Below are 64793 nucleotides of genomic sequence, written 5' to 3' on the forward strand. Positions count from 1 at the left end.
GGAGATTAATGAGACCACTAGGGGATGAAAAGCCAATCAGTGCACCTGCTGCAAAGAGGAGGGTCATTGTAAAAGGGAGACATCCCTGATGCTTCCAAAGGAAGCCACCTCATCAAGGAGACCCTACCTAGCAAATGGTACAAAAGGAACTAAGAAGCTACTCTCAAGTTCTCCACGAATAACCCCTGTGGGAACTCAGCTGACCCTTAACAACAGATAAGAACAAGATCAATTTCACCAGCTTGATCTTGAACACCTAGGAAAACAGTTAAAACCAAAACATAGCCTTCCCTGGGCATTTAAAAGAAGAAACAATAGTAAACGTAACTTAAGATGTACACTTATGTTAGCCCCAAGAAAATAAGTAAGATTGGAGGCTACTAAAGAGATTCTTAGGCAGGAGTGCCTGATAACCATCAAAAGAAACTGCCAGAGTCAGACATTTTTGGTTGTTTTAAGGTCTACAGATCTTCCTAAACAGGACCATGCTTGCTAAATTGCCTACAGAAGTTCCTATAAGATCAGATACACAAGTTCTAGAGCTGGCGGACACGCAGAAGTTCACCAAACAATCGACCAATGAACTGTTTCTCCTTCAAGACTACCAGCCCCTGACACCCAAAGCCAAGACCTGCGATTCACTATTGACACCTCTGGCTCCAAAAACTCTGCTCCCACCTAAAGCCCTCCCTAATCCTCTTTTTTTACAGGAATGAGACTCTTCGTCCCTAACCAGCAGGAAGAACCTACAGAAGAAAGACCATCATCCCACCCCTGGTAACTATAAAAACAAAAAGGGAGGAATATTAGCATAAGATCTGCTATTTTGCTGCCACCACTATTCTCCCTCCCCCACACCACTTTACAACCCAGATTGCTAGCCCCCGAACCTTCTAGCCAGTAATTGGTCCAGACTGTTAGTTCCCGAACCTCCTCGCCAGCCATTGGCCTGTTGTTATTAGCCCGTGAAATTCCACTACTTAAGAGTAGCTCCCCCACCATTTTCTCTCTCTCCTCCACACTATTGCGCTCTCTCTCTCTCTCTCTCTCTCTCTCTCTCTCTCTCTCTCTCTCTCTCTCTCTCTCTCTCTCTCTCTCTCTCTCTCTCTCTCTCTCTCTCTATCTCTCTCTCTCTCTCTCTCTCTCTCTCTCTCTCTCTCTCTCTCTCTCTCTCTCTCTCTCTCTCTCTCTCTCTCTCTCTCTCTCTCTCTCTCTCTCTCTCTCTCTCTCTCTCTCTCTCTCTCTCTCTCTCTCTCTCTCTTCCTGCAAGGAGACGCTCTGCCTGTCCGCTTAATAAAATCTCTTGCGGGGGGTGGGGGGAGAGAATATTATTGATGGTGACTCCTTGTAGTCTTGTGGCATCTAGTAATTTTCAGATTACTAGAAATTTTCCCCCCCCTAGAAATGTTAAGGGGAAATTCCCATCCACTATGGTTACTAAGTGTCTAGAGCTTTCTTAAAATTTTTTTTTAAAGATGCTGGGGGTTGAACTCAGGGCCTCAGGCATGCTGGGCAAGCATTCTACACTGAGCTAACCCCCACCCCTGACACTTCAGTTTTAACAGCTGTTTCAATGTCCTCTTTTGTCAATGTCCTCTCTTCCTGGCTATAGGGTAGTTGGAAAAGGGCTGTGTCCTATTAGCAAATCTGATGCCTTTAGGCAAATCTTAGCATGGTCTGAGGCTGGATCTGCTGTGGGCCTGCTGTTATCAGCATCATTGTCTGAGATGCTCACAAATAACCTCAGTGAATCCAGGGATTTCCCATGGCCTGGTCACTGCAGTCAAATGGGATCCTGAATGAAATAAGGATGTGTGGAGTGTGTTTCTGAGAGCTTGGCAATCCATTCATATGGTTCCTTTAGCTCTCAGTTTCTATGGAGTAAAAGCTATACAGCTAACTGCATAGCTTTGAACTTAGGACCTTAGAGATGATCTAGTCCAGTGGTACCAAAATCTGGAAATGAGTTGGCAATGGAGTCAGTGTTCCCCTTTAAGTGTGCAAATTTGTGTGTGCATGCCTAGCGTGCACTTTCCAAAGACAAAGGTCTGCAACTTCCAACATTCTTAAAAGACCTGAGACCCAAACGGGTGGACTACAGTCTCATTTTACAGGTGAGGAAAATGAGGTTTAAGAGAGGATGTGACTCATCTCAGGTCGCATTACAAGCTGTACCGGATGGTACAGTGGGAGAACTCAAGAGCATGATTTTCCAAGCTGGATCTGGAGAATTCTGAGGGGCTTCTGTGATTTTACAAATATATGATTCAGATTTCGTCTTTGAAGTGGGAGTAAGAACCACTGATACTTCGAAGCAAAACAGAAAAGTGAGTTGAGTATAGAGGTTGATTTGAGATTATAACTTTCATAACTCTAATTTACTTTATAGCAACATATAAAAGTGAATTTAAGAATTTAACCTGGTAAAAGGCACTTTAAATCTTTTGCCAGTGTGTAATTTCCTTTGAAAAAAGGGGCTGGCTGCTAAGAGGAAGTTTGGAAACCACTGATGAGTACGAAGGTCTTGGAGTTCACTCTTTACTACCTGACCTTCCTCGGGAGGACCTGGTGCCATGGGGATCACAAGATATAATGTACTGCCAAGGGCTGCACACAAGCTCAAAGTCCATGGAACCCTGATTTCCTCCCACTCAGGCCCCTGATTTGTTAACACATTGTGGTTACAAACACCCAAGCAACTACCCTCATTTGTACTGAACCTTAGCTAGACCAGATGACCTGAAACTAAAGTTTAAGGCTTGCTTAGGCATGACAGTCTTCAGGGCTGGGGAGATGGCTCAGTCGGTAAAGTGCTTGCCTTGCAAGCACAAGGCCCTGGGTTCGATCCCCAGCACCAAAAAAAAAAAAAAAAAAAAGGCATGACAGTCTTGAAGCATTTGTGATCTACATAAAAAATAACCAGTGGTGGTAGTGTGTACAATAGAGATGGTTGAGGCAAGCAGTGAAGACACTGACTCCTTGGCATTGAACAGATCTTGGTTTGAATGCCAGTTCTGCTCCTTATCACCCATGTGTCTTTGGCTGTTTTTACCTTTGAGCCTTAGTGTCCTCATCTACAAAATGGGGATAACAAAGTATCTCATTAAACTGTTTTGAGAACAAAATGATAGAATATATATAGAAATAATTGAGCACAGGGCTGGGTGATTGGTGCTTGGTGTTCTACAAATGGTAGGTCACCTTCAAAGGTCAGATGTTGCAAGTGAAACCCATTGGTTTTGTCATTATTTTAAGTAGAAGTAGGTTTGCGTGATTATCTGAGTGACAGCAAGAAGCGGGTTCCTATTCCAGCTGGAGGAAGGCAAGGGGAAATGAAGCTGGCGAAGGCTCTGTAAGGTTATGTGGATCTCAAATTCACTAGGGAGAGTGTGGGCCGAGGCAGTCAGTCAGCACCCAGGGGACCTGATGTGACACTTCAGAAAAATGAAATCCACATATGCTACATAGGGACAGAAACAGACTCTCACCCAGAGAAAATGAGTTCAAGTGCACACACTTTATTATGTACATTGCTGGGAAGGGAGGCGGCGTGGAAAGAACCCTTGCTCCGGCGCTATCATCCTAGAGCTATTAATATGCTCCCTACCGGCACCATGCAGTCTAGTGGGCTAGGAAGTGACAAGGCAGAAAAGCGAAGGTCATTTGGTATCTGCAGAAAGGGAAACTCATGGAACCAAGAGCACCGTTACTTTATCTGAGAAGAGATTCTCATGGGGATCTGGGGTTTCCTGGTCCTCAGCGACCAAGGGTGAGCCCCTTCACAAAACTGACAATGCCATCACTTAAAGTTCAAAATACAAATGCAACTGGAGTCCTGAGCTGCAATGCTGCCTAGGCTTCTAAGAAACTCAGCTAGGAACCTGGACAGCTGGGTTCAAGGCTTTCTAAAATAAGCTTGGAAATGGGGTGTAGGGGAAGTGACATCAGGCAGGGATTGACAGAGTACTTTTCGCTAGGGGCAGGAATGAAGAGTGGAGCTGGGAAAGGAAGCTGTTATTTTAAGACTTCTGGAGGTGAGTTTAAAGCCTCAGAGAGGAAGTGTTGCAACTGTTACCAGCCAGCTTTCAGGCCAGGTTGCTCAAATTCACAGGCATCTGCAAAATGGAAGAGCTTCCAGATGTTACAGACTTAAGACATTGTGGTCCAAAGGGGCTGAGCCCTTCCTCTTTCAGCACTGACACACGTGGTAAAGAAAAGAGCAACCAGCAAACGAAAGTCTCACATCTGGATATCCAAAGCTCAACAGGGTCTGCCCCCAGATCATTGGATATTACGATAAATGGTGAATTCCTTACAGGGCAAAATGAATGGGATTGGTAATTAGGATATTTCACAGTGTACCCCAGTTAACAGCATGCATACAGTAAAATATAATAGTTTTCTGAAGATATTTTTTAAAAAGTCTCTTAGTCTTTAGTGTTTCAAATGTGTATATAACAATTGTTCCTAGAACTTAGAGAAAACTTTTATTTAAAAATCAAAACTATTCAAAACATGATATATGAAAATAGGCAAAAGTGAGGAAAAGCACTTTTGTTTTTATGATCACATTGTTTTTATGACCACTATTTCGCTGGTTTGAAAGAGGAATCATTTACTTATGAAGGAGGCTCAAAGAAGATAAAAATGTATCTACTATTTTCAAAGGGGCTGCCCAATAGTGAATTTAAAAGTCCCTGATGGGTTGGGGTAATTGTCTTCCTTAATCCTGACCACCTCCCTCAAGCTTTGACAGTTGTAGGCAAGAAAATACCTACTACTCAAAGCATCACTTTGAAATATGGTTTGGGTTCAGAAAGTAAACAGATATTACGGAAAATGTCCTCAAAAGATTCCCTGGAGGTAAGGCACATATGGCCCAGAGGGGCTGGTTGTAGCATGAGGATATCACTTTCTGCAAATCACGTGTCCACCAGGAGTGGCAGGTGGCAGTTCTGAACTACGTTCTCACCTCTGGCCTGGCTGCTGAGACAGGGTGCAGAACCACTCAACAGAAGTGGAAAAAAGGACTTAACCTACGACAGACTGACTGACACATACAAACTCTTAAATATTTTAGAGTAGATTATGGTATAAATCACCAATCTCTCTCAGTATTTACACGCTATCAATTCTTTCATCTGTTTTTATGACCACTATACATTCTAAGAACCCCATTCTCGACATACAGAAAAGGAAAGAGGGAGGATAATTAAGGCTCCCTGCCCTACTCCTTGTGAGCTGAAGGCTAATTTGGTCCCCTACTTCATCCTTGGAAGTTCAGAGCTCATCTCTGCATCGACCTAGATGGCTCAGCGTTTTGCACCCATGATGCCTTGCAACATATCTATTGGCAGAGGGAAGACAATTGTTGAGTTTTTCTCAGCAGCAATAGTGGTCAGTGTCTGAAGGTACCGGAGCTGAAGGGCCGCAGGAGACTCAGTGATAACCATGGAAGCTTCCTTCAGAGCTCTGGATGCATTCATTTCTCCCTCAGCTGCAATAACCTATGGAGAAGGAAGGAGAGGTCAGCGTGGAAAACCCCATGTGCGGTCATGCAGTCATCTTCAAACCGGGGTACGTTAGGTGGTACCCCAAACTGCCCAGGAGTATGCCAGAATAGTTTCAAGGAAATCAACTCCTAGATTTCTAGACACTCAATTTCTAGATTTGGTTTCCAAACTGATTTGCTTGAGGCTGTGCCTGGCAAGTCATTACCTTTTAGAGGGACAAGCCATAGCACTGTGTGGGGGTTGAAAAAGTAAACAACTGATGACTGGATGCAAATCCCCTGGCAATGAGACAGCTTTCCAAAGCTTTGATTTCAAAGAAAGAAAAGAGAATCTTACTGAACTGAAAACTGATAGATCATTAAAAAGTAAAGACATATTCTGACAAAGGATTAACCACACCAATTCAAAGGAAGCACTACGAAGTGCATGAGGTTACTTCAAACAAAACTTCACTTCTCATAAGTTTTCCTAGTACTTAAAAGAATGAAAAAAAAAAAACAGGAATAAAACTGATGCTGAATTGTTTCATTATAGCAATAATAGCTATACACATAGTTTTGATTTAATTCCTTATTTTTGCATTTAAGAGAAACATTTCCAGTACAAAAAAATGTTTCTTATTTAGGAGAAACTCTGAAACATTTGTAGAACCTTGTTTATAAGCATAGGAAATTTTTAAAAATTATATACTAAATGTATTACAATAGGATGGTAAAATATATTAAGGAAAGAATGTGTGATGAGGTGGAATGGAAATATAAGTTCAAGAAGAAAAAGGTATAATTTAATATTACTGATGTTAAAAAGTATACAGACATATTTTTAAATGGGGGATTAAGTCATTAATGTTATTTAAATTTCACAGTCCATTAAATATCATTTAAATATCATTTAAAAGAATGATATTAACAGTTTCACTTTAAAATGTCAATATTTACAACATGCCAGAAATTAGATGCTTGCCTCCACTCAAGATAGAAATTTTTACATGCCAATTTAAAATGTGTAATGGGATATACAGCTTTTCAAATTCTTTAAGAGCTTGGCTTACATGGGCAAAAATGTTTGCAGATCACTGAGTGGTGGAGAGCGCAGGGACTCTGGAGGGAGCTCCATGTTAAGACTGAAGCTCAAATTCCAAAGCTAACACAAGTCGGAGGTTCTTAGGGATTATTTTATATCTTGAATCTCAGCTTCTTATTCTTAAAACAGGATACGACTAATACAGAGGACCAGTGTGAGGAAGAGAGAAGGTATATAAAGTGCTACATGAACGACCGCAGACCATTATAAAAGAAAGACAAGGGGCAAGCCTAGAATGAACCCAACTATGTCATGCACACAAGATGTAGAAGCTAACTCAAGGCAGTCAATTTCAACTCAGAGTCCTAGAAGAAAAAAAGGTGCAAAAATACCGTAATTGTCAAGATGGAAATTGCAGTTCCACCATGTTGTCCCAGAGAGATCTCAAAATACATGCTTCATAATATTTTTGTGACTATCAGAATTGGCAGCCATGCCCTTGTGCCTAGTGAGATTTCATTTGCTTATGCAGAAAAGTTTGGGGCCTTCTAGGTGTTAGTGAGTGAGCCCCTGCAGGAGCTTGGGATGGGGGGCAGCATCACTGACCTCCTACAGTTCCTGCTCAGGTAGGGGAGACCGAGGTGGGACAGACCTTTTCCTTCAAGTGTGATAAATGTTGACGGAAGTCTGTGCTGGGCACAGTGCCAGATTGTGAGGAAGGCAATTTTGAGGTAAGGTGATGAGGTTCTAGAAGCTGAGTAATGAAGAACGATAGCTTTTCTGTTTGGATGAAGTTGAGGAAGAACATTTTAGGCAGAACAGATAAAACAGTACTGAGGTGTAAAAAGCTGACAGGTTCCAGAAAACCGTGAGAGGCTGAACACCATGAGGAGAACAGGGCCAGAACTCGGAGGGCAGTGGAGGCCAGGGTGTTGGGCCTTCATTCTGTAGATGGTAACCTCATCAGTTCTGGTCAGAAAACTCGGAGGGACGCTGATTTAGAAAAGAGACTGGAAGCTGTCGGTGGAACTGCTTTAGAGGGGTCGGTGGGATTCACTGGTGTAGGACTGAGGAGAAGATGGACTGGGGGGTGATGGAGGGTGGGAAACAACAGTATTTAAAGACTGACTGGGCATGGGGAGGGAGGAGACGGGGGCTGAGTCCCAAGTTTTGAGGTTTTGGTTGCACTAGAAGTGCCATTAACAGAGAGGGGATACAGGATACGGTACTTAGTGAGAGAAAGAGCCCAATTTACAGGATAAAAACCTTATCAAGGCAAACCATTGTGTCCCAGCTAGGTTTATGAGATGGGGCGAGTGCAGACATGCTCACAGAGAGCCGTGTAACTGAACTCCCAGGCAAGCCTTGGAGAGGCCCGCACAGGAACACGGGAATAGCGAGCTTTGATTTTTTTTTCCATATCATCTCATATGTCCAATTAGGCACTTTTTCCTCTGGACACGGACCAAGTGCAAAGATATCTCATTTCCCACCACCCATCAATACACAATCTCTTGGCAGGGAAGCCAGACCACCAGGATGGGCAAACATTTGGTTTGCAGAAAAGCTGCTCTAAGCAAGCTGCCAAGGATGTGAACATAACACCACAGGCTTTGTCTAGATACAGGCCGAGGACACTGTGGGCAGTGAATGTCGTAGAGAGCAATGCAAGCTCCTTGTGGGTGTGTGGGGCTTTTGCTAAACGTGCAGTAACTGCATGTCAATCAGCACTTCATAGTCACAGATCATCAGTTTATTTACTTGTTTGTTTCTCTGGAGCTGGGGATGGAACCCAGGGCCTTGTGCATGCCAGGCAAGTACTCCACTACTGAGCTATACTGCCAGCCACACAGATCAGTCATTTTAAAACGTAGCCTTTTCACATGTGTGAGACTGGCACTGCCTGTACCCTTCCTGAGACCAGGTGGGCTGGTCAGAGGGGAAGGGACGAGAAAGAAGCTCTTCTGTGGTTTTGCCCCCATTTTTTCAACAGACCACTAACCTCAGAAATACAAGCTGGAAAACATATGGCAGGCATTTTTCTGAGAGCTATAAAAAGAAGTAAGGGAGCATGCAGGCACCAAAGATGCTACCTTTTGAGTCATTAGGAGCTGGTCTAAAAACTCTAAAAAGAGGTTTGACTAACGTGCAGTACAATGTGTGGAAAATCTGTCCTCTCCTGAGTCTGGCTGCTTCTACTCAAATTATGTCATGAGCAGTTCAGTTTTCCGTTCAGCCTCTGCCACTCAGTGTCCATTCATGTGACTCACCCACAATTCATCTCTTCACCTAGCAAGGGACATTTGGGTAGTTTCTAGTTCGGACCAACTAGGCAGTGCTGCTGTGAATCTCCCAGCCTTTTTGGAAAAGGATGAACGTATTTCCGTGAGATACACATTTAGGAATGGGGCTCACAGGGTGGTATGCAAATGTGTGGTTTGGGCAGAAGCTGCCAGACCCTTTTCATCACTGCCTGTACCAATAAACACTCTCCCAAGCAGCAAATGAGCATTCCAGTTCCTCTTCTGCCACTCTTTTCTTACCTTTTTTTTTTTTTTTTTAATCCCAAGCCATTCTGGTGGCTATCTAAGGTGGCATCTGCCTATAATTTGAATCTGCATTTCTCTGATGGCTAATTAACTTAAGGAATTTTTCTCTGACTAACCTATCTCTCTGTTCCTCTGCAATTATTTGTTGAAGAAATCATAGATGACCCCTTATTTTCCATGAGAACTTGAATTTATGCCTAAGGCTCTTGTAGGGTCACTGCATTTTACAGAAGGGGTAGGCTCACGGTATGAACACTAACCTTGATGATAGAGAGTCACTGCCAAGGTTCAATCAGACAGCTTCCAGACCACCACACAGTCTGGGCCAACTGAGGGCAAGGGGGTTTTAAGAATCCAAATGGCTTCCTTTAACTTGTCTTATTGTTTTAAAGGGAAGATAGGAACGCTCTACCCAAACTGAATTCTTGTGGCAAAGGCTCAGCCTACCCTGGGAAGTGCCAGATGAGGCAGGATGAGTAGAGCAGATTCTACTTCCTATTGCCATTAATTGTGCAAAATCGCTTCACTTTTCTGAGGATTGTTACTTGGAATGTTACAGAAGGATTCTGAGGTCAAGCTGGGTAGAAAACAGCTCTGTGCTTAAATCACTGGCATGGGAACAAGGGGTGTGTGTGCGTAACTGGGTGAGGTAGGAGTCACTTTTGAAAGACAGTTTCTGAGGATTCTTTAAGCACCGACAGTCTATGTAGTCTATGAGGGAAATTCTATTATTTAATATGGGTTAGAAATGGGGCTTTTGGTTAATGATGGATTGTAATAAAAGCAATTTCTGATTTTCTCCAAAATAATTAGACACTAATAGGGAACATTTGATAATATTGTCATAAATATAATTAGTCTTTTAAAAGGGACAGGTTTGTATGTGTGTGTGCTTCTGGAGAGTGAACCCGGGCCCTTGTGCATGCTAAGTAAGCACCGACCACTAAGCTACATCCCTAGTCTTTTTAAGTTTTCATTTTATTTTTGAGATGGTGTCTCACTAAGTTTCCAAGACTCGCCTCAAACTTGTGATCCTCCTGCCTCAGACTCCCAAGGAGCTGAGATCATGACGTATGCTGATATCAAACTTGGCTAGAAGGCACTCGAAGATTCTGAAATATCATGAGTTTATCATTATGAGCACCAATGATCATATGAGGAAAACCTAAAAATTCTGGTTAACAGAACATTCTTGAGGCAGCATGTCCAATGGGGTACTCTTCTATTTCATGCTGGCTAAGAAATTACAGTGACCAAAGGGCATCCTAAGAGAAGGACAGAGTTCTGTGGCAGAGTGGGGTTGTGGGGCCATTTAGTATGTGACTTTGCCCTTTGGCCAAAGTTGGACTGAAGAGAATCTTTCTTCTGTGCACGTGCAATCAGGACTGGTTGGACTCCTCTACTGGTCACCTGTGAATGCCGGTGAACGTGAGAGTCAGATATCCTCCCCCACACGATCTCTACAGAGGGATGTGGCTCAGAAATGGGAATGACCAGCTCCCTTTAACGTTGACTGCCTCTGGTTCCTGCATCTGATTCTGGTGAGGCTTGACTCTATTTCCTATTTTGGGGTTTGGTGAGATATTTCTGCATTTTTATACGTTATTGTCTTAAAAGACAAGGGTGGGGACAGAAAGAAAGGAGGAAAAGTAAATGTCAGAGAAAGGGAAGGAAAGAAGAGGAAGGGATAAAAATAAGAAGGAAGAAGATCCTGAAAAGAGAGAGAATGAAAGAGAAGACGGAATAAGTGAAGAAAGGATGACAACAAACTGATGTGATGCCCATCTGCTCTCCAACTGTCCCCCTGCCCTTGACAGTGGCCTGGGAGAATAGAGGCAGGGCTCACCGTCATGGAAGAATGAGCTCACCCGCATGGGCTGACATGCCCATCAGACAAGAAATGAAAGGAACAAGGTCCAAGGCCAGGGGTGACGGTGACTCTGCTCTCATAAAACAAACAAGCGGAGAGTGCAACAACCCAGTCAAGTAAAATCCAAGTACGCTGATCTGTCAGGAGTGTGGCCTCTGGGGAACAGAATTTGGGGTGATAAGGGGTGCTTCTGCCTTCACTGAACACTGCAGAATTGTTTCAAAGTTTTTCAACAAGTATGTTTTACTGTATTTAGAATAAAAAAGTTTCAATAAGAAAAACAAACTAAAATAAATAAATAAATAAATGACTAAAAGAAAAACAGCCCAGAAAACATTACCTTGGCCCGGGCCTCCCGGGATGCTTCTGCCTCAGCAGCCATAGCTCTCTGGAGCTGCACGGGCAGCTTCACATCCTTAATTTCCACACGCTCCACCTTTATTCCCCAGTCGTCAGTGGCATCATCCAGAGTACACTGTCAGGAGGACAGAAGGCAAGTGAAGAGAGGTCAGCTTAGCCCAGACGGCTGTAGTGGCTGCACCCGCTGGGATGTGGAGCAGACAAGGCGCTGGGGGAGAATGGCCAAGAAAGGGTTAACCTACAGTGGAAGGAATATGCTGGGAAGGAACTGGGTGGCTGGGGAACAGATCCTGACTTTGCTGCTAACAAGCTAATGCAGGGCTTGGCATGCTCCTTCTACAAGGGCTGCAAAAGAGCTGCTTATTGGCAGTCTTGTCACACTGTTCAATCCTGCTGCTACAGGTCAAAGGCAGCCATGGGAATGCACAAGTGGACGTGTGTGGCTGAATTCCAATGAAACTTTACTTACAGAAACAGGTGGCCAGGCTGGGGGCTAGAGTCTGCTGACCCTGAGCTCATGTGTAAGCCACATCACCTCTTTGTGTTTCACTTTCCTCCTTTAGAAAGGGAGAAATGAAACCATACTATTTCATAAGGTTGTGGAGAATATCAAATAAGATCAAATAAGATCATTTTTACCCACAACCAAGTCTGCACAAAGACAAAGAATTCAGACTTTTAGCTCTTTATCTAACATCTACTACTCAAGCAAGATTGGAAAACAGTTACAAGGGACTTCATGGGACTCACACAGAACAAAGCTTCCACACCTGCACTGCCTTGCAGAACCACCTCTGAACTATTATGCTTAAAAAAAATGGTTAATGCTGATTCTGGAAAAAAAATACACAAAAGCAACACTTGCATCTGGGTATTACAAACCCATGAACTCTCAGTGTGAAAAGCATCTCGTTCCATCAAGCCTGGGAAACCTCACTAGGAAGGTAAAAACAGCTGCTTTGCTTCAGCTTCTAGTCTTGAGTGGGCGCGTTCCTTACCTGCATGTTGTGTGCAATTTCTTCCCTGTCAGAGAGGATCTGAGAAAGGTTCTTGGTGCCCAGAACATTCCTGAGAGTAGTTTGTGCCAACAGACGGGTGGCTGAGTCCGCATTGGTGATATTTGCCACAGCCAGGGTTGCATTCTGAACGCGGTAATAGACCACCCCGTCCACGCTGACGGTCACCGAATCCTTAGTGAGGATCTGCAAGATGAAGGAAGCAATTCTACATCTGTCAACCAACAATTTATTTCATAAAACTGTAAGGAATGTTGTTCTACAGAGCATTTTAGAATGCTGGCTGATTCTCTTTAATAAGGTATCAGAAAGTTAATTATATCTTCAGAAATTTAAATAAATTCCATTTATTTCTGAAGCCCATTGACTCAATCAGTCAACATGTTTTGAGATGTGACTCAATAGCAGGAACTGGATCAGGCATAAAGGTATGAAAAAACTTGGCCCCTACTTTCAAGGCTGTTGGGGAATCAAGGAACTTTAAGGGACAAGGGATGGGTAATTATCCATGGCAGGGATGAGACCTCAACTAAATCTTTTTTTTTTTTCCTGGGTATTGGGGATTGAACTCAGGGCTCATCCCGGCCCTATTTTGTATTTTATTTAGAGACAGGGTCTCACTGAGTTGCTTAGTGCCTCGCTTTTGCTGAGGCGGGCTTTGAACTCAAGATCTTCCCTACTCAGCCTCCCAAGCTGCTGGGATTATAGGCATGTGCCACTGTGCCTGGCTCAACTGAATCTTGAAGGGAGAAATAAAAATGTTTTGAGGGTGGAGTGGCAAGTGTTCAAGGCAGAGAGAATCATGTGGGAAAAGGCACAGAGGCATGAGGAAGCCAAGGTCTGAGGAACCACAGCATAACTGGAACAAAAGTGCATGGGGAATGGTTTACAGGGCAAGGTCAGGGTAAAAATATATTCACAGTCAGGCATATACCCCCGTAATCCCTGCAACTGGGGAGGCTGAGGCGGGAGGATGGCAAGTTCAAGGCCAGCATTAGCAACTTAGTGAGACCCTTTCTCAAAATAAAAAGTAACAGAGCTTGGGGGTGTAGCTAAGTTTAGAGTGCCCTTGGGTTCAATGCCCAGTACTGCAAAAACAACAAAATATATGTATTTCTTTATAGCATACTACAGAAAAATGTTTCACAAGGAAGAACTTTGTTTTGAACCAAACGGATGAAAAGCACAGGCGTGGAGTCAGAGCCTTTGGACTGGACTTCAAGCTCTGCTTATGCCCCCGATGACCTGCAGCAGTACTTTAAGCCATGCACCTGTGAGATGGGACTAAAAAAACGGCCCAATTCTACTAGAATTTCTGTTAAGATCAAATAAGAAGACATTTGTAAACAAAGCCCTTTTGAAACTACAAAGAGCCATGTAAACAGAAGGTGATTGCAATAATGTTGCTAGGTAGCTGTTTGGCTCTGTCAAGCATCAAAGCAGTCATCCTTTTTCACTTTCTTTTTTTTGTAATCTAAAAATACCTGTAACTTGGAAGAGAAATGCGGGATTTCAGTATATTACCATCTTGTGTCAAAATTATTTCCCATGATGTGATGGGAAAATGAGTGCCACTCCTAAACAGATTCCTGCCACTGTGTCTCTGCCACAGCTGCTCTCAAAGCAGCAGCTTCTCGACTGACTGTTTATGGCAGGCAGTGTTTATCTTCCTTCACAGTAAGTTCACGGGGGATCAGCAGGAGGACAGCTTGCCAAGTTCCAATCCACTCTGGCTCAGCAGCATGCAGGGAGGAGAAAGCAGCTGGAAGGCAGAAGCTCCCAGCAACCCTGCCAGATGCCTGCACTGTTTACAGAGGAAAATGCCAGAATTCCCAGCAACGCTGGAAGGGGTTCCTTCTGAGTGTTGAAAGATGGCAACGAATGCAGAGAATAATGTGGAGTTCTTGTAAGATGTGAGCAAAAATGATTTCTGGCATCACTAAGTATGTGTGGATTAAAAAGTCTTACCTCCATGACAACAAGGATCAGTGCTAGCAAGGGAGTTCTTGAGTGGGTTTCTGCCTCTAGTGACAAGAGCAGGCAATGTGGCCAGGCTCTATCAGCAGCCCAGCCTGCTGAGGCTCTGGCCTGTGGCCAGGAAACATAGGCAGTACCATTCCATCCCTTTCTCCACCAGGTTTGCAGTGGCTACTGAGCCTCCTAAGACATGGGTGCCGGGACAGCCGTCGCTTCTCCAGGGCCATGATGGAGCTAACGTAGAATGCTTTTAGCACTGGACATGGCAGCTGAAGGCTGGCGTTCAGTCCTCGTTCTGCCCTCTGTTCTGAGAGATTCCTTTGTCTCACTGCAACTATACAGACTTTCTAGGGATTCTGTCGTATCAACTATGACAATATTTGAGAAGTAGTTAAAAAAAAAAAAAAAGCACAAGGTAACTACTAATATATCTAAAATGCCAAGTGAGTAGTTTCTAATTCTTTGGCTTCTAACCAATTTATCTAGAATAAAGTCAAGATCTTTAAAAATAAAGGAGAATATTGGGGCTGGGGCTGTAGCTTATGCCTAGCATACATAACATCCTGGGTTTGATCTCTAGTACTATACATAAACACGCAAAAGAATATTGAACTAAATAAGACTTTCTACCTGAAACCTATAGAGAATTATGGTAATAAAACGATGATGACTTCAGCATTGTGCTTCCATTAGCATTACACTGTTTTGTAATAATAGCAAGCATTCATCTAGTGTTCGCTATTTATTTGGATGTTGTCCAAGCACTTCACATATACTGTCTCATTTGCTTTCACAATAACCCTATAAAGTGGACCCTACTACTACAATCTTCATTTTATAGATTGGGAAACTGAGACAACAAAGTTAAAGATCTTGCTCAAGGCCATGGAGTTGGAAAAGGGGAAGACAGGACTGAAAGCACATGCCAATCATTCCCATTCGATCCCTCCGTTAGCCTCGCAGAAGACAGCCTCACCTCCTGAGGAGGAATATCAAAGGAAATGGTTCTCATGTCCACTTTGATGAAGCTGTCAGTGCAGGGCAGAATGAAAAACAGACCTGCAAGAAAGATACACCCAGCATCAGACACCCGCATGTCGCGGCAGCTCCCTCCTCCGCTCAATCCTGATGGAATCAACCTCATCAGTGGAAGCCTCCAGCCTATCTTAGCGCATGAGCCAGAAGCCTGGATGTTATCCCTGACTCTTCTTGCTTACTCCCCACCCTGACTGTCCTCATGAGGGCCCTACGCCATGGCTGCTGTCACTTCTTCCTTCACTGGGATCAGTGCAATTGCTTCCCAGGCCACCTCTCCCTCCTATGATCCGTTTCCTAAGTTGCAAGCAGAGTGATCTTTCCTAGGATACGAATCTTGCCCCAAGGGTCCTGCATGACCTGCCTAGGCTAACCTGTTCAGCCAGATCCCTTGTCTTCACCCCCTACACTCCGACAGGACTTAGCTACAGTGCCCTCTCCCTACATTCCTACATACTTGTTGCTATTTCTGCTGGGAACACTTAACACCTTCACGTGCCTCAAGACTCAGCCAAGTTGTCACCCACAGAAAGTGTGGTCTCAACCACTCCTAGTTTGGGGCAGTCCCTTTCTGGGTTTCTGTCTTCTCAGGGCTCTGTGTAGTTACTTGATCATAATACTTATCATGTGGAAAGTAGCTAGCTGTTTCCTTCTTGGTGTCCCATCACTAGATGATAAGATCCTTGAGGGGAGGGACCGTGTTCTAGCCTCCCTTGGATGCCCAGAGTCTGGAACACACAGGAGCACTATCAAAGTCTGCCAGATGAATAACTAAAAGTCTTTCCTTGGTAGAATTCTCTGCTCAGATGTCCATAGCTGTATCTGTTCTGGTTCAAGATAATCTTATAAGCTCCAATGGGAAGGGGAACAATAGACTGGCTGGAACCACTGTTATTGATAGGTAACTTCTGCTCCTTGAGAAATCACATCAGTAAAAAGAACTTCAGTCTCCAGAACAACGAACCAGAATCCCAGTACTGACCAGGTCCTTTGGCTCCTCCTTGTAAAATACGACCCAGTCTGAAGATGATGGCTCTTTCATACTCTTTTATAATCTGGAATAAAAACACAGATGATAATTTAACATGAAGAGCAAAAACATTTACATGCATAGCTTCTTAAATATATTTTTGTTCTAAATGGGTTAGATGCTTCATTATTTCTTCCTCTATATTCAGATAGTCTGTGAATAACATGTTCAATGTTGTCCAATGTTCTCCAAGCATATTCATTTACTATTTTTGGTTGATTATAAAAAAAAACAATAGACACTTGTTGTATAAATTTGGAAAGTACAGAATAGTAATATAGAAATAGGGCTGGTTTTGCAGCTTAGTGGTAGAGAGCTTATCTAGCATGTGTGAGGCACTGGGTTTGATTCTCAGCACCACATACAAATAAATAAATAAAGGTCCATTGACAATTTAAAAAATATTAAACAAAGAAATTCATTACTTTACTCTTTAGTCATTAATGTTATTATTCAATTATTATTATTTTTCTTCCAATACCTTTGTTTTAATTAATTTTTTCCAGTACTAGGGATTGAATGCAGGGTGTTCTACCGCTGAGCTACATTAATGTAGCTTTTTAATTTCTTTTTCTTAAGGCAGGATCTTCCTAAATTGCTGAGGCTAGCCTTGAACTTGCAATCCTCTTGCCTCAGTCTCCCAAGTAGCTGGAATTATAGGTGTGTGCCACTGAGCCCAGCACTCTGATACCTTTAATTATAATAATACATATATCTGAAAATGCTTGAAGCATATCTTTTTAGGAATATGTAAGTGAAAATCATTTATCCAAGTTACTAACTTGGTAGAAAAATAACCAGCATGAGAGCACTTTGCCATGTGCCAGGCTCTGCAATAAGTACATTTTGGCACACTAGTTCATTTAATAGCCACGACAGTCCTGCAAAGTTGGTACTGTTATTTCTCCCATTTTACAAGTGAGGAAACATGGCAAACATTTCCAAATGTTTTCCTTTCCTGTGTATGAAACAGTTTCCCATTGCAAAAGGTAATACTTGCCCCACACGGTGAACAGCAGAGACAGCAGGCAAACATCGCCATGCCCACTCTGGAGAACCTGTTCTCAAAGGCCACCTCACACTCCTGACCCAGAATTTTTGTTTTATCCCCCCAGTGGCACTGGAGATGGAACCCAGGGCCTCAAGCATGCCAGGCAGGTGCTCAACCACAGAGTTACATCCCCAGCCCTGGCCCAGAAAATTTTTAACGTTGATCCTTATTTTAACTCCTGTGGAGGGACTCACTGGATGATGGTTGAAAAGCAGTTTTAAGATAACTAGTTTTAATAACTAGTGAGAAGAATGAGTTTTCCGTAAGAGAGATGAAGGAAAAAGAATTACAGGCCAGCCTGGTCTATCTCTTGCACACACAAAGCAGGCTTACATAGGTCGGAGTTAACCCCTTCCCTGATGTGAGTGAAATGTCCTTTTACCTTTATGCACATCCATATTGATATTGGGAAAGTTATAAGTGTGAACAGGAATGAGGCAGCCACCAAAATCCATCCACAAGGTCCAAGGCCTGTACTGGGGCTATCTGTTGAAGACAATAACCAAGCAGCTCTTATCATTGTTATTAGCATGATCACCGCCACCTTTGTCCCTACTGTTTACTGGACACTATGTGCTTGGCCTTCTGCTGACTGCTTCACATGAACGTTCCCACTTAATCCCCATTCAGCTCTGAAAAGCAGGTATTACTTTTTCCCTAGTCTACTTAACACGAGTACTTCCCCACATTACTCATTACTTTCTCCAGCAGACATTTATTAAGCACCTCCTACTTCCTTTGTCCTGTGCTTGGTATTAAAGCAATAACAATAAATAAAACTCAATCCCAGCTCCCCAAAAAGTTCAAGTACAGTGGGGAAGAAAGACAAAGATAATTATAATACTAGGTGGTAAGCATGGATATAGAGGATCTGTTTGGAATATTTTGAGGTGACAGTGGAGTGGGGCAGTGGGGACAAAGGGAATTGTCCATCTGAGGGCTTCCTGAAGGAAGGAACAGTATGGAAAATACCAACGAAAAGTAAGGGGAAGGTAGGAAAGGGGACCTTTATTTAGCCCAGGGTACAGCATGATTCAAGGTGAAAACCATACGTATGATTAAAATTGTGTAGAGCCTCTTTTTAAAAATTACACCTGCTAAACATTTTACTCACTCTATGAACCATCACTTATTATCCGAATCCTGATCTTTACACAGGTTGCTTCTGATTTCTTACTATTGAAAATAATGCTGTAATGAGCATCTTCCTACACAGCCTTCTGCCCACATTTCAAACTGTTTCCCTTTCCTGTGTATGAAAGAGGGTTTCTGTCTGGTTACAAAGGGTAATATGCAAAAAATTCAGAAAAATAAAAGTGAGAAAAGATATTCAAAATCCAGAGATAAGGAGGGCTTTGGTGCATTCTTCCAAACCGTTTCCTTGTACACACAACAGTATTTTAGATTGAATAAAACCTGTAACCTACTTTTTATGGTATTTTACCTCCTTTTTAAGCTTCTGTAGTTCTGCATTTATACTTTTCCTGTTTTTAATTCTTTATCAAAGTTGCAAAAGTTTAAAAAGTCAAACATTCTATAAGATTAATGAAAAAAGGGCAGTCCCTGTTTGCCTCTTCCCATTTCTTTTGTCTTAAAAATAATTGCTCTTTCAGCTGACTATTCTGGTATTCACCTTCATGTTTCTAGATAATATTTATATATATACATGCATACATACATGTATATATATATATATTTATATATATATGTATTTTTTTTTAATATTTCTGGCTTTTTCAGTTTTAAGAATGATCTGTTGATTTCCCACTATGGAGAAGACCTTGATTCTTCTCCTTCTCCTTCCACCACGCACACACACTCACTGTTTCAGTGTAAGTACATCACCATTTTGGGTAGATCTATATAAAATCTTATGTTACCATGAATATGCAAATGCTATTTAAAGCTAACCCAGAGAGTACAGATAATTAGCTTTCTCTTATTTTTTTAGACCTTTATCTTATTTATTTATTTTTATGTAGTGCTGAGGATTGAACCCAAGGCCTCACAATGCTGGGTAAGCGCACTACCACTGAGTTACAGCCCCAGCCCCTGAGAGTTAGCTTAAAGTGACCTAAGTTAATCCCGGAGGTTACTAAGCTACAATTTTGGGGGTACAGACATTCACTGAGCAAATATTCAAAGCTGGGTCTCGGTGCTCTTGTGGAGAAAGCCTTGTCAGGTACGATCACAACTGATAACACAGAAGCGGATCGCAAGGGTGTTCTATACCCTAGGCATTGTGTAAAGTTACCCGAGACATGTATCATTTAACTCTCACAATAGCCCTCTGAGGCTGCGTATTTTAACCAATGATGTAACGGAAGCAACCTCACTTTCCCAAGGTCACCTAATGGAGCACTGGGGATTCAAATATAACCATTGACTCCAAAGCTCCTGTTCTAACTCTCTGACCTTTCACCACTGAATTTAAAGTCCTCCTTAAAGATGTTTTCAAGTTGGGAGCACTTTCTTGAGAAAATGTTCAAACGGGGAAGGCATGGCAGGAGTTTCGAGAATGAAATCTAATATTTTTATGGAGGAAGACCTTTTAATTCCAGCTGTGTCTATTTATAGCAAAAGACAGATTCAAAGCTCTGTGCCAGGCTCTGGTCTAGATTTTGAGTGAAACTGATTCCAAACAAGGAACAGGTTGGCCACAAACAATTAGCTGACAGCATCTGGTGCTTTCCAAACTACTGCCTCAGATCCCCCATATTCCAGGCAAAGTACATAGCTCTTTGTCCTGGAAATACTACACTGAAAATCCCTGAGAGCAGAGACGGTTCTTATTCCTCTTTCTTTCTTTCTTTCTTTATCTTCCTTCCCTCCCTCCCTCCCTCCCTCCCTCCCTCCCTCCCTCCCTCCCTCCCTCCCTCCCTCCTTTCTTTCTTTCTTTCTTTCTTTCTTTCTTTCTTTCTTTCTTTCTTTCTTTCTTTCTTTCTTTCTTTCTTTCTTTCTTCCTTCCTTCCTTCCTTCCTTCCTTCCTTCCTTCCTTCCTTCCTTCCTTCCTTCCTTCCTTCCTTCCTTCCTTCCTTCCTTCTTCCCAGGGCCTTGTACTTACTAAGCATGAGCTCTACCACTGAGCTACACCCAGCACTGCTTGCCCCTTTTGATATTCCCAATGTCTAGCACAGTGTCCTGCAGAGTGGGCATAAAATACTTCTTACCAAGCTTTTTGGCTAGATGTATTTTAACTTCCTCTAAATCCTGACTGTGCACGTGCTGGGGAGATGGCATTTTCTTACTTTCCTGATGCCTCCACAAAGAATCTACCCTGTTAGAAGCCCTCACAATCCTTCCCAAGCTGGCTACAGCTTAAAATGGTGCATAAACCACATTCCCAAGAAGTGAGGCTGAGACTCCACAAGACTGGTAAGTGAACTTCAGTCACCTGCCATTCTTCCTGACCCACCCAGAGAGGAAGAGACACTCAGTCATTTCATGAAATTCCTGCCCTTCAAGCTTCCCACTCACTACTTCAAAAGCTAACCTTTGGTAACAGCTTTATCAGGTAAATGACAACAGGCAATCCGTATTCCTTGAGATATTTTGGTTGACATACTTGTCCATATCTAGGCAGGTGGAACACTCCTAAAGATTAGAGATCTGATGAAACTGGGTTGTAAATACCACTTTGCCAGGTTTAGAGCATTCTTTCTTTCTTTTACTGCCCAGCTCTTTTCTGAAAACCGCATTAGAATAAATTTTTAGCCAATCAAAGCCAAGGTCTGGATATCAGTCTATATATTTAAATTTTTGTACTGAGCATTCAAATTAAGTTTATCTCCAGGAAAATAATAAAAAAAATTTAAAATACTCTATTGTTGTATGAATGTTTAGGATGTGTCCAACTTTGTCAATTAGAAACCCTGCTGCATTGAATATAGTTTTAGTAAAGTTTCTGAAATTCTTATTTATGTATCATGCAAATTAATTTTGTTGAAAAGATGAAGTTATATAACTAAATTTCTCTAATTCTGGTATCTTTTATTACTACCAATAATAACTAACTTTTCTTTTTTTTTGGACTGGGGGTTAAACCCATGGGAACTTTAACACAGAGCTACATCCCTAGCCCATCTTTAAATTTTGAGACAGAGTCTCATTAAGTGCTGAAGCTTTCCTCGAATTTGTAATCCTCTTTCCTCAGCCCCCTGAGTTGCATATGCCACTGTATAATAACCGTTTCTTGACTATTTAATATGTGTTAGCTCTTCATGTACACTATTTCTAATGTTTACAAAAACCTGTAAAGCAGATGTAAAATGTTCCTCCTGGTGCCCTAATCCAATAATGCAAAAGATCTGAGAAGAAACCAAATCAAACCAAACTATAATGCAGAAGGAAAAAAAAGAAGTTGTATAATAATCAGTTGGCTCAGCTTTTCAGGAAAAGCAGTGACACATTCTTTTCAAGATCATAACACAGGCCAATGTTCAGAGCCTTGTGTGCTGTCAGCCATCCCATAAGAGTAATTTTCCTTTAAGATCTACTGTACTTCTCATGCCTGGAAGTCATGGGAAGTAATAAATCACATGAATCATTGAGACTTAATTACTCTGAAGTTCAAAACACACTGGATTTCCACTGCTGAGAAAGGCCAGAAACATGCCTTATACCATGGCTAAAAATTGGACTCAAGAATCATATTCATTATTGCACAAAAAGAACAGGATGGGCTCAAGAGTTACTGAAGTAACCTAAGTTGCAACATTTAAAGGCAATTTTTCCTTCTCCATCAAGAGAGTGTGTGTGAACCACTTTGTGTTGTAAACTGCCAGGAACAATGTGGTCTGGGTGGAGAAAGATAGAGGACGGTTGGGAATTTTATCTCAAAACACATGCTATTGGTATTAACAGTACTTTTTAAGGGGTAACAGTAGGTCAAAACAAAAGGTCTTGGCAGTTTCTGAATTTTCTTCTTAAAACTATTTCTATTCAGGATATAACTATTCTTTTTGATCATTATTATTCCACATCAGAGATTCTACAGCAGGATTTGGCAAATGTTTACTGTAAAGGGCCAGAGAGCAAACATTTTAGGCTTCGCAGGCCATCAAGTCTGTCACTGCAGCGTGTGAGCAGCTGCCGATGGTACAGACGTAAGCAAGCATGGCTGGGCTCCAATAAAACTTAATTTATGGAAATCTTTCATATACAATGCAGCATTATTCTTTCTGTTTTTGTTTCTTAAAGTCATTTAAAAATGTAAAAGCTATTCACACCTGTGGGTCATACAGAAACAGTCAGCCAGGTTTGGTTGACAGGTTGTTATGATCCCTGTTCTTATTCTATGTCATAGAGTTATTGATTTGTGAAGGAAGATGTTCATAAGCGAAACAGTATCCTTGATCTTGCTTCCTGCTATTCAAATAGGGATGTTTCCCAGTTCCAGTTTCTTGTCCTTGCTTGTTTTGAAGCAAGTCTAAGACCTGACAAATAAAACCCGAAGGCAAAAAATAAGCAAAAGGGTCATTTTCAAATGGAATTTTAGGAGAAAGACAAAGAAGGGAAGAAAACAGCAGAAAAGAAGGAAAATAAGAGAAATAGGAGAAGAGGAGAAAAACAAAAATGGAGGCTGCATCCTACAAAGAGACGGATGAAAAGATAAAAGTGAGAGAGGCAGTTTAGCACCTGGTGGGGTCTCTATAAATATATGTTGAGAAAATGGTATTTAGTTGGAGATCACAGCTACATGGAAGCAGAGGATTTCAAAGCAAACAAGCGTACACTATAACTGGTCTTTCAAATGGTTATTTTCATTAGGCACAGTTATAGTTATAAGAAAGCTCTTATTCTTAGATCTCCAGGGAAGAGATTGTTCTCCGGCCCAGAGTGACTGCAAGCCAAAAGTTATCAAGAGCTGTCTGAAAACTGTCACTTCCTCTCTATCATAAGCCACCTATTGACAACACTAGTCCAGAAGAACTGATATTGACGATGAACTATGTGGTTTGAATTATAAAGCTTAAAATGTGTTTACTATGAAATATTAAGGAAAGGAAATGGGCTGACTAAAAAAAAAAAAAGATTTTCAGTAAAAGTTGAAATAAAGGGAATCCCTTTTCTTAGTTCAAAAATAAGGAAATTAAATAAGCATAAATATTCTATTTCCCAAACATTTGGAAGATTTTCTGCAGTTTTCTTTCATTTGAATGTTTCAGATCATAAAACAGGAGGGAAAAAATAGGTGAAGGAATGCCAATAATGTAAAATTTGGATGCCTACATCTCTCTAAGCTGCTATGTTATCATTCTACTCTACTTAAACAACGTTTATCACACTTACAATCATCTTATTCAATGACTGTCCTCTTCATGAAATTCTGGTCCTGTTAAAACATGTAGCATAATGGCTAGGTCAGCTCTGCTACTTACCAGCTGTGTGATCTTGGGAAAGTACCTTACCCTTCTGTGCTCCAATCTACTCATTGAAAGATACGGTTAGCAAGAGGGCCTCCTCAGAGGGTGAGTGTGATGAGGAAATGAGCTTATTTATGGAAGACACCTAATGCAGAATCTGTGCTCAAAACACATTTATTAAGTAAACAGTTGTTGAATGAGGGAACTGAGTCTGTTTCTCTGAGGAAGAGAAGAGACTACCTATCACATAAGAAAAACTAACTGCAAGGTTAAAAAACTCAGGCAGGGAGAAGGGTGAGCCAAATAGCCTACATCTGGAAACACCAAAGCATCAATGGTCAGAAAAATTGGAGAGAAAAACAACTTCATAATGGGTATTAAGTTCATTAAATTCAGATGAGGCCCAAAACACATGAAAACAGGACCAAATTCTCCTACTGTCTAGTGCTGTTTCATTCCCAGTTCCTTTATTTGGAGATCTTAAAAGCATCCACAATTAAGTTATTCTCATAAAAGTCTTTGGAAGGTAACCTTACTCTTACTTAAAAATGGAAAATGGGAGCCTAAGGAAACTAGATCAGAAGGTTACCATTCTTTCCTGAAGCTGAATGGTTAAGCAGTAAGATCTTAAGGTTTTGGTATCAGATTCCAATTCTGCCACTAAATCTTTTCGGCAGTAAAATGGGAGAAAATGGCAGTAATTATTTCACACAGTGTTATGAAGATTAAATGAGGAAATATATAAAGTGCTTGACACTTAGAGGTGTTCAGTAAGTAGTAAAGATTATTACTACCACAACTTTAAGATCATTATTGATCCAGTTTACAGGAAAAAACTTTTTATTAAGTGAATTGTCTTCTGGGACCTATGCACCAGGGAGAAAATATCAAGACTTAACAATCTGCTTGGGGACTCTCTCTCTGGAGGAGAAAAGGCCATGCTCAGGGTAGTAAGTTGGAGTTCTGAACTTCATTAGGCCATATGTCCTACACATCTTTCAAATCTTTCCCTAAATTTGAATTTACTGGAAAATGACAAGGCTTTCTCAGTAGTACTCTAAATATATACTGTTTTAAGTTATAGGCCTAAGTCATTGTTAAGCTTTTTATTTTTTGTTTTCTCCACTAAATAATATCTTAATCATTTTCATTTTAAAATTTCAAAAGGACATGCTTTCTTACTTGATACCTAAAATCCTGGGAGATAAAGAGTGCAGTAAGATTATGCCCAATATACAGGAACTGACTTCTCTAGAGGTTGAGACTTGCCAGGGTGACCCAGGAAGTAGGCAAAGGTGGTACTGGGTTCTCAGCCTAGATCTCTTCATTCCAAATTCCACCCACACTACACTATCCTACCTTCCCGTAAGGGCTCACAACAGCGGACTAGTTTGGTATCATTTAATTGTCTAATTCTTTAAGACAGGCATTTTCTGGTTGTATCTTCAAGGCCAATCTATTGAAACCTGAAAGCAAATGCTAGGGATTCAAGTTACTTTTTTTTACTAGTCCCAGGCACAAGGATACAAAAAGATGAGAAGAAAAAGTTCATCAACAGAGAATTAATACTTTCTTATTTCAGTTTATAGGAAAAAACTTTCTATTGGCTGGGATCTCTAACTTCTTTTTTCCCTTGTTTTCATAAATGAGGGTCCTTACTAGATATATTATCTTGATAATTACAATTCCTTCCCTGTTATTAATACAAACCCAAATAGTCTAGCTATAGCAACAAAATGTAATAAGGAATGTGATGACCACACCCTGAAACCAACAGTTTTGGGTAGAAGAAACAATAAAACAAGTTATCAACATTTAACAAACATTTAGCAATGTGATTTAGTTTCCTTTTGCTTCCTTTTTCTTTCAACAAATGTTTTGCACATCTATTACGTACTTGATACCAAGTAGTTACAATAAAGAAGGACGCAGTCTATTTTCAAAAGCTCTCATGGCTTTTGAAAGATGAGGGGATAATGAATAAATCAAATTGATAATTTGATAACAGTATTATCAAATTATGTAATAAATATCATGATAGAAGTATGCACAGGATTCTAGGCAGACACAAAGAAGTGTACACTTTTTTATGGTTATAATAGTTTTAAGAAATTGTCATCCAGGCCTTTAAAAACTGATTTTTGTATTCCATCTATGTCACTTTATTGACATCTTTTTAATTATTTTTCTTCGAAGTTGACTAGGCAGTTGGTGAATTTTATAGTGTAAAATTTACACTATTACATGGTACCAAGAATCTACTTAATCATTAAAAAAACCCACATAAATGATGGCTTTTGTGGTATTGGGCTTTGATCTTTGAGTTAATTTCTGACCACTACTGGTTTAAGTCAGATTAATTATTGAAGTTAAGAAGTTCTCCCCAATCTGATCAGCTATAACAACTGAAATAAACAAATCAGTCCCATGATTCTGCTTATTTTCAGAAATTCTCCCAAAGGATTTATCCTGTTGACATGCTCTTAATTATAACAATACATTTCTTTGCAATACACCTGCATTATTTCATTACAAAGTGAATGCACAGGTTTTAGGAAAAACTAGTCCTGACCTGGGTTTGGTTGTATTCACCTGCCTAGGATTAATTCTAAGAGATAAGGAGGTGGAGTTTGGGCTTTTGTAACTCCACTGCTCTGCTCAGAAGAATCCTGTGGAGCTGCCTTCTCCAAGAGGTCTGGACTGAAGCTGGGTTCCTCTGGGCTTTCTTTGTTTACTTTCTCACTTTCAGTGAAGTTCTGAAGTTAGACAAGATCCTGCACCTCGGTATGCATGTTAGAGAGCTCCAGATAGGGAAAATGGTTTGGAAAACCAACAGACTGGGTTTGAAACCCAGCTCCAAATCATGAGCTGTTTGATTTTATCACTGTCAGTTTCCTTACTGTAAAATGGCAAATAATGACATTTTTTTTAACCTATTGCAGAATTATAATAGATAAATGTTTGTTAACCACTTAGGCTATGTTTAGCGCATGGCCAACAGTCAAGAAATTCTATTTACTACATTCTAGTAATAGCTTTCCTATCAGTGTCAAGTTTTTGAGGTTTATCATTTAAAAACAAGAAAAAGTGATCAAGCAAAATTTCCTCTATATGTATACTTTTCTAAGAGGATGCATTTGTTTTCACCAGTTTTTTAAAAGTAAAAAACTGGTATATGACCACGAGAAAACTAAATGAACATTAAGTACAAGATCATGTTTATTCCTAAGGAACGCCAAACTGTTTTCCCTAGATAATTAGGAGATCAGGGTATAGAAGAAAGGATATTATCCACCTTCTTATCTAGGAAAAGACAAGGAAGAGGTGGTCCTGGACCTGTTTTTTCCTGTTTAAATCTGAATTTAAAATTAAGATTTAAAATTTGGTTTCACTAACCTTAACTTCATCAGTATGACTTTAAGTAATTTAATCTCTTTGTGTATCAGTTTCCTTGAGTATAATTTGGTGACACGAACAGTATCTACTACATTGAATGTGAGCATTCAATAAAATAGTGTATATAAAATATGTGGCACCAAGTCTGTCCTATTTAGTGTTCAAAATTATTTTTATTTTTTGCCATTACTCTCTCTCAGTAACTCCCAATTTAGGAAGCTATCTCTCCAAGGTGTATAGTAGGGAAAGGAACTGATGAAGATTTCTTTAATTCTTTCTCAGGTTGATCTACACCATAGCCCTCTATAATTCTTTTCATACTCCTGGGAAGGAATTAAAGCCAGGGATCCCTGGGCAGGGAAATGGGACTCAAATTAAGTGGGTGGACAAAGCTGGCTTTACAAAAATAAGCAGAACCCATGACTCCAATACAGTGTTCTTTGTAGGGTGCTGGAGAAGCCCAACCAGCCCCCTAAGATTTCTTTCATTATGTCTCCTGTTTGAAATTCCATCTTCGGAAAGAATTCCTTTGGAATTCCTAAGAGCTCCTGAGAGAATAGCAATGCTCCTGGGAGGGCTATCACCTCAATCCCTCCACCCCAAGGAGTTAGCCAATAAAGGCTCAAGGTGGTAGCTCTCTCAAGGGCACGAATTCTTCACAGGGGAACAAAGATTGCCACTCACAGGGAAGGCCCTAGTAGGGTGGAGAAGGTCCTGAAGGAGAGTTTCCTAACACAAAGAATAAAGTGGAGTGAGGCCGAATGAGGCAGAGGGTAGAATAGAAAGAGGTGAAAGAAAGCCAGAGACTCCTTTCTTCTGCAAATGAGGCCTACTAAGTGTAGGGAGCTGGGGCGTTGCTTCTTACTATGAAAATGGTCAGTTTCTCTAAGAAGGCAGTGGCCGTAGGGAGCAGGAGTTCTTGATCCAGGTCCAGAGGGGCTCACATTGTGGGCGGATGAAGGCTGAAGGGAGAAGATGACCTCCGAGGAGTCGGGAGGGGCAGAAAGGGGAGTGGGTAAGGAGGGAAGACGCGGGGGTTCCCCCTCCACCAGTCTCTGGCTGCCAGTTACTTGTGCGTTTCCTCGACCATGTGGATGACACGAGATAAGGAAGCGCTGGCCTCTGGCCGGGCATCTGGAAGACCGCGGAACGACAAGAGCTTCTGCACGGTCTGTGTATTGAAACGCCCCCTGCCACTTGCGCGTCCACCGTGTGCGGGGCCAAGATGTGCCCTTTGTCCTCCCCCCACATCACGTCGAAATTGTGACCCCCCGCCCTGCAAAACAAGGTATGAGAAAACCCGGGCTTTGAGAAGCGCTCGCTCATCCAAAAGCGGCGGAGACCAGCCTTGGAGTCCCGTTGTCGGCCCGCGGGCTCAAGCTGAAGGCAGGGGCTCGGTCCCTAGAGGCAGGTTAAGGGGTGGGGGTCACTCTCGGGCCTCTCCGGGGGCGTGGGACTCACCCTTGAAGGAGTCGGGAAGCCGCCGAGCTTGAGCGTCCTCGTTGCGCCGTTTCTCAGCCATGCTGCCGGAGTAGGAGTCTACAATCGCCAAAGCCTGAACCTCGAATAATGCAGCAAGCACCTAATCCGGCGCTGGACCCAGGCTGCGGCCCCGCCCTCTCCTGGGACACGCCCCTCCACAAAGCCCGCCAATAGGAGCCCAGGAACGAGGAGGACACGCCCACCGGCTTCTTTCCTCCCGGGGGCTGCGCCTGGCTGAAGGGCGAGCTCGGGCTGAGGGGCGTGGCCTGAGCGGCGCGGCGCCCCCCCGGTGGGGTCGAGCCCTGAGGCCAAGCGGGAAGGGAGGGGCGGAGGCTCAGGGTATTGAGGAGGCGGCCTGAGGAAAAGGTGAGAATTAGGGAAAGTCGCCCTACTAGGTAGAGTTACTAAGAGCAAGGCGCCTCCTCCGGACGGAGGAATTAGCGGAGAGAACGTGGCGCCCTCTGGTGACAGGGTGGGATCACCGACACGGCCCAACCAGCGTGCTGAGGCCCCGCTGCGCCCAGAGGGCGGGTGGTGAGAGGAGAAGCGGCTGACGCGACCACCCTCTAGCTAAGGTGCACGAGTTCGAGGGAGGTGCATCTGACTGTATTCAAACGAGACCCTCTTTGAGCCCCTGGCCTCTGGCCGCTGGTGCGCGCACTGCTGGGGATGCCGGACCCGCCAGCCGTGCCGCCTGGTGGAGTCTACATTCGACTCCGGTGGCCGGCCAGGCGCGGAGAGGCGACAGAGCTTCGCACCCGGCAGCCGGCGCAGGCCTGTGAAGGGAGTGACAGCGGGGACCCAGTCTGGTTAGGGGGACAAGGGAAGCCTTCTACAGGGAGGTGGCGTTGAGATGTCACCAACTGTGCAGGAGGGGGAAAAGGGAATCCAGAGAGAGGAAGAGCACATGCAGGGACATTCCCGGCCTCAAGCTTTCTCGGTAGGTCGGGGACTGATTGAAACATTGCATTCGAAAGCCACGCTGTTTTAGTCTCCATGACTTGTCCTGATGCAAACTGTTCAGGGTATGTTAATGTGCACAAGAAGGTGTTCCTTTAAAGACAGTTTAGTTTGAATCAAGTACAGAATTAATGAAAGTCACAAAGAACCCTGTACCCAGTTTTCCCTCGGTAGTTACTTCACCATAGTCACAAGACCAGGAAATGTACAGTGGCATAATATAGTTCTGTCATTTTATCACGTGTGTAGGTTGCCAAAGTAATCGAGATACAAAACTATTTTATCACCACAAAGATCTCCCTCATGAGAAGCATTTTCTTTTCTTTTTTAATGTACTCAATATTTAGTTGTATAATAGCATCCTCCTCGTGGTGCTTATGTCACGAAATGGTAGTCTTTCTCTGATTTTATAGCTCTGGAGCCTTGAGGCTGTCAGAAAGGAAATTGGAGCATGCAGAATCAACAGAGAGGCCTTAAGTTGATCTTTGTTCGAGGATGTAGGCTGTATAGTGTGATAAAAAGCCTGATCAGAGCTTTCAAGTTGACTTCCAGTCAAATGGGGCAAAGAACTTTATATTCCTGGAGGTGCTGCACAGCTCATGCAGCCACTTTGCTGGTAGCTTTCTGAAGATAAGAAGTACAATAATTTAATGATCCCTGTTCTCTTAATCACTCTTAAGAAAGTGCACAACTTCATTTTTTCCATTCTGCCACGAATAAACCCCAGAGGTATGAACTTCCTGTTTATGCTTGTGGTTCCTAGGAACAAGGAGCAAACATGGGAGAAGTTTACAAGTAAACAGAGAAAGGCTTGATTATAATTGCATATTGCAAAAAGTATTTGGGTTTCATTTTTGCTGGAAAGATAAACGATATTTCAAAGTGAATTTAATGTCTGTACCCCTCCCTGCTACGGCAGCTCAAGTCTCAAGGCAATTCCAACAGCGTCACTTCTGGAGCTTCTCCCTTTGGGACAAAGACTTTAGTAAACACTTGTTGGTGCTGGATTCAGATTGCATCAGTTCTAGAGCTAATTCCAGGCCCCAAACTAAGAACGAGCTTTGACTTGATCTTCAAATTACTTTCAGAGTAGATGAACATTTCCAATTTTAATTTAAATATGTTGACTTTCACTTGCCCATGAAACTGGTGTATTTTTGCTTCCTCACAATATTCTGTATATGTATTTAAAGCACTTTTAAAATAAATATTAGCATCTCTCTCTCTTCCTTTAGATTTTTAATCCTAAATTTTCTCCCAGTAATGACTAAAAGTTAGAATTTTCAAAAAGAATTTATACTTTAAAAATGGAGGCACATAAAATAATGAATAAATTGAAGGGAGAATTACTTATAATCTTATCACCTTTAACAAAAGTGTTATTGTAATTTTGGTGAGTTTTTCTTGTAATTGTTATTTAAAGAATATTTATATGTAGTTGAAATCAGAATATATACATTACTTTTATATTTTATTTTGCTGTTGTTTGCCTAGCATATTTAGGGTACCAAATTAAGTTTTGATTGATGATGATAGTGATGAAATTAAGACATAGAGATGGGGTTATAAAGATGTACAACAAGTCCATAATTGAATAAACCAGAAGAAAATTTAATTAGTCTTTTTCCTGTGCTCACAAGAAATGCTTCAATAAGTTTAACAGGAAAGTCCTCAATTATTTTTTCCTTTAAACCTGTAATCCATGCTGTTCTCAAAGCCTTTAATGAAGTCACCTAGTTTGGTACTTTGTGGCAACAGCAGTACCAACAGTTTGTGCCATTCTGACCAAGATGGGACTAACAAATATGTTTCTCTATATGGATTAATTTACCTTTATTGCATTATAGCACAGTTATTGTCTTATCTCTTCTTCAGGAAATTACTCCAGGATTTGAATCATCACAAGAGTTTCACAAGAGGATTTTATACATTTGGGGTGTGGCAGGAAGCTGATTACATCACTGTACCTGGTAAGATACTAGGAGTCCAGGTCCTCATGTCTTATGAAAATAAAAAGTATTACTATAACATTGGTGGTATTTAATAGAGCTATTTAAGGGAAGAATCTTTTTTTTTAATTAAAAATCATAAATTTACATAGGGCAATGTTGTTTGATTCATTCGGTTATTTTTTTTTTCCCTTTCCCCCCACCCCTCCCACCCCTCCCACCCTTCTTTTCCCTCTATACAGTCCTTCCTTCCTCCATTTTTACCACCCTCCTTATCCCTAACCCTAAACCTAACCCTAACCCTAACGCTAACCCCTCCTGCCCCCCATTATATGTCCTCATCCGCTTATCAGCAAGATCATCTGTCCTTTACTTTTTTGAGATTGGCTTATCTCACTTAGCATGATATTCTCCAATTTGATCCATTTGCCTGCAAATGCCATAATTTTATCATTCTTCATGGCAGAGTAATAGTCCATTGTGTGTATATATATATATATATATATATATATATATATATATATATATATATATATATATGCCACAGTTTCTTTATCCATTCATCAACTGAAGGGCATCTAGGTTGGTTCCACAATCTGGCTATCGTGAATTAAGCAGCTATGAACATTGATGTGGCTGTATCTCTGTAGTATGCTGATTTTAAGTTCTTTGGGTATAGGCCAAGGAGTGGGATAGCTGGGTCAAATGGTGGTTCCATTCCAAGCTTTCTGAGGAATCTCCATACTGCTTTCCAGAGTGGCTGCACTAATTTGCAACCCCACCAGCAATGTATGAGTCTAACTTTTTCCCCACATCCTGGCCAACACCTATTGTTGCTTGTGTTTTTGATAATTGCCATTCTAATTGGGGTGAGATGAAATCTTAGGGGAGTTTTGATTTGCATTTCTCTTATTACTAAAGATGGTGAACATTTTTTCATATATCTATTGATTGCTTGTACATCTTCTTCTGTGAAGTGTCTTCATTTCCTTAGTCCATTTGTTGATTGGATTATTTGTATTCTTGGTGTAGAGTTTTTTGAGTTCTTTATATATTCTGGAAATTAGCGCTCTATCTGAAGTATGAGTGGCAAAGATTTTCTCCCACTCTGTAGGCTCTCTCTTCACATTGCTGATAGTTTCCTTTGCTGAGAGAAAGCTTTTTAGTTTGACTCTATCCCAGTTGTTGATTCTTGCTTTTATTTCTTGGGCTATGGGAGTCCTGTTAAGAAAGTCTGATCCTAAGCCAACAAGTTGAAGGTTTGGACCTACTTTTTCTTCTATAAGATGCAGGGTCTCTGGTCTGATTCCGAGGTCCTTGATCCATTTTGAGTTGAGTTTTGTGCAGGGTGAGAGATACGGGTTTAATTTCACTCTGTTGCATATGGTTTTCCAGTTTTCCCAGCACCATTTGTTGAAGAGGCTATCTTTTCTCCATTGCATATTTTTGGCACCTTTGTCTAGTATGAGAAAATTGTATTTATTTGTGTTTGTGTCCATGTCCTCTATTCTGTACCATTGATCTACCTGTCTATTTTGGTACCAGTACCATCCCGTTTTTGTTACTATTGCTTTGTAGTAGAGTTGAAGATCTGGTATTGCGATACCCCCTGCTTTGCTCTTTCTACTGAGGATTGCTTTAGCTATTCTGGGTTTCTTATAAGGGAAGAATCTTATTAATGTTTTTTATTTATGAGTTCACTCAGCAAATATTTATTAAACATCAGCTATGTGCCAGGTATCGTACTAGGTGATTGAGATATATCAGTGAACAAAAAAGACAAAAATCCTTATATTCATGGATCTTACATTCTAATACTTCTTTCCACATGTACCAGTTTGCCAATGTTTCTATAACAAGTACCACAGAGTAGGTACCTTAAACAACAGATTATCTTTTTTATGGTTCTGAATGCTAGAAGTCCAAGACCAATGTGTTGGCATGGCAGTTTCTTCTAAGGGCTATAAGGAAATCATCTGTTTCAGGCCACTCTCTTTGACTCGTAAATGATTGTCTTCTTCCTGTCCCTTTACAACATCTTCCCTCTGTGACTGAGTCCAAATTTCCTCTTCTTATAAGGACACCAGTCATACTGAATTAGGGTTCATTTTAATGACCCATTTTAACTCAGTTACTTCTTTAAAAATACTGTCTCCCAATACAGTCACATGTTGAGGTATTGGGGCTAGAACTTCAGCATGTGACCTTGGGTAAATACAGTCCAAAATATCATATAAGGTGATACTAAATCAGTATATCTAAATCTTTTGTCTTGCTTGTTTTCTCTTTTGAGATATGCACAGCCATTTATGTTTACCTGCAAAATGTGTTTGGGTGACCTGTAAGTTTGAATGATTTCTGTTTTAGACGTGGCTTATTTTCAAACAATACTAAAAAGAAAGGTCTTGGTTAGGAAGGATTACTCTACTTGGAATGTTGCTCCATCTAGTGTCCACCATATTATTTACTACTTTTGTTATTTACAAAAACAAATTAAGGGGAACCGTGTTGGAGAAGGGGTTCTCTATTCAACAATTAGGTTATTATTCACAAAGCAGAAGGAATCATTGTAAAAAATATTGTTTAAAATACTGTATGTGGAAAGAGGGGCCTATATAGTGGCATTATTTTTAACAAGTTGAGTAATATCGTTATCATTTATCATTATCACAAGTTGTCATTTATTTTTATCAAATGAGGAGACTGAGACCGGGGTTTGTCACTTGCCCAAGATCTCACAGTTTATAAAGTGGTAGAGATACTGTGTCTTAAATCTGCCTAATTCCTGACTTTGATCTCTTAATCATTTAGAACGTGTAATAAAAAGCAAAAAAGACAAACTTGTCAGAATCCATGCGTGAGATATGAACACATCTAAGCATGCATCTAAATGGGTATTTAAGTTTGCTTTCAGTCTTAACATACACTTAATCTTTATCTTACATTGCAATGCTTGTTCAGTATTTGTATCTCTGTTGGTTTACTGTATCAAAATGTGTCCATCTTAGATATTTAATTTGTAAAGGAGAGGACATAATCCACAGGGAGATCAGCATTTTATAGTTTATTTCGCTGTACATCTCAAATTAAATTGAAAAAAGTAAATAAATGTTCAAGTTTAAGTTTTTCTCTACAATTTCTTATTTGTGGTTGGGGGTGGGGGTGCAGTTATTGGAGATTGATCCTAGTGGTGTTGTGCCACTAAGCTATGTCCTCAGATCTATTTTAAATTTTATTTTGTGGCAGGGTCTCACTAAGTTGCAATCCTCCTGCCTCAACCTCTTGAGTATCTCTTTCAGTTATAAAGAGTAGTTTCTGGTTTTTCCTTGTATAAGTTGAATGGGGCAGCTTAACTGCCTAAAGTTATCAGGAAAGTTTTCTAAGGAAAGCAGAGTTAGTAGATAAATTCAAATTAGGAAAGGATGCTTTAAAAAAACAACAAAGCCTTCTAAATGCATAGGGGTTTGCTAGAGCTAATATTTTGAGGGAAACATAAATAGTTACACATGCCAGGAGTGGTGGTGAGAGGTAATAGATTAAAAGGCATATGTCAATAAAAGGTAATTGTGAAACTGCTGAAAGATCTTAACATGTAATGAACATATTGGACTTATCAAAACATCATAAAACAGGCAATCTATGGCTAGTAAAGAAATTGAATCAATAATAAATCTAAAACAAAAAGCACGGGACTCAAATGGGTTCATTGGCAAATTCTACCAAATATTTAAGAAGGAAATTGTAACAATGCTCTATGATCTCGTCTATAAGATTGAAGCAGAAGGAATACTTCCTAACTCGTTCTATGAGGCCAGCATTAGTCCAAAAGCAAATTAAACAAAGACATTACAAGAAAAGAAAACTACAGACCAGTATCTTTCATGAATATAGATGCAAAAATCCTCAACGAAATGTTTAAAAAATTGAGTCTAACATTATATAAAAACAATCATGACCATGTGTAATTTAGTACACATTTGCAAGACTGATAGCGAAATTTGAAAATTAATGTGTGATGGGCATGTAGCTCAGTGGTAGAATGCTTGCCTAGCATGCACAAAGACTTGGGTTTAATACTAGCACTGCAAAATAAATAAGAAAGAAGGAAAAGAAAAAGAAAATCAACTAATGTAATCCATCACTTAAACATACTAAAGAAAAAAAAAAATCACATGATCATATCAATAGACCCAGAAAAATCATTTGGCAATATTTGACACTGATTCATGATAAAAGCTCTCAGCAAACTAGGGAGATAGAGGGACCTATTTATCTCAATTAAGAATATACATATAGCCCAGACATGGTGGTACAGACTGTAATTCCAGCGGCTCAGGAGGATGAGGCAGGAGAATCACAAGTTTGAAGCCAGCCTCAGCAACTTAGTGAGGCCTGAGCAATTCAGCAAGACCCTGTCTCTAAGTAAAGTATATAAAAGGGCTGGGAATGTGGCTCAGTGGTTAAGCATCCCCAGGTTCAATCCCTGGTATCATAAAAAAATAAAAAAGAATGTGCATATAAATCTTATAGCTACCATCATACTTAATGGTGAGAAATTGAAGCTTTCCTATGAAGATCAGGAGCAAGGCAAAAATATTACTTCTCACCATCTCTTTTCAACATCATGTTAGATGTCTTAGCTAATGTAATAAGAAAAAGAAGTGAAAGGTATTCACTGAGAAGAAAAGTAAAACTCTTTGTTTGTAGATGACATAATTTTGTACATAGAAAATCTGAAAAAAAATCAACAAAAAGTCTTCTGAGACTAATGAGCAATAGCAGAGTGTCAGAAATAGGTTAATATATAAAAGTGAATTGTTTTCCTACATGCCAGCAATAAACAAGTGGAAATTGATGTTAAAAACAAAATGTAATTTACATTAGCACTGCAAACACTAAATATTTAAGCATAATGCTAACAAAAATATGTAAGATCTTTATCAGGAAATTATAAAACTCTGATGAAACAAACTAACTAAAAACTAAATAAATGAAGAGATATTTCATGTTCAAGACTAGGAAGGCTTAACATTGTCAAGATGTCAGTTCTTGCTAACTTGATTGTAATCAAAATTCCAGCAAATAATTTTCCGGATACCAACCAACTTATTAAGTTTATATGAAGAGGCAAAAGACCCAGTAAAAGAAATAATATTGAAGGAGAAGAACAGAGTTTGAAGGCTGACAACTATTCAACTTCAAGACTTACCATAAAGCTACAATATGGTATTTGCAGGAGAAAAGATAGATCAGTGTAACAGAATGCAGAACCCAGATGTAGACCTACACATAGTAAACTGATCTTTGATAAAATAAGCAAAGGCAATATGATGAAGAAAAGACAGGTTTTTCAACAAATTGTGCTGAACAACTGGGTATTCACATGCAAAAAAGAGAATCTAGATACAGATTTTATATCCATTTTAAAAATTAACTCAAAATGGATCATAGGCCTATATGTAAAATGCTAAATGATAAAACTAGATGATAACATAGGAGAACTTGGGTTTGGGTTGAATTTTGTAATTCTAACACCAAAGGTATAATTCTTGAAAAAAATTGATAAGCTGTACTCCATTAAATTAAAAACTCACTGTAAAAGACACTATCAAAGGAAGGGAAAGACAGGTCACAGGCTGAAACAAATATTTATGAACAACATCTGATATGGGACAATTATCCAAAATATCCAAAGAACTCTAAAAACTCGTGGATAAGAAAACAAACAACATGATTTAAAAATGGCTAAAAACATCTGAACAGACCTCACTAAAAAAGACATAGAGTTGACCAATAAGCATCTGCAGATTTTCAACATTGCATATCATTAGGTATTTACAAATTAAAACAACAGTGAGATGTCTCTGTACACCCATTAGAAGGCCAAAAATCCAAAACACTGACAACACCAAATGCTAATGAGAAGTGTGGGACAACAGGGACCCTCTCATTCATTGCTGGTAGGGATGCAAATGGTAGTCACTGCAAAAGCCAGTTTGACAGTTTTTTTACAAAACTAAACTTACTTTCACTATATGATTCAGTAATCATGCTCCTTAATATTTACTCAAATGAGCTGAAAAGTTATGTCTGCACAAAACCTACGTGTGGACATTTGTAGCAGCTTTATTCATAGTTGCTAGAACTTGGATGTAACCAATTATCTTTCAAATAGAAAGGTGCATAGAAAAACTTTGATACATCCAGTGGGATATTTTTCAGTGATAGAAAAAAATGCACTATCAAGCTATGAAAAGACACAGAAAAACCTTGAATGCATATTATAAGCTAGTATGAAAAGGCTACATTCTTAATCTGTATAACATTCTGTAAAAGACAAAACTACGGGGATAGTAAAAAGATCAATGCTTGTGAGTTGTAGGAAGAATGAGGAATGAAAAAAAAAGAGCACAGAGCATTTTGGAGGTACTGAAAATACTCTGTATGATACTATAATGGTGGGTATGTGACATTTATTATATGTTTATCAAAACCAGAGAATGTGTATCATCAAATGTGGACCCTAATGTAAAGTGCAGACTTTGGTGATAATAATGTGTCAGTGTAGTTTCATTGAGTGTAACAAGTATAAGGGATGTTAATAATGGGGAGGCTGTTGGGGGAAGAATGGGATAAATGGGAATTCCCAGTTACTTTTCACTCAATTTTGCTGAGAACTTAAAACTGTTCTATACAGTAAAATCGGTTTTTAAAAAACCATGATATCAGTAAGCCACCCCAAATTTCAGTCTGTTTAATTCTTAAATGAATTCATATTAGACATCCTTTTTACGTAATTTTAAATTGATTTTGGTTGCCAATGGATTTTTTAGTTTATTTATTTATATGTGGTGCTGAATATTGAACCAGGGACCTCACACATGCCAGGCAAGTGCTGGACCACTGAGCCACAACTCCAGCCCCCAAGTTTTCTTTTTTTTTTTTTTTTTTTTGTTTGTTTGTTTGTTTTTGCGGTGCTGGAGATCAAACCCAGGGCCTTGTGCTTGCAAGGCAAGCACTCTACCGACTGAGCTATCTCCCCAGCCCTAAACTGATTTTGGAAAAACAGATTTAGAATTTAACACTGATGCTCCTGCCAGACAAAAAGCTTCTTGTAAACTTATATACCATAAGGGGAAAAAAATAAAGGAGGGAATTAAATAAACAAAAGATACAGAATAAATAGTTTCACATTTAATATGATATTGTCTCATGTAATTTATGAATTAATATATGAAGAAAAGATTGTTTAAACAAATCAATCCTGCTGTATCATCTGTGACTAACTAAGCATAAAATATCCTGCTATCCTTAAAATATTTTTTCTTGGGCTTTCAGACATAATGGCTTTGGAGCTAGTGGGTTTTCTTACAATATCATTGGGAGTTTTAAGAGTGCTGATTGTTTATAAACTGTATCTTTATTTTTTAAAAACTTGTTTTGAGAAATCAACAGTGGTCATTTTAATAGTCTATTAAGTAATGCAAGCAGAGTAATGTAGAATTTGATTGTTATAGCTCTGTTACTTATCTTTTATAGTATTGAATTCCCAGAGGACTTTGACAAGTTCCTTTACAAGTAACATTCATGTTTTGCTTTTTTCATATTGACTCATTTCTTTTTGTAGAAGAGGTAAATGAGTGACACATTAGCCAATATAAAATAATAGCTACTATAGATTAACTGTGTACTTTATGCCACAAATCATACTAATTACTTATATAATTTCCTAAAAAGCACTAGATGGTAACTTTCATCTCCATTCTAAATGGAGGAAACTGAGCTTCAAAGAGGCCAAATAATTAGTGTAAGTCACACAGGTGGCAGGGGTGGGGCAATTTAGAGTAGTAGTTAATAGCATAAGCTTTGTAGCCCTATTTTATATAAATTTTAGGTTAGGACAGATTAGTGAAATATGGGGCCTTGACAAATGGAATCGATATATATGGGACAAATTAGAGAAATTAGGGCTTAAAGAACCCCAAACACCTAGATTCATCTGAGACAGAGTTTTCAATTATGATACTATTAATATTTTGTCCTGGATTTTTTTTAAATGGGGAGCTTCTCTGTGCATTGTAAGATGTTCAGCAGCATCCTTGACCCCACCTGCCAGAAGATGGTAGCATCCCATTCCTGAATCATGACAATCAAAATTATCTCTAGATATGGTCTAATGTCTCACCAGGTGAAGTGAGGGGTGAAATTGCCTCTGGTTTGAGAAATGCTGGTCCAAAATATGTGCTATTGTATAATCCTTGATGAGGAAATTATGGCTCATTGAGAGAAAATTAAGAAGTCATGGGGCTGAGGAGATAGCTCAGTCGGTAGAGTGCTTGCCTTGTAAGCACAAGGCCCTGGGTTCGATCCCCAGCACCCAAAAAAAAAAAAAAAAGAAGTCAAGTCATGTCATGCCTGTGCTAGTCATCTTACTGTTGTTTACTTACTGTTGTTGTAACAAAATGCCTGAGATGATCAACTTAAAGGAGGAAAGGTTTATTTTCACAGTTGAAAAGATTTCAGTCCATGGTTTCTTGGCCATGTTGCTTTGGACTTGTGGCAAGGTGGTACATTATGGTGGGAGCACCTGGTAGAGGAAACTTCCCCTGATGGCAGGCAGAAACAGAGAGAGAGAGAGGGAGAGAGAGAGAGAGAGAGAGAGGGAGAGGCAATATCTCCTTCAAGGGCACGACTCCCCACCTCCCGACCTAATTTCCTTCCACAAGGTACTATCTCCTAAAGATTCCACTGCCTCCCAGTAGAACCACAGGTTGGCAACAAAACCTTTAGCATCTGGGTCTTTGGGGAACATTTAAGATCCAAATCATAACATGCCCCTTTTCTCATTATTGCTTTTTAGTAACTAGGATGCACATTTAACATGTTTGGGAAGGCAAAATGTAGGACCAAGGTAGGGAAGGTTAAATGTTATATCCACAAACTTTTTAGAATTTGCTAATTTATGTTATAAAACTATGGGGAATGGGTTTGAGAATGCCTGACTATGAAAATGGCAGTATAATTTTAGTACAAGCTGAATTTATTGACAAGATTGCTGGTGCCAGAGGTTTGGCAGTCCATGAACTTTCTTGGGCAACCAGTTGTAGTTCTAAAAGTGTACTGAGCTGGCTAATGTCTAAAAGACCAGAAAGAATTTGGCCTAATGTAATGGAAAGAATAAAAAATATTAGGGAATAGGAGTACGAGAGTAGATCTATCATGCAATTTGCCCATACACCCCTCATATGTGCTCTGATATTGTTCAGAAGACTGTTTACTTTTGGCAAAAGGATTGGATTAAGGAAGGAAGTATCCAAATCCTTACTTTAGACAGTGCTCTTTTTTTGAACTGGCTACCCTTTCTAGACTGAGAAGTCAATGAGAAAGATTATAGTTGAACACTTGAGTCTTAATCTCAGTGGGGTGGCAAAGCCCTCCTATAACTGAAATGGGCATGGTAATCAAATAGACAACAGGATAAATATGATAATCAAATCTTAGGATGTTCTAACATTAAAAATTTATTTTCCCCTAACTTTATTAAGGTATAACTGACAAAAATTATATACATTTATCATATACAATGTAATATTATGATTTATGTAGACATTGTACAATGATTGAATAAAGCTAATTAACATATCACACCCATAGTTTTTATAAAATTTATTTCTAGTTGTAAGAATAATATATGAATGTTTCTCATGGTTAAAAATTCAAACAGAAAAAAGCTCCCTCCCTTGACTCCTTTCTTCTAATCCCTCTTGGTTTCACAAAATGCTCACCAGAAATTCCCCACAGCTGAAGAGGCTCTTGGTAATAAGACTTTGAAGTTGCCTCTCTCTGTAGATGCCAATTCTCTTCTGTCTCCAGGCAGCCCAGTACTTGCTCAGTAGGCAGTAAACAAAGCAACTGTGAGTCAGTGATGAGGGTTGTAGCACTAGCTTCACAAATGCACTTCTTGTCTCCAGATCTGGTCTGGTTATTATAGCCATTGCTGAGAATTCAGTTCTCACAGCAGAAGCCAATTCTGAGTCCTAGACTTAGCATTATAGAGTATCTGTCCATCTCTCTTTTGGCAGATGTATTACATTGGAGCCTTTCTATTGTAGGGGCTAGAGACTCCCATTTTTAGACTTTACAGAGGACATCCTTTCTGATAGATGAGAATTCTTCTTTTATCTGCCATTTTCTGTTTCCTCTGTCTTATCAGCATAGTTTTTGTTTAAGTAACTATATGGTATTTACATTGTCCTATGCAAATGTTTTCATAGCTGACAATTATAATCATACTTCTTTTTAATTTTGTTTTTTTCCTGAAGTAAAAAATTGCTTATGTCAATCCTTAGCAGGAAGAATGAAACGGGGGGGGGGGGGGTATTGCAATACCAAAACTTCAGCTATACTACAAAGCAATAGTAACAAAAACAGCATGGTATTGGCACCAAAATACACAGGTAGATCAATGGTACAGAATAGAGGACATGGACACAAACACAAATAAATACAATTTTCTCATACTAGACAAAGGTGCCAAAAATATGCAATGGAGAAAAGATAGCCTCTTCAACAAATGGTGCTGGGAAAACTGGAAAACCATATGCAACAGAATGAAACTAAACCCCTATCTCTCATCCTGTACAAAAATCAACTCACAATGGATCAAGGACCTCGAAATCAGACCAGAGACCCTGCATCTTATAGAAGAAAAAGTAGGTCCAAACCTTCAACTTGTTGGCTTAGGATCAGACTTCCTTAACAGGACTCCCATAGCACAAGAAATAAAAGCAAGAATCAATAACTGGGATAGATTCAAACTAAAAAGCTTTCTCTCAGCAAAGGAAACTATCAGCAATGTGAAGAGAGAGCCTACAGAGTGGGAGAATATCTTTGCCACTCATACTTCAGATAGAGTGCTAATTTCCAGAATATATAAAGAACTCAAAAAACTCTACACCAAGAATACAAATAATCCAATCAACAAATGGGCTAAGGATATGAACAGACACTTCACAGAAGAAGATCTACAAGCAGTCAACAAACATATGAAAAAATGTTCACCATCTTTAGTAATAAGAGAAATGCAAATCAAAACTACACTAAGGTTCCATCTCACCCCAATTAGAATGGCGATTATCAAGAATACAAGCAACAATAGGTGTTGGCTAGGATGTGGGGAAAAAGGTACACTCATACATTGCTGGTGGGGTTGCAAATTAGTGCAGCAACTCTAGAAAGCAGTGTGGAGATTCCTTAGAAAACTTGGAATGGACCCACCATTTGACCCAGCTATCCCACTCCTTGGCCTATACCCAAAGGTCTTAAAATCAGCATACTATAGAGATACAGCCACATCAATATTCAGAGCTGCTCAATTCACAATAGCCAGACTGTGGAACCAACCTAGATGTCCTTCAAGTGAAGAATGGATAAAGAAACTGTGGTATATATATACAATGGAATATTACTCAGCTATAAAGAATAATAAAACTATGGCATTTGCAGGCAATTGGATGAAATTGGAGAATATCATGCTAAGTGAGATAAGCCAATCTCAAAAATCCAAAAGATGAATGATCTCACTGATAAGCGGATGATGACACATAATGGGGGGTGGGAGGGGGGCAAGAATGGAGGAAGGAGGGACTGTATAGAGGGAAAAGAGAGGTGGGAGGGGTGGGGGTGAAGGAAAAAATAAAGGAATGAATCAAACATCATTACTCTCTGTAAATGTATGATTACGCAAATGGTATGCTGTTCTTCCATGTACAAACAGAAACGACATGTATCCCATTTGTTTACAATAAAAATAAATTTTAAAAAATTGCTTATGTAAAAAAATTGCTAAATTTACTTTGTACTTGTTGATTCAAATAGCCTTTCAGTACAATTTCATGTGGCATGGGACAAATGCAAATGGGGGTCCACACATGTACTAGTTAACTTTCCATTTCTGTGACCAAAATACCTGACAAGAACAACTTAAAGGAGGAAAAGTTTATTTTTGACTCATGGTTTCAGAAATTCAGCCCATAGTTGGCTGACTCCTATTGCTCTGGGCCTGAGGTGAGGCAGAACATCATGGTAGAAGGGCGTGGTAGAGGAAAGATGCTCAGCTCATGGCAGCTGGGAAGCAGAGAGAGGAGGATCCAGGGACGAAATTTAACCCTTTGTGGCCCACCTCCTCCAGCCACACCCCATCCAGTAATCTTTTCAAATTATTAGTCTATCAAGCGGATTAATCCACTGGTGAGATTAAGCTCTCATAATTTAATCATTTCGCCTCCAGACCTTCCTGCATTTCTTAACACATGAGCTTTTCAGGGGTACCTCATATTTAAATGATAATGATATACTACCTATGTAATATTTAAAAGCTATAGATCAAACTACTAAATAAAATCTCTTTTTTTCTGTCTTACCATATAGACCTTCACAACAAAATTGAAAAATTTATGTCAAACAGTGGTGTTTTTTGGTACCGGGGATTTAACTCAGGCATTCGGCCACTGAGCCACATCCCCAGCCCTATTTTGTGTTTTGTTTAGCACCTCCCTTTTTCTGAGGATGGATTTGAACTCTGCATCCTCCTGCCTCCGTCTTCTGAGCTGCTGAGATTACAGGTGTGCACCCCACTATGTCTAGTTAAACTGTAGTTTTTATATGACTGAAAGTCTGTGGAATTATCAGACAATTGAGTTTAAGTTTTATTGGAAATGTCTGAGTTGATGTTTGAATGAGGAGTGAAGGCTTAAAAACTAATAGATTTAAAAAATTGATTTTTCATAATTTTAGCAAAATATCACAGACTTTACATACATTTTGACAATAATGCCAAATTAGACCCTTCTTAGATCATTATAGACTTTGCTTATTTTTCTTTTAAAACATTTTAAATATTTGTTAAAGTCAAAATACAGGTACAAATTTTAATTAATGAATATAAAAATTTAAATAAAATATTTTAAATTGGAACATCATTTAAAATTTAATTAAGTAATACTAAAGATCATACAAAAATAAAATAGTTATAATTTTATAAGCAGTGTCCATTGGTCAGTGCAAAATACCAGTAGTTTCCTTTATACATATTGCATCTAGATATATACACACACAGATTTAAGAGTGATATGAATTGTCTAATATTACAAAGTTTCCCATCTGCCTTGCATAACAGTGTTGAACAGTATACCAAGTAGTAATTATCACTGGATTCACTGGAGACTACCCTGGAACTACCTGAAACCTGAAGAGAAGCAAGAAAAAAGGAACATTTTACAGTCTAAGTATTTGGTATACAGTGCATATTTTATTTTGCTCTCAGAGAAGAGGAATTTGTCAAACTAAGTCACTAGTATTTTCCCTTACCAAAATGCTTCTCCTGTTCAAATGTTTCCATGGTCCAAAGCGCAGTCTGTGTCTGACATCAGAGGTGTTAAGGACACAAAATGGAATAAAGTTACAGATTCATGGTGCTAACCTTGAGTACTGAATTGGGAGTGATAAAGAGAGCAATGTGTACTTTCATAAATTGATATTTTGTTTATATGTAGGGCCCTATGAAATGTGGGGCCCAGGCACCCTGTCCCGAAGTTGGCACTGAGTCTCAGGGCTCCACGTGCACATGTTCAGTTCAGGTTTCTGTTCCCAGTAGCACAGTTGTTACCGCAACAGTTTCTGTCATTGTGAATCCCAGAGATTACCAATTCTAATCTCCCGTAGGGGTTGTCGCTCAATGCCCTGAATGAGAGAGATGAACTTGAACACTATCTCCTTTTCAAAATTTGCATTTTTAAAACAACTTTAGATTTACAAGAGTCTCAAAAATGGAACAGAGAATTTCTATAGACTCTTCATTAAACCTCTCCTAAGGTCCATATCTCATATAATGATATACGATGTGTCAAAAATACACTCTATTGTCATGTATATCTAAAAGAACAAGTAAAAGAAAGTTATGTAAGGCAATTCTCCAAAAAGAAAAAAAAAAAAAAAAAAGCAACAACTAAGAATCAACGTGAGTACCTGGCTATTAACTAAACCACCGCTTTCCCACTGATCCTTTTTTGTGTTTCAGAATCTCATTTTGCCTTTGATTATCTTGTCTCCTTATCTCCAATCTGTGATAGCTTTTTGGTCTTTCCTCATCTTGCAGTTTTGAACAGTACTGGTCAGGTATTTTGAAGGATGTTCCTAATTTAGGTTGTTTGGTATGTGGATTCGCTATGATTAAGTTGGGAATATAGGTTTTGGGGAAGAATACCACAGAGGTGAACTTCTCTTTCTATTGTATCATAGCAGGGAACTTGATAGCTACGTGGCTATGATGTGCTCTTAATCTTGATCACTTGTTTAAGGTGGTCTCTCCAAGGTTTCTCTAGTTACTGTTTTATCTTTTCATAGTCTATTCTTTAGAAGCAAGTCACTAAGTTCCACTCACCTGCAAGGAGTGGGGGATGTATTTGAAACCTGCATTCTACCAGTTCTTATTTGATACCCTTCTTCACCTCCGCTTCCAAAAGTTCTTGAGTCTTTATAAGATTCTATGGTATATGTCAGTTTAATTCTTGGCTTTCCTCACTATATCCTAAGCCTTTTTTCTGTAGTTCAGCTTCTAAAATATGTTCCTATTTTCTCTTCTATCTGTATTTATAAGTTTATGGGCTCTTAGAAATACCTTTACTATAGTTCTAGTGGGGTTTCAGAAGGAGTGAAATTGGATTATTATGTTTAATCTGCCATCTTTACCTGGAAGCTTTGGGGAAAACATTTTTTTAATCACCAAAACTGATATTTAATCTGTGTCTGTATTTGTCCCTTTTGTTTGTCATAATTGTGCCATCTACATAATCCATGGAATCACTGAAAACTTTTTGTTTTGTACTATTATTGCAGTCTATGAAGCATTGAGATCAGTCAGAAACTCAGTTTACAGCTAAGAAAGTAAGTCGTGGAGTGCTGTTTGATGTGACTGGCCTGATTTTTGAAGGTGAATCAGGGTTATTGTGATGAAGTGGGATTTGCAAGGAGTTTAGGGGTTTTCCTTATACTACCACACCCAGTTATTAAAGTTAACAAAAAGAAAGCAGGCTTGGACACCTCAGGAATCAAGGTTAGGATCAGATTGACAGGCAAGAACCTCAACAGGCTTGAGCTAGCTAAAGACCATCAAAACTTGAATGGGTGTGGGAGGAGAGTTCAGTATCTACTGTGGCGTGTTGACGAGCTACAGGAATGAGGGCTGTGGTCCTCTGTATATTCGCTCTTCCGTTCTTCCTCCTTTCTCTTTCACCTTTTATTTTTCAACAGTTTTACACAGGCTTTTTTAAAAATATATTTTAAGTTGTTGATGGACCTTTATTTTACTCATTTATTTATATGCAGTGCTGAGAATCAAACCCAGTGCCTCACACATGCTAGGCAAGTGCTTTACCACTGAGCCACAACCCCAGTCCTACATAGGCTTTTTGATATTGGTTGTTTTTATCACTTAGTGAATAGATTGCTTTTATTTTATTCTTTATGCATTTTTATAAACTGTCTCTCTTTTCTTTCTTCCTCTTTCTCTACTGGGGATTGAACCCAGAGGTATCTACCAGTGAACTAAACATCTAGCTCTTTTTATTTTTAATTTTTTAAATATTATGGTTTTTTTAGTTGTTGGTGGACACAATACCTTTATTATTATGTGGTGCTGAGGATATAACCTAGAACACACATGCTAGGTGAGCGCTGTACAACTGAGCCACAACCCAGCCCTTATTTTTACTTTAAGACAGGGTCTTGCTAAGTTATCCAGGCTGGCTTTGAACTTGGTACCATCCTGCCTTGGTGTTGCAAGCTCTGGGCTTACAGGTGTGTGCTGCCATAGGCCTGGACCATTGGTTTCTCAATAGGTAGTATGTCTGTGTGGTTCTTGAACCAGAAAAATGTGAAAGAGTAGGTATTGAGAATTCTTGTTGTCCCTAGTTGCCTCTTTACATCCTTGTTCTGCCCCTTGTAAACTGTTTATTAGTCTCTTCTATGTGTTTTTTATATTTCTTTATCCAAATGCAAAAGTATTTTTATTCTCCCCCTTCTTACACAAAAATTACAGAGCTATTTATACTGTTTTGTACTCTGTTTTCCTTATTGAATAATATGAATTAGTACATAGCGAGTTTTCTTATTCTTTTTTACAACTCGATGGTATATCAATATAGTTCCCGGTAGCAAGTGACTTGCATTTGCTTCCCATTTTTTTCTTTACAAACAATACTGCAACAGATAACCTCACACAAACCTCATTTTTAGATGTGTAAGTATATTTGTAAAAAAATTCCAGATGTGGGAGAGTTGCAGAATATTAATTTAGTATTACGGTGTATCTAGAGTGGATTAGCTATAATCTGTTTTAATAGAGGCAACCAGGAAAATAGCAATCATATCAAGCACTTACAATACAGAAGACTTTATTGAATGTTTTCTTGTTTTAAATTCAAAACTTTTTGTTCTTTACTTTTTATTTTCAAAATTTTTATTTTTTTTAATAGAGAAAATTTAATGCAGGAAGTGGTTACCAGGTGGTGGAGGAACTGAGCATATAACTGAGAAAGTGACTCAGAGACTAGTAGCAACAGAGTGAAGCCATGGCTAGAAGCCAGCATCTACCAGGTGATGTGGTTCAATGTGTCATTCCTGAAGAGTCCTGTCTTTTCTTGTTTACTGTAATTTCCCATCAACTTTTACTATTAGCAATGGGAACATAAAGAGGTCTCCAAAGCATCCCAAGATTTCCTTGGCCTCACTGTGTAGCAGCAATCCAGTTTTTTCTTTAGCGATCAAAATCAGTCATCTTTTTGAATAAGGAGTCCAAAATGGCCAGGGAACTGTTAGAAATTCAAGGAGCTCATTCCTCCTTTGAAAACTAAGACTCCTAAACTAGCAGAATTTAAGTTACAAAGTTATGAGAAACAGAAATTCTGTGAATAAGTGTAATAATGAGAGAAGCTGCTTTATCTTCCATTCCCAGAAAATGGACCTGTGTGTTCTGGCTTGGGAGAAATAGCCCCATATATTGGTTGATGGTTCAAAGCTTATGTTGGTCTTTTTTTTCAGTGCTGGGGATCAAACCCAGGGCCTCATACATGCTAGGCAAGCTGTCTACCCCTTGTGGCCCCAGCCACATATATTGTTCTTTTAAGATAGAATCTCAACTTTACAAAATGTCTCTTGGCTAAAGCTCTGAGTCTTCAGTAGGCCACTCCATTGTTGTATCAGGCCAGCTACCTTTGGGTGATGGGGTATGTGGTAAAAATAATTATTTCTGTAGTTTATAAAACATAGTCACACTTCTCTTGTGAGATGGTTCCTTGGTCAGAAGCTGTGCTGAGTGGAATATTATGACAGTGAGTAAGGGATCATGTGATGGTACTGGCAGAAACACAATGAGCAGGCAGGGCAAATCCATACCCAGAGTAGGCATCTGTTCAGTACAAATGACTTTCCCTTCCATGATGGAAAAGTACATCATAATGAACCTCCAACAGATGGTTGACTTATCCCCTTGAGAGATTGGTGCTGTATTGGGTACTGGCAGTTTAATTCTGCTCTTGGTAATTTGGGCACTCAGCAGTGCCAATAACCAGATTAGGTCAATGCAGAAAAGTCTGTGTTTTTAGGTCTGTTTCCATCCCTGCCACTATAGATACTTTGTACACAGGCCTGACTGACAGCCACAGGACAAGCCACCTTGCTCACCTCTGTTATTGACACCTCCTCTACAGTGGCTGTCTATTGGTAAGTGTTCATATTTTGTGCTCATTTCTGAAACATCATGCATATATCTCTGCTTTAGTCTTCCTTGTTATCAGTCTTTTAGGCTTAGTTTTTCAAGTTCCTGATTAACTGGAGCATTATTATCCATGAATGAGTATACACCTGTATCACATGTCACTTCTCTTTCTTGGCCAAGGGATCTGCAAGATGAACTGCCAGAAGTTCTGTGCTCTGAGAGGATGTTCCTTCACTGTTCCCCTTCAATGGTATCCCTGAGCGAGTATGCTGGTGACAGCATAATGTGGATGCCCTTTTGTGAATTAGGCCCTATGAAACCATAAATGTGGGGTGGCAAAGGGAACACAAGGCTGCAGGAGTATGTTGTGGGGGCCTGAGCTACATACTTGTTCATGTAACTAGTGTCTTTTGAACTTGCTTGAGCCTGAACTTACATATACAGTTTCCATTTGATGATAGATTGCTGCTGCAGATGCCCAGCCTTGGCACTATTTAATGTCTTGCCCAGATAACTCTTGTTCATAATAGGCAGTGTAGGTCATATAATAATTTTGAATTCCATGTTAAACATTCAGTTCCTACCAGGGCATATTGGTAAACTATGAGTTCCTTCTCTAAAGAAGAATAATTATCAGCTTAAGAGTTGTTTCACTAATCTGTGACCCACTCTAATAAGATTGTAACCCAGAGGGGATAGATTCTTTCTCCACATGGACCACCTACAACTCTGGAGCTTGAGGGCTTTAGTACACTGGTGAGTGCAGTTGACTATATGTTGGGGGAGTTGCAAGGGATGGGGAAAATCGGGAAGAGGGAAAAGGAGGAACTTGGAAACTTGTACTGGCACGTGGGAGAATGGAAATACTTAGAAGAGCAGAATAACATTCATGCAGAAGGGCACTAATCAGTGAAAATTGAGTTGTTACAACAAAGGTAAGGTTAACTGGCTTGAAGCAATTTCATTCAGGAAGCACGTTGATTAGGTTACTTTCTTAGTTATGTTGTGCCATCTAGTGTCAATTCTCATGTACTTCTTGTGTCCTAGTTAGAGGATTAAAAGAAGGCAAATAAATTAAGAATCTGAGAACTGTTTCCAAAGTTGTCATTTGTTTGTTCATTCATTTATTCACTCACTAGCTTGTTTGACATATTTGATTAAATATAAATACCTTCTAGGCTATAGAACTGAAAGGATCAAGAAGAGCCTGTACAATCTTGGAAATAGAAGAATGAGGTCAGAGACCTCTCTGTTTAGTTAAGGGACCCCTGGGCACTCATGTCCCCCAAACAGCCACAGCCTTTGTCCTGCCCTCCTTGCCTTGTCCCCAGAGCTTACATTCTAGTGAGGGAAAATAAATAAAAAATAAATAATAAAAATTTAGTACCTTAAAAGGTGATAAACACTATGAAGAAAATAATTAGAGAAAGGGATAGGAAGGAAATAGGTTGGATTGCAATTTTTAAATGCTATGCATGAAAGACCTCATGTTTTAAAACTTTTTATTTTGAAATAATTATATACTTGCAAGAATTTACAAAGATGGTACAGAGAGTTACAGCTAGTCTTCACCCAGATCCTCCCAATAGTTGTAACTTGTGTAATTATAGTACAGTATCAAAACCAAGAGAATGGCAATGGTACATAGCATGTGTACAGTACCATGCCATTTTATCATGTGTACAAATTCCTGTAACCAATACCACAACCAAGATACAGAACTAGTCCATCATCACAGAGGTATACCTGTGTTTCCTAACACGAGAATATCTTTTCAGTCATTCATTCCCCTCATCTCCCCCATGCTAACATCTGGCAATAATTAATTTGTTATCCATCTTTACAATTTTGTTATAATGTTACAAATGTTATATGGATAGAATCATACAGAGTATAACCTTTTGAAATTATCTTTTTATTTCCACTCAATGTAATGCTTTTATGGTTCATCTGAGTTGTTATACCCATCAGTAATTTGTTCCTTTTTATCTTTTGGGTACCAGGGATTTAACACAGGGATGTTTTACCACTGAGCTACATCCCAACACTTTTTATTTTTTATTATTTTGAAACAGGGTCTCACTAAGTTGCTTAGGGCCTCACTAAATTGCTGAGGCTGGACTTGAACTTGTGATCCTCCTGCCTCAGCTTCCAAAGCTGCTGGGATTATGGGCATTCTCCACTGTGCCCAGCATCTTATTCCTTTTTATTGCTGAGTACTGTTCCATGATGCAGATATACCACAGTTTAACCATTCACTCATTGAAAAACATTTTGGTTGTTTCCAGTTTCCAGCACTTACCAGTAAAGCTGCTATGAACATTGGTATATAGGTTTTGGTGTGGACATAGATTTCTCTGGGATAAGTACCTAGAGGTGCATGTGGTACATTTTAGTTTTTAAAAGAAACTGCCAAAAATATTTTTCAGAGTGGTTGTACAGTTTTACATGTGTCCTGCCAGCACATGGTATTATTAAAAATTCTTATTATAGCTTTTCTAACAGAACTTGACTAATTTGAATTTATTTCAGAAATGAAAGATTAATTTGGGTTAGAAATCAATCATCATAATCACCTCTTTAAAAAATAGTGGAGAAAATTACTTGATCATCTCTATGGACACACAAAATTGATGAAATTTATCAAATATTCATGATAAAAAATTTCAGTAAGCTAGAGTAAAAATATAATTCAGGCTTGGGGATATAGCTTGGTGGTGGAGCACACACTTAGCATGCTTGAGGTCCTGGGTTCAGTGTTTTTCAGCACTGAAAAGCAAAGAAACAAACAGAAAGAAAGAAAAAAAGAAAAATTTCAGGACCGGAGTTGTGGCTCAGTGGTAAAGTGCTTGACTAACATGCATGAGACACTGGGTTCAGTTCTCAGCACCACATATAAATAAATAAAATAAAGGTCCATTGACAACTAAAAAATATTTTAAAAAGAAAAATTTTAATCCCTTAATATAATAATGGGTAGTACAATGTAGTACCCAGAATAGCCTCTTTAAAAACCTGTGCAAAGAGATTTATTCAAAACACTCAGTAAATCAGTATAGAATTCTGAATGTATGTTCAAGTTATCCATAAGAAAACAAGAAAAAAGAAACAGAAGCAACAAAAAACAGGGGCAAACTAAATGAAATATTAGATCTAAACCCTAACATATAATACTAGTAATCAGTGGGTCCTGGATTCCATTCCTTGTCCCCTGAACCTTGATCTAGGTTTTCGGAAGCACCACTCATTCCCTTAATGGGCTTGTTTTGAGTAGGAAATGACTGCTGAACAGTCATCTCAAGTGCCAGGCTCCTTCCTGAGCCTCTGTCTTTCTGGGCCCTCCTGGCTGGGAATTCTTAATAGATCTCTTATGAAAATTAAAAGTACACACTTTCCTCAGCTTTGTAATTGTCCTCAGCCTTACATGTTGCCTAGTGCAAATTTCCCAAATTATCTAATGTCTCCTCTGTTCTTGTAGATACTTAACTTTTTTTTCCTGTCATTTAATGAAATTTGGGGAAGGACCACAGGTTAAGGATGTAAGGATGGCACAGGCTCATTCCCTTAGCTTACATCTTCTTGGATCCTGGGCTGGGAATTAATTCTACATTATCTTTTTCACTCTATTATGTCCCCAATTGATAACAATTGTATCTTATTGCTAAACATAGAGACTGGCAAATTATTGCCTATGCATTTTTTGCATGGCCCATGAACTAGTAAATTTAAAAAATCTTAAACTTCTTGTTTTCAGATAATTTAGATTTATAAAATAGTTGTAGAAATAGTATAGAGAATTCCCTTCTACTTACCCCCATTTCCCCTATTATTAACATCTGTATTAGTAAGCTATGTTTTTCACAATTAATGAGCCAACATTGATATATTATTAGCTAATGTCTCTAATTAGCTTTCCTTAGCTTTTATGTAATGTCTTTTCTGTTCTGGTATATCACATTACATTTATTATCTCTTTAGGCTCCTCTTAGCTGTGAGTTTCTCAGACTTTCCACATTATGACTTTGACAGTTTTGAGGAGTATCAATTACTGCACAGTTTTGTTGCCTGTAGATGGCCCTCAGTTGGGACTTGTCTGATGTGCTCATCAAAACAAGACCAACATTTGGGGTTTGGGGAGGAAGACCCCAGAGGTAAGTTGCCTGTGGTACACAACGAAGTACTACAAACTGGGTGACTTGAAACAACAGGAACTTACTCTTTTTCACAGTTCTGGAGACAGAAGTTCAAAATCAAGGTGTAAGCAGGATCAGTTCCTTTGGAAGTCTGAGAAGACTCTATTCCATACCTCTCCTCCAGCTTCTGGGGATTGTCAGTAATCCTTGGTTTGTATCGCATCACTCTACTCTCTGCCCTGGTATGCATATGGCCATCTTCTCTGTGTGTCCGTGTCAAAACTGGCCTCTTCTTTTGAGGATATAAGCTATATTGAATTAAGGCCAACCTAATAACCTTGTCTTAACTAATAATACCTGTGAAGACCCTATTTTCAAATAAGGACACAATTAGATGACTGAGGTGTAGGATCTGAATACATCTTTTTTTGAGGCATAATTAAACTCTAAAAGTACCATCATCATTACAGCATATGAAGGATGCATGCTATCAACATTGTTTATCACTATTGACACTAATCTTGATCATTCCTCCAAGCTAGGTTTTTGTTTTGTTTTGTTTGCAGTGCTGGGCTTGAACCCAGGGCCTTGTGCTTTTGAGACAAGCACTCTACCAACTGAGCTATCTCCCCAGCCCTTCCAAGCCAGTTTTTTTTGTTTTTTTCGTTTTTTTTTTTTTTTTTTTTTAATCTTTGGAAGGAAATCACTATGTGCCACCCACAATTAATGAGTGGGGCGCTATTCTCCACTTCCCTGAAGACAGATTATCTGTATAAATCACTTGGAATTCTTTTGCAATCATTCACTTTTTCAGATCTATATGAACTCATGTATATTTATTTAAGACTTTGGGTTAGAATCCAATACTACATTATTTATTTTGTTATTCAAATTGCCCCATTGGAAGCTCTTTCAACTGACTTCTGTGTCCCATGAACATGTCCCCATCATTGTGGCTCCTTTCCCTTTTCCTTTCTTCTTTCTTTCCTTCCTTTCCTGGAGATTGAACCCAGAGCCTCACGCGTGCCAGTAAGTGCTTTACCATTGAGGCACTTCCCAGCTCACATCATTGCATTCTTTTTGAACACATCCTGACTTTCTGGCACTAGAAGATATTTTAGGCTCCTCTTGTATATTCTCCACTAATTCTCTGGAATCAGTCATTTCTCCAAGGAACCCCTGGTTCTTTTTATTAGAATATTAGACACCAACATCTAGGTGCTAGGTCTACTTGTTGCCGCTGGAGTGTCATTGTTTCTTAGTCCCTCTCAGCTGACAGAACAAGGAAATATGTGTGTTTCTACTAATCTCTGTACAAACACTTATTTATAAGTATTTCTACATGACTCATTTGTATCTATATTAAACTAAACATGAGTTCATATGAGGTCTTCAGTCTTCATGGTGATCATGGGGATCATTCTGGCCTCCTCTTGCTTGTCTGTACTTCACATTTTAACAATGAGACAGTTTCCACTTATTTCCAAAATTACTTTCCAAAGTTCAAAGTTAGGTTAGCATGTTTTCTCCTCAACCTCTTCAGTAGGTTATTTTCTACATTTGTAACATGGTTAGATTCTTTTATCATTGTCTATATGCTATCCTGGGCTTTTCTGACCTCTCATGATTTCAAAGAAAATTGCATGCATAAAGGTCTATTCTGTGCTGTGAAATTCTATGGGTTTTTAACGCATGCGCAGTGCCATGTATCCATCATTATAGCATCACACAGAATAGTTTCACCACCCCTGAAAATCTCTTGTGCTTCACTTATTTAAACTTCCCTTCCTCAAACCCCTGGCAATCACTGATCTGTCTGTTCTCTACAGTTTTGCCTTTTCTAAATGTCATACAAATGGAATCACATAGTATGTAACTGTGATGGTTAATTCTGTGTCAACTGAGTGGGTTAAATGATGCCCAGATAGCTGCTAAAACATCAGTATGGGGTATGTCTGTGAGGGTGTTTCTGGAGGAAATTAGCATTTTAATTAGTAGACTGAATAAAGAAGAACTGTCCTCATCAGTGTGATTATACACACATACGCACACACATGTGTATGTCTGTTTATATACATTTTTTCCATTGTATTGGCTCTGTTTCATTGGAGAACACTGACTAATACAGTAATTAGCTCCTGGCTTACTTTTTTGGACTGTGTTTCCAATGGAAATATAGGTTCAGAGCCTATACAGAGCTACTCTGTCTTGCTTTGTTCACTTGGTACTGCTGAGGCTCTTGCTTGACCCTGCTGATCCAACTTTTAGGGGTAGGGTACAATTTTTTAGGCCTGGTCCTGCTAGCTGGAGTGTGAGGAAATGCTGGGCCATGGGACGGTGAGTGCTTTCCTTAGTCTGCCCTCTGGACTGGCCAGTGCTGGGGACCTCCTGCTTGTTTTTTGCTGGTATTGCTTGAGGTGTAGAAGGTGCTGCTGGACCTATACAGCAGTGTTTCCCACGGTCTGCTCTCCAGGTCACCTGGTACTGATGGCTTTTTTCTCAATTTCTACCAGTGCTACTCAGAAAGTGAGGCATCTACCTGGGCTGCCAATGGTGGAGAGGAGGGTTAAGAAACATTGTGCATGTGTCACTGTGTAGGTCAGGAACCTGGACAAGGTTTAACTGAGTCTTCTCTCACAAGGCAGAAATCAAGGTGTTGGATGGCAATGAGGTCTTATCTGAAGACTTGACTGGGGAAGAATTTGCTTTCAAGCTCACTTATGTGGTGTTGGACTGAGGACCTCAGTTTCTTTCTGGCAGTTGGCTGGAGGGTGCCCTCAACTCCTTGCTATGAGGGCCTTTTCATCATGGAAACTTGCTACCTCAAGGGCAGCAAGAAAGTCTGCTAGTAAGATGGAAGTCACAGTCTTATGTAACCTAGCCATGAAAGTGACATCTCATAATTTGTTGGGTGGAAGCAAGTCATCATGTTCAGCTCACACTCAGAAGTAAGGAAGCAAGGCAGACATTATGCAGGAACATGAATGCCAGAAGTAGATCATTTGGGGTCATCTTAGATCTGCCTGCCACCATCATCATCAATATTCTTTGTAATTTTAATGTTTGATAGCTGATAATACTTATCATTTAAAGAATACTTACTAAGCTTCCAATACTTACTTAGAATACTTACCAAGGGACCAAAAGAATGAATTACTGTGGGTTTAGAGCCTCTAGTTCTTCTATCCTGTCTCACTAAACTTATGAAATTATTTATGACATAATTGTGATGACTATATATTCTTACAGAGGTGATTGCTTCCTTTCTTAAGCCACTATAGCATTTTATCTATAGCTTCCTGTGATTTTTTAGCACTTTTAAAGTTGCAAAAGAAATACTAATGAATTGTCTTATCTCCCTGAGGACAATTTTTTTTTAAACATTTTCCTATCTATCCTTGACTGTACTCAGAAGAGTAGTTTTACCCTAGAGTTCAGTAAATGTCTATTTAAACAATAACACTCCTATAGAATTAAGAAATATGAACTCAATATCTCTATAGCAATAAAAGTTATATATATATATATATATGGAAGGTTTTTTTGTTTGTTTTTTCCTTTTTCTGGTACTGGGGATTGAATCCAGGGGTGCTGTAACACTGAGCTGCAGTCCTGGTCCTTTTTATTTTTATTTTTTTTAATTTTGAGACAGAATCTTGCTAAGTTGTCCAGGCTGGCCTTGAAATTGCAATCTTCCTACCTTATGCTCCCAAGTAGCTGGGATTACAGTTGTTTGCCAACATGCCCAGCTTAGAAAAATATCTTTAATTAGCCTAATTTTGGTCAGATGCTAGATTGATTGAATACTGATTGAGGAAATTAATCACAAGCAATCTATATCCCAATGCTGATATAAATATCCCATAGTAAATATCTGATGTACAAGTTTATGAATATTAATTTTTTTCCTTACATATATCCCTTTTATGTTGTATATATGTATATATATGCATATATATGTATAATTTCCTCCTGAACTAACTAGCATCTCTGTATGTTTGTTCATAAAAATCATTGTATACCTCCAAAGTTATTTCCACATTATTTGTAATACACATATAATAACATTATATAAATAATCATTTCACATGAAATTATCATCTATTTATTCTTTATCCAGCCTAGGTAGAATTAAACAGTACAAAATTGAAAAGTAATTTATTTTGGAAGATTGTACATTTTTGTAAGTTTCTGAAAAACTCAAAAGTTTCACAAGTTATATATTTGTGGAATTTTTCTGATTCCTTTTATTAATCCAGAAGCCTAATGGTGCAACTATCAAGTCATTTCTGACTGCCATGCTATTTTAACATGTTTTATTTGTGGAGGAGTTTTAAAACTTGGATCCCAATTGTATTCTGGTGATAACAGCTTAGTGGGTTTATTGACAAAAAAATATTTATTTAGATAGCTTTCATATATGCTGTTAAGTTCTTTTGTGGTGTCCTGCATAAATCCTTTTAGATATTGTCTAACGAAGATTATAATCGTATGGGGTGTGCCACCAAAAATAGCACGATGGTAATAGAAATCTCCTTGTCCAAAGGGAATGAAAGCTGTTGATTTAGTTCTTCTCTCATAAGGGTACTCTCTAGTATTTTTAAAATACCACCATGCATGGAGCTGAGCTACTGATTCGCCCAGAGTTTCTACTCCAAAATCACTCTTGAAGATCTGGTTTATAGCCATAACAAAGAAAAAGTTGACTTCATGCTGGATGTAATCTATGAGATGTGCATTCAAGTTCTTCATGTATACGAAATCACTGTCTTCCACTGATTCATCTTTACGTAGAGGCAACATTTTATATGTTCTGAAAGTACCTAACTCCACACGAGGTATCCTTCTGGTGTCATCAATCAAGATGTAAAAGATAACATTGTAGCCAACCATAAAGTGCTTATTAGCAGATTCTATGAACTGTTCCAGGTATAGATTTGTAAATCTTTGAAACATGAAAAAAAGAAAGATATTATTTTTCTAAAATTCATCAGCAGAATATATGTCATTTAGCATGCTAATGTACGTGTCAAGGATGGTAACAAAGGTAAGGGTAGAGAGGCTGGGTCTACAGCTTCAACTATATTTGCTAGCGAAAAAGAATGGAAACAGAAGAAAAGTCATAAAGTTTCTTGTGAAGAAAGAGAGTTAAGTTGATATTAATGAAAAGATTCCAAAGGACTCATTAAGGTTTGAGAAAATAACCACTATACAGAATTATACAGAAATAGTGGGGTTAATCATGAGTAGTTCTTTGCATGTGGAAAGACCATGGGTGCTCATCCACATTTTTCCAAAATAAAAAGGACAAATATTAGTATCACCTACTTTCCAGTAGCAACTGTAGCCAAGCCTATGGTAATGTTCAGACTTTTGTAGTATTTTTCCAGGACCTGTCTATTGTAAGTTCCTTGCCATATGACTGGAGCATGCCAATCAGTTATTGTTATAACATCAGGACGTTTTCTGTGAAGCAGAGAAAAAAACAAATGAAGCGGATGTCACTTTTTTATGAGAGTAGAAGTTGTCCAAGTGGTAATAGCTAGTGGTTATGGAGTACTTATTGAATGCCAGGCACTATGTTTAAGTGCTTATATAACCTTGCAATGTCCTATAAGGTAAATGCGGTTATTATCCTTATTTTTCATATGAGGAAACACGGGTGCAGATTAATTGAATAATTTGCTTAGTACCAAACAGCTAATAAACACCAGGGTCAGTATTCAAGATCCAGCCAGTCTAGCTTCAGAGTCTGTGCTTTAGTTGTTATACCATACTGCCTTTTGAGCTCAAGGGTTATTTTCTTGTGAGATCTGGCTACATTTTAAATTTAGGTAGCCCAATGTCTGAACATTTCTGTGATTATTTCCTCAAGCAAATAGTACCAATGTCTCCTTATGTGTTCTTGGTTTTTTTCTTCCTTCTCTCTCCTCTTTTCTTGGGAGATCTAGAATACTCCCTTTTCAACTTTTCCCTAATGCTTTTGGCCCATAGATGCAACCTGGAAGAAAATGAGATTAGTCCAAAACAGGAGAAAAACATGAGGTTTACTTCTAGTGATAACAAAATGATGGAAGAAATAGCAGTACTAATACATAATTTGACTGAAGGAAGGGTATTAAACTATTAAAGTAAATTGAGACATACATTGTGGAAGGAATTGAATACACAGTCATTTTGATATTGGTGATTGCAAGCTTTAATTACAAATCTAGATTTAGACAGGGTGGGATTTGGCAACCCTTACTAGTTATTAATAATGGTTATAATAATAAGATAATAATATAATAACAAATCCTTCAAAGTTCCCCCTCTTACTCTTTTAAGGATTCTTTAATTTATACATTTATTTATTTATTTATTTTTCAGTACTGGGCATTGGACCCAGGGTTGGTCTAACTCTGAACTACATCTCCAGACTTTTTTGTTTTTTAATTTGAGACAGGGCTCAATTGCCCAGGCTGATCTTGAATCTGTGATTCTTCTGCCTCAGCTGTCTAAGTCACTGGGATTATAGGTATGCATCATCACGCCCAGCTTATACAGTTATTTAAAAAATCCTCTCCATACTTACAGCTTATAGGCATACCCTTTTCCTTAAACCACAAATCTAAAATTTTACCTTAAAACCATCCAGTTGTATCCTTGTCATAGTGATGGCAGTTATAAATTAGTCATGCTACACATGTAAACAATATCTATTTGAGAGAATAAAATGTTTTGAGGCTTATTCCTCTTTTCTAATTAAGTGAGATTAAAGGTTTGCTACCAGAATGAAAAATATCTCTGAAAGCAGAAAGCAATTAAAAACTTGTGTTAAGAAATAGTTTAATTGATAGATAAAACAGATGAGGAAGTAGAAGAAACTTAAAGTCATTATATTTATAATTTAGATATGAAGCTTTTCACCTGGGAGCTAAATTCTGGCCAGAGGACATCCTGTACAAAAAAGACTCTCAGTGTTCTGGTGACCTATCCTCTGGACCTGTCAGCATCTTCCCTAGATGGCCTCATTGCTGGCTTAATGAACCTCTGTATAAGCTTACCTCAACTATAGGAATGGAGATTATACATGGGCTTAAAAACATGGACATCCTCTTACTAAGGCTGAGCTGTAACCAGTGCTGAGCGCCCAGTGTGCCACAGCAAGGGGCGACTCAGAGCCCATAGTTAGATACTATTTCCCAGGGGAACCACCCAGTCACCTGACAGCTGCTTGACTGCATTAGTCTGCATCATGAAGGGGATATCACCTTTTTCTCTGGAAAAAATACTTCCATTTTCTGGTATGGATTTGCTTTCTTTGTCTATAGATCTGCCAGCTTTGTTGACTTGAAGAATGTCTTATTCATTGTCATGGTATCACACAATTGCCTCACCCACACATTTTATGGTGAGAACAGTGTGGCAGCTGGCTCACTTCCATAACAGTCTTTGGTCTTACTACATGCATTCCTGTTCAGAAGAAGCTGGCCTGGTAAAAAGTCAGCAGAAATCTCAATTTCAGTGTTAGTGGAGAGATAATGCTCTGAAAGGCTGAAGTACTTACTGCCATCCACACTTTGAATCAACAACTGATATGAAATGCTTTTTCTTCCAAAGTTAAAATGCATAGTCTATAAAGCAGGGTCTTTGCTTGTAGTTATATCTAATAAGTCACTATGGAATGTTTGGTTACCATTGTTATGACCTTGGGTTGTGTAGGTTCAGAGTTCCTAGTTCCCAAGGGAGGAAGAACTCCTTTAGGGAATGAAGTCATGGTTCCATAAAGCTAATAACAGGTCATTTGAGGTTTCTCATGGTACTGAGCTAATAGGCAGCCATAGCATTATTGTGCTGGCTGTGGCAACTGACTCTCATCACCAAGGAGATACTGAGTTGCTTTTACATGGTGATGTCAAGGAGGGCTGCATATTGAACCCAAAGAATTACCTGGGGTGCCCCTTAGTACTTCCATTTCCAGTAATAAAGGAGTATTAATAAAGTGAAGTTGTGGCATCTCGATAGTTGGGATCCCTAAGGGGGCCGAGTCTTCAGGAATGGAGGTTTGGGTCATCCTATCAGATAGAACCATGGCCATCAAAGGTGTTAGCAGGTTAAGGAAACCATAACGCTGATTATTATCTACCTCCTTCTGTTATCAACCTCCTGAACAGCTACAGAAGTAGTGATTTATTATGTTCATTATTTTCTCCCTTTTCCTGGTTACCATGTATAAAGAGTACTAGAGGTGGCTAATGTTACAATTTTAATTCCAGATGGGAATGTGACTGAATTGTCATCACCTCCTGTGACAGAGTAGGTGATGGACTTTGTTTTTCTCTTATTTGGGGGACATAAGCTTCTTCATCTAAATGAAAGTGGAGAAGTGCTGCTGAGTGGCAGAAGGCCTGGATTGTGCTAGTCATTCTCCATTCACCTTCTCCTTATCCATTCTCACCCTTCTCTGCCTGGCTGTGTGTTCTGGGAGCATCTTTGTCACCCAAGGTCCCTTCATCTATGGTTTCCGATAGGTTCTGATAACTAGAAGCGCCAGTATAAGGTTAGAGGGCAGGAAGAGAAGCTGGGCTGTCCGCTTTCTTCCTCTCCCTCCAGGTTTGTTGAGACTGAAAATGGCTGTGCCCTTCTGCCTGCAGCTTCCACTGGGTGCTGTCTCTCATGGGTCCAGCAATCCCCAGTCCCTGTTTGCGTTAGCACCATTCCTGCTCTTGCCCCCTTAGGTCACAGCTTCCTGCCTTGGGTGCTTCTTATGTCCTCTTTTGTTCTCTAAATCTGATCAAATCCCTACAGTCCCATCATTAAAGTTACTGTGTCTCAGTTTATTTATACCCTGACAGATTAAGTATCTTAGACAGTTTTAATGCACTGAATAAGGCCAAAGCAGATACAAGGTGACAGGATATCTTGTATCAGGTCACATTGTATCAGCCGGGTACAAGGTGACCTGATCACAAAGTATAATATTTGCAATGAAAATTTCCAAAAAGAAGGTATACAGATAAAATGTTTTTTCTAGTACTATGGAGTATCGTAGGCGTGATGAAGAAAAGGCGTAGCAGTAAGGAGATAGGCTTTATATTATGGCATAAGATAGCAGACACGTTACTAGTAGAGAATAAGTATTTAAATGAATTTGGAATTTCAATGCTAGAAGGTATCAGTAAAATTTGATAAGATGTGATACATGATAATAATATGGGAGAGTATAATTTTTTCAAAAAGTGTATCTGAGCAGAAATAGTAGAGATTCCTCTTGTCAGTCAAGATTATATGGACCTATATTTAAGAAATAGGAAACTGCAACCTAAAAGAAGAGAGAAACAAAAGTGACGCAGTTGAAATATACTATAAACTGATAGAACATTTCCAGGGCATGTGTTACCCAGTCTGCTCCTTGTCTCATCACTATAGTTTCTCTGCTTCCTGTCTTTCTGGCTGGCTGGATTGCCATGTTAGTAGCCTCCTTTGTGCCCTTTCATTTCCTCATATTTATGTAATTTTACAAATAACAATGTGTACAATATGTACATATACAGAGATACATATATCCATCCAGGCTTTTAAACTCTTGTTTATTTTACAATAGAAATAATGCACACTTTTCTGCATCTTGCTTTTCTCACTCAGTACCACCTTGTGAAATTCCCTCCAAGTAATCTGAAATAGTTCTCACCCAGTTACTGTTTTGTTTTATTTTTGTTGTTTTGTTTTTGTGGTACTATAGATTGAACCCAGGGTCTCACACATTCTAGGTAAACACTGTGCCACTGAGCTATATCCCCAGTCATTCCAATTACTTCTTTAAAAATTAATTTTCAATTGTAGATAGACATAATACTTCCATTTTATTTATTTATGTTTGTGTGGTGCTGAGAATCAAACCCAGTGCCTCACACCTGCTAGGCAAGCACTTTACCACTGAGCCACAACCCAGCCCTCCAATTATTTCTTCAAGACTAATTTTTCACATCTCCAACAGTATTTTTCCTACATGATTAAGTTCCAGATTTTAAAACTTCTACTTTGATGGCTATAAATAATGCCTCATTCTTACATTTCTTTACATTTCTCTGATTTCTAGTGAATATGAGCATTTTTTCCATAAGCTTATTGACTATCTCAATTTGCTCAGCTATGAGTTTCACATTTCTCTATTTTAATTTTTTTCTCAGTGATTTATAAGAGTTCCTTGTATTTAGATAATTGCACTGTCATTTGTATTACAAATAATTTTTCCCCAGTAGTTTTCTTTTTTAAAACATAATTTTTTTAGTTATGGATGGATATTTACTTATATGCAGTGCTGAGAACTGAACCCAGTGCCTTACACATGCAAGGCAAGCACTTTACCACTGAGCTACAACCCCAGCCTCTCCAGTGGTTTTCTTATCTATTTAATTTTGTGGGTCTTTTAGTCAAAAACATTTTATGGTCAAATGTATTTTTTTAAAAGAGCTACTAGTCTTTCAGCATTAATGAAGATCTCTTTCTTGCCTAGATTTTTTGTGTTGTCTTGTAGACTTTGGTTTTTCTTTCTGATATGGGAGATTGAACCCAGGGGTACATCCCCAGCCCTTTTATTGTTTACTTTGAGACAGGGTCTTAGTAACTTATTAAGGCTGACCTTGAACTTGAGATCCTCCAGACTCAGCCTCCTGAATTGTTGGGATTACTGATGTGTGCCACAGTGCCCAGCAACTTGTAGATTTTCTAAGAAAAATTTTTATTGTTTTTTTATTCATCTTAAAATAAGCAAATTTATTTTATTAATTAAGTACATAAAATATATTAATTTAGTAAACTTCAATAAATTCACCAGGAACTTATTTTTATATATGGTATAAGATGGGGGTCCACTTTTTTCCCCATTTGGATTACTAGTAGTGCAAGCATTAATGATTTGTCCTTTTCTCACTGATTTTTAAAACACTATCTTTGTTATACTTTCACATATACTGTGATCTAATTCCAGATTCACTATTCCTCTGACCTATTTCTTGTTGATTTGCTTAAATTGGTGTTGAAGTATGTTCTGATTTGTTAATGCGAAATTCTCTTAACGCTCTTGTTTTTCATGCTTTCCTTGGGTATTCTGAGACATCTGTTCTTTTTTTTTTTTTTTCATTTTTACTTAAAGCTTTTAGTTTTTTTTAAAGATCTGATAATGTGTGTCTTCTCTGATACCTCACATATTAAAGAAGTAATTTCATTTCTTTCCTTTTCTGAATATGCATCTTCAAATAACAGCCAATATAATACTTAATTTTAAAAAAACCAGCCTTCAAATTAAAGAATATGGACTCCATCATTA

At 39.1% G+C, this 64793-nt stretch overlaps 2 protein-coding genes and 1 long non-coding RNA gene across 3 annotated transcripts in view; 1 reads left to right on the plus strand and 2 right to left on the minus strand.

The window, feature by feature from the left end:
• Positions 1 to 1010: 1010 nt before the first annotated feature.
• On the plus strand, positions 1011 to 4110 carry LOC306645027. The gene is made up of 2 exons (XR_013759511.1): positions 1011 to 2767; positions 2878 to 4110. It is a non-coding gene; the product is annotated as an uncharacterized lncRNA (long non-coding RNA).
• Positions 3499 to 28803, minus strand: STOM (stomatin). Its single transcript, XM_079112287.1, has 7 exons — positions 28647 to 28803; positions 17807 to 17910; positions 16326 to 16398; positions 15285 to 15367; positions 12314 to 12517; positions 11296 to 11430; positions 3499 to 5507 (listed from the first exon to the last, which is right to left on the minus strand). The coding sequence occupies exons 1-7, from the start codon at positions 28705 to 28707 to the stop codon at positions 5313 to 5315; spliced, it is 855 nt and encodes a 284-aa protein (XP_078968413.1). The 5' UTR covers positions 28708 to 28803; the 3' UTR covers positions 3499 to 5312.
• Positions 28804 to 57760: 28957 nt separating this feature from the next.
• The window catches only part of LOC306645574 (N-acetyllactosaminide alpha-1,3-galactosyltransferase-like 1), a gene marked incomplete at both ends in the record, with an annotated part of 14471 nt that continues 7438 nt past the window's right edge, over positions 57761 to 64793 (minus strand). Inside the window, 2 exons of the mRNA XM_079113481.1 lie at positions 57761 to 58427; positions 58811 to 58948. Of these exons, the coding sequence (XP_078969607.1) occupies positions 57761 to 58427; positions 58811 to 58948 (805 nt within the window). The remainder of the gene's footprint in view (positions 58428 to 58810; positions 58949 to 64793) is intronic.

This window comes from Sciurus vulgaris (genome assembly GCF_902686455.1).
Source record: "Sciurus vulgaris genome assembly, chromosome: 15".
NCBI classification, from domain to species: domain Eukaryota; kingdom Metazoa; phylum Chordata; class Mammalia; order Rodentia; family Sciuridae; genus Sciurus; species Sciurus vulgaris.

Excerpts from the sequence above, each read along its gene's own strand:
- STOM (XM_079112287.1), bottom strand. The coding sequence starts at position 28,707 with ATGGCTGAGAAACGGCGCAACGAGGACGCTCAAGCTCGGCGGCTTCCC. Across the intron at positions 17,911-28,646 it reads GCTTCCCGACTCCTTCAAGG|ATAGCCCCAGTACAGGCCTT; the intron begins GTGAGTCCCACG and ends TGTCTTCAACAG. Across the intron at positions 16,399-17,806 it reads CAATATGGATGTGCATAAAG|ATTATAAAAGAGTATGAAAG; the intron begins GTAAAAGGACAT and ends TTTTTATTCCAG.